This window comes from Macrosteles quadrilineatus, unplaced genomic scaffold (assembly GCF_028750875.1).
Source record: "Macrosteles quadrilineatus isolate MER2022 unplaced genomic scaffold, UCM_ALF_1.0 Scaffold_1__1_contigs__length_201487025, whole genome shotgun sequence".
NCBI lineage: Eukaryota > Metazoa > Arthropoda > Insecta > Hemiptera > Cicadellidae > Macrosteles > Macrosteles quadrilineatus.
In genome coordinates this window covers 61377258-61449346 of record NW_026542594.1, presented here as the reverse complement: position 1 = coordinate 61449346, position 72089 = coordinate 61377258, and positions in this window count along the sequence as shown.

Here is a 72089-nt window from a genome sequence, read left to right as displayed (position 1 = left end):
GTTTTATGAGAATTATTTTTTAGATATATTTTTGTGTAAAAAGTTATATAAAATTCCTGCCGTAGCAAACGTTCAGCCTATGCGAATTTCCAATTGTCTGATTCAAATTTCTCTTAAATGTGTTATAAAATTACTCTAGACATGTTTTTCAACTATTGTGATAGCATTTCGTTTACAATACCAACCATTCAACATGTTATTTGATTATACCTTAAAATCTATCATTGATTTTGTATCCTAAGTAGCCTAAAAAAGTGTTCGCAGTCTGAGTGAACAAAAACCTTTATTATCAAGTTGTAATACAGTTCCATTTCGTTTCTATGGTAGGAGTGAATAGTGAATCAATTTTTAAGGCACTTTCAAAGAACCAACATTGTCTCATTTGTATACTGACCCCGTTGCAATGTACGGTTATAGTTGCTAGTTAACTATAAAATATTGATCTTTGTATGTTGAAAGATAACAATATCAACCTATAAATCAATGCAAGTATTATTCAATATTTCCTTGAGAAATTTCTTCTGAGCAACATTTTAAAATTAAAACCATACACTAAAGAAAACATTTGTATCTTTATATAAAAACTAGCTGTACCCGCGGGCTTTGCCCCGTATAATTTTATAAGAATTCGCATGGCTCAATCACGTCCTGGTTGAAGTTCGTTCGCTACGCTCATTCACCTTTAGGTTGGAGCTCGTTCGCTGCCCTCACTTGTCTTCAGGTTAACTCGTTCGCTATGCTAACTCGCCTCCAGGTTGAAGTTCGTTCGCTACACCTTTTGGTTGCAAATTAGTTGTTGTCATGAATTAAAAAAAAAAAAATAGTGCTGCACCCTGTTGGTAATCCTTGTAATTGTAATGCAGAACGGAACCAGCTTGTTTAATTGAAACAGCTGAAGATTCATAAATTCCTTTTAAATATGAAAAATCATAAGGTTACCATGGGAAACTCCAGAGCCACTGGGGCGGAGCCCGAAAGCCCGATCAGAATAAAAACTACCTAGTTTTCCTATTCAATGTCCAAAGAATCGGTGTATCGAATTTCAGCCTCCTAGGTAAATGGGAAGTGGGAGAATTAGTGATGAATGAGGGAGTGAGTCAGTCAGTCAGTGAGTCAGTGAGGGCTTTGCCTTTTATACATAAAAATCCTAGTCATATAGATGAAAAACAAATTGTAAATACTAACGTGAATATAAAATATTACAGTTATTTAATCCATTCTAATGGCAATTTCAAACATGGAAGATTTGGTTTTACTTTTAGTAACCACATTTTGGTTGTGGCACATAGAAGCTACACAGCTTTGTACGAATAACCAAATATTAATGCATGTACACATAGCTTTTAGCTCTTTGAATTGTAAACTGTCAGAGTTTGTATAGAAACTCGTGGAAATTGCATCAATTCATTACACAGAAACCTTTTACTGTGGCACTGTTTAGTTTTGATTCACAAATCCATCTGGCTGCACGGCGTTTATACCGATACATACTTCAAAATGTTAGGCAGGATCACGGATGTTATATTTTAATTAAAAACTATTAATATTTATTGTTTTGTAATAATATATTTTTTTGTTACATATTTTGACTGCCTATAATAGATTAATGAACTTGAAATACTTGCATTACAATAATTGTAAATTAATCTTATGGAACCATACATCCAGTATGACATGGGAAAATATTTTATACCGTATTTGATAAAATAAATATAAATAAATAGAAAACAATTGTAATCATTAGAGTTAGCTTGCACTTTGAATGATTGTACACGTTACTTAAGAATTTTGTTACATTTTATCACGCAGTTGTCTTGGAGGTGTATGCACGTTTGTTACCTTTAAATTCTCTACCCAAGAATCTCAATACGGCAGTAGGTAAAGTTTAGAGTAAAACTACTATTACAGAAGTTATTTTTATCAATTAAAATGTGTACGAATGTCTTTGGGAACTATTCTTTTATAAACTAATATTTCCCAGTGTTACCGAATATTCCATCGGGACTCGGAGATTAAGCTGAGGCTTCAATAAGATTGTGTTTGCCGCGGGATTATCCAAAGCCGGTATTCTAACTTCAGTCTTCCTCTCCTCTGAGGTTTGCATTCTTTTTTCACGATGTATTATTATAAACCTTGTTAATATCATTAAGGTTTTGTTATTCCAATCCTTATACGACTCCTGAATAAATTTTGTATTTGCAATTTTTTACTTTTATATTTAAAAAGTCTGTAAAGTAGTAAACCAACACATAAACTAGATAAAGTCTAGATAAAGTGTTGATATTCACATGATAAGGCGGAGAACTAGGAATTATAACGGTTTAATCATTCTCATTTTGTACTGGAGAGTAAGTTTTCTCTCGACGAAGAGTGAACAAAATTCATTGAGAAAGAAGAAAGTCAAAATTATATTGAACGAAATTAATCCCAACGGACCCTTGAGTGCTAAGCCGATGAGAACACTAAATAGTGAAGTAACAGAGTGTGACCTTGAAACAGTACAATAAATATAGATGAGCTGGTGGCCAGAGATAGAGTTCTTTAATAAAAAAGGACATTTCCTTATCTTGTTCCTTACCTTATTGAAAACCAAACACAATTATACAAAAAGGTAAAAAAAGTAACTGCGATAAGAGTAATACATATCAAATAAACATTGTTTCAATACTAATCATTGTCTCGTATGAGTAGTTGTATTCAGGGGCGGAACCGTTCAATGTTTGCCTTTACCCATGACAAACCTCGTGAATAAATGCAAGACTGTGTGGAGCTTGTTCTGTTGTCTGCTACATCGGTATTGTGAATATCAAGCAGTCTCGTATATTTACATATGCCTCACCAAGACTGTGTCTCCCCCCCCCCTACACACACACACGCATGTGAGTATATACACGTAAGTGTAACTCTGGCATGCGTCATTGCAAAGGAAAAACAATGACAAAGGTATCAGAACCACCATCATTCGAAGTCTCGCATACATATATCTGTCAAACTAGGGCGGGTTTCCGAGCTCGAGAATACGTAATCCTGGAGTTACTTAATCAGTGAATAAAGTTAGTCATCGAATAAAAAATCGGGTTTCAGAGCTCGCGAACTAACTCCCTAGTCCGCACACTAGTCTATTCGACGACTAACTTTATTCGCCAACTTTTGGACTACTTATTCTAGGACTAAGGTAGGAATCACGGGGAATTTTATTTTTTGAGTGGTGGCAAGGGTAGCGTACAGACGAATTTGAGACGATACCTGCCAAAGTTGTTCACGGTCAGCGCTCATAGCTACATTAGTGTCTACTGTCTAGTCTGGTTCTAATCACTTATCAGTTGGGATAATGATTCCTCGAGTTTCACTGAAGATGGTAACTAAAAGAAGATATCGTGTTCAAAAACGTATGCCTGAAGGTTTATTTATTGCTGTTAAGTTTGATAATAAATTTCTCATAAAACAGCATGTAAATATTTACAAGGTGTTTTAAAAATTAGCTATTGGGGTTTAAAGAATGGTCAAATTGTATACTTAATTTAACATTTTAACTCATGGTCTCACCGAATGTCTCACTTACATAGTTTGTTATAAAAATAATTCATTTTTAAACAGCAGAAATAAATATACATATTTGTCACCACTTTATGATGTTTTTAGCTATTTTACATACGTAAATTGGTGGCTGAAACTTATGTTTTGCTGGCCATACCAACTGTCATCGTCATTTAGGGACCGAGCTGGTTTTTACTTCCCTAGGGCAGCAAAATCAGCTGCCCTCTGACTTTCTTAAAACATTAATATATATTAAATACACAATCAGTATCCATAGCAATGCAATAGAATCGTTTTATTGTCACCGCTGCGTAGCAACTATTTATTATTTAAAACTATCTCGAGCCGGCAAAACCTCATTTTTGGCCCTAGGTACGAAATATACTGTTATTTCATAGCATAGTGAAACCACTGCAATCAAGTCGTAGATGTGGTGTTTTAATAGATTCGAGGATTACGTTTAGAAAAAATATTATAAATATATAAGACTTCTGAGCAAAAAATGCTCGTGTTTCATAACTAATCCCCTGTGCTGTGTATGTTACTTCACTTAAATTCTAACAAGCTATATTTTTAAAATGGATACAGTTACTGTACATAGTGTTAGTTAATCGTATCGAACAAATTAGTAACTCTCATATTAATCACACAATTAACAATGTTTCATAAATCCTTCTTCGCTCTACTGGAGAGGTTGCTTCTAGTGGTCTGTAAACAGCTTTCCAATCCGTAAGTTTAGGTGTTAAACATAGTGATGCCATTAATGAAGGTCAAATGCCAACACACTGATCGATTCTGTCAATCAACTATCAATGTTATATATATACCTGGTGGTCCGTATTCTTACTGAGCAATTAAAAATTAGTTGAACTGGCTTATTTTATAGTATACCAGTCGTTCATCGCATTAGGGTCAAGATGGGGATTAGAATACCATGACTATTTATGTAAACCATAGGGAAAATGTATGATTACAAGCATATTTAGAAGTATTTATTACTTTCTATAAATATAAAAAAGAATTATTTTTATTATTTGGCAAATATTGTAAATCTAGAGGTATTATTTTGGCCGAGTTGGTCAATCTACATACATTTTTGTAAATTCACCAAGAATTTAGACAAAGAACTACTTGACGTAACCCCTACTATGAGAATGTAATGGTTTACAGGCTACCGTTGTGCTTTAAGTTAAATTTCAGCCCTGTCGGTTGAATTGATTTTTGTTCACTTGGAACAATTACATAAACAGATACCTGGGCAATATCTCTGATCACCTAATAATAGTTTACATAGTATTTTTACGTTTGCAAACATTTTTATTTCTTTTTAACATTTCCGAGCCGATATACAGTGCGTCACTGACGATGAGTGTTTTCCAGGTCATCGAGCATCAGACGATGAAATTGTATACTTAAGATTGAAAATCTGGTTTTGATAAAAATTAATATGTTATGGTCCTTATGATAAAAAAAGGAAAAAAATAGTACAACACCCCATTGTAACAATTCTGATTCAAAAGTTACTGCAACTTTTGTGATTTTTACTTTCCAATCAGCAGCTACTCAGCTTAACAGAGCTGTGCAAAACAATGAAACCATACGTCAAGTAGAAGTACTGTTATAGAACAACATGATAAATTCTCTATCAGGTAAGCGAGAAATGATCACGTAAAGCGACCCCAACATCTCACTTTTATGCATTGATGACATTTATTAAGTAAACATTTTTTGTAGTAAAAAGTATATTAATGTAAACAAAGTAAAGACGAAGCAGTAATGAAGTAGACACATTATCCAATCTTATTTCGCTAAAATATGCTTTTATTTTTCTTGTGATGCATTGTTTATCTATGTCATGCATAGGCCTAGTAGCATATAAAATCAAGTTAAAACTCGACAAAACATACAATAATAAACATTTCTTTATTGAAGATCAGGAGATTGTTACTATAATATTGTAACGGTTTTGTCTTCTTTGTTCTTGTTACGTGAACAAAGGGAACCAGAAGCAATCTAAGTAGAAACCTACAATTTATAGTAGAAAATAGAAAGAAGAAACCTTACAATTAACCTACAATTAGTTGCCATTGGCTGTATAGTCTATTAGCCATCCGGGCTATAACAGCTGTGTCTAAGGAACACGTCGGCCTTAGTCACTAACAAGACAACAAGATCGTTCCACTCATCCTACACTCATGTCAATTCATACTTGGTTTAAATTAGTATGGTCGCCATTTCATAAAAAATTATTTAAAAGTTATTAAAAAGTTATTATTTCAGCAAGAATCAACATTTATTGAAATTATTTCATGTAAAAAAAATTTTTAACGTGATTACATACAAAAACCTCACCTTATAAACAAAGCCTATTTTATAAAACTATCTGGTTGTTTTTTGGACTAAATGACAAAAGATTCTTGTATTGAAATAAGTTTTCAATCAAAATCCACCAACACAGAAAGTTTGATTCAGTAACTCGGTTATATAATAATTAAATATGGTATACGTCTCATAGTTAAAAGGCTTACTGCTATTGGTCAATTATAACAGTGTTAGCTTGGATACTCTATAAACTAAGCCAATTAGTTGTTTAACCCATCAAAAGACCCAGAAGTTCAGTAATTTAGAAACTATTATAAATGGGATACACAAAGTTATATTTTAGTAACACATTGAAAACACTGTGCTATATTGATTTTAAAGTTAATAATATGATATGAAATATAAGTGAGATTGAATTGGTGGCATTGTATTCTACTGATAAACACCTTCAATTTGATGTGCATATTAATCTATGCTTACAATTATGATTTTCTTCTGAGGAGGAGGCTTATAATAGCATTGCAAAAACAGTCATTGAACAGTTGTCATTTTTGACTCGGGTTCCCGTTTGAGTTCAATTTTGCTGCATAGTATTAAAAAAAGCTTTATTTTTATGTGCGAGTAAACCTAAGATTTTCATTTGACTCCTAACGGGCCCTGCCCCTAAGTAAATCAATTCGCTAAAACAAAAATAATATGAAAAGTTATGGCGGCCATGCTAAAACAAAAATAAACATACGTACATTACGTCTCAGCCCATATAACAGATTTTTACTTTCTCCCCCTATACCATAGTTTATGGAGAAAGTATTGTCAGATTTTAGGAGAAAAACTGGTTTTGATCAAAATTAATATGTTATGGTCCTTATGATACAAAAAAAGGAAAAAAATAGTACAACACCCCATTGTAACAATTCTGGTTCAAAAGCTACTGTAACTTTTGTGATTTTTAACTATAAAATGTCGTATTTACTCTCACCGTTTACCCATGATAAAGGTTGTTGACAAACTTATGTGAGAAAGTATGTGTCAGATTGCTGATACCGTTTATTTCCTTTGTGCTGGACTGTAAAAAGAACAGTTATTGAGTAACCATAGTGTGCTTGTATTGAATGATACAAAATGCTCTCAATTTTATCACTTGCCTGTGCTAATATCCGACAGACAGGAAATTAACACGTCACATTTCTTATTCTCCTTCTACTGTCGCACTTATAAGCTAAATTTTGTGTTTTAATTACATGAAGCTTTAATAACCAAAATAAAAAATAACAACTCAAATTACCATGTTCTACTAGTTTGAAAATTTTACATTTATTTGTAGCAATGGTAACAATACATTTTGATTTTAATGTTTATAGTGTTCAAAGTATTTGCCAAACACATTTTTACATGTTTTACATGTTTTGTGTTGTTTAAGTTTCTCATAATCAAAACATGTAGTATTAGAAAAAATGATTAAGAAAATACATTTCGGGAGTTATTCTTGGAAAATAATATTAAATTGTTATTGGATTATGTATGTTTTATTTTTTACTGCTCTGCCATAAATGTTATTTTAGGCCTACTGCGTTTATGTTTTATATTAGTAATGGACGTTAGTAAAGTTTTTTTAATGGAATTATTGCCGCCTACGAGTTTTCGCAAAGCGAACTAGGGTAGTACAATGTAAAAAAGGAGTTGAAATTCTTTGGTATAAACAAGAAAAGCTTCATCTGGAACTTTACGGAAATACTATTCGGAATAATTATGTAAATAGCAGTAAAAACCAGTGATTTTAATTAATTTTAAGTAAGCTTTAAAATTAACCGAAGGAGTAGCCAGGAAAGAGAATTTTAAAGTGGATGATTTGGAGTTTGAGCATGTGGATGAGTTTAAATACCTCGGCATAACAATAACACATGATAACAAAGAGGAAAAAGAAATTCAAAATAGAGTAATTGTAGCCTCAGCAACCTACTGGTCCCTAGTCAATATGCTTAAGACAAAAACTCTGTCCAAAAATATCAAAATTAAAATCTACCACTCCATCATTCTTCCAGTACTACTATATGGATCGGAAACATGGGCACTAACAAAAGAATGGGAAAAGAAAGTTATTATTTTTGAAAACAAGATTCTGAGAAAAATATATGGACCAATTCAAGATGAAGAAGGCTGGAGAATTAGGAAGAATAGAGAATTGAGAGATGTGTATCACCATCCAGATGTAGTAGCAAGGATAAAAAGCAGGAGATTGAGATGGGCTGGACATGTGTGGAGGAGAGAGAACTCATCATTAATTAAAGTTGTTGACCAGAACAAACCAGAAGGTAGAAGACCACTCGGCAGCCCGAGACTGCGATGGAGGAGTCAGGTGCTGAAGGATGTGGCTGTATTGGGCACTACTCCTGAGGCAGTGGAGGATAGAGAAGAGTGGAGAAGCATCGTTGGCGAGGCCAAAAACCTTCTGAGGTTTCAATGGCCAAGGAGGTAAGGTAAGGTAAGCTTTAAAATCTCAGTATACATTTTTTCCTCCAAAAACGTAGATGATAACCTGTGGTTGTCTAACATGTTGTTGACTTACATGCGCAAACATTATTTTATATTTCTAACAATAATTATACTATATTAAATGTTGATAGAGTCAAAACGGTAATTGATATTGCACAGTGTGTATATGACCATTTTGATGACATCGTTGGTAATGTGAGACATAAGGCGATATTTACTGCATCGAATATCCTGTCCACACAACTCATCACTGTGAGAGGCCCACAGCCGGATATTATCAAAACTTATGAGGAGGGTTATAACTACTGAGATGTCAGTTACTTATCTCCTAGCAGAAATAGCAGAAGTGAATAACATTATAATATTCCTTGTTACCATTCAAAATGCATACACTGTACAACATTTAATTATTCTGAAACAATTTTACATCATAGTATACATTTTATTATCATTCCCTTTAAAGACAAAATCTTTCTCCGGGGACTTTTACCTCAGTTTCAAGTGCTTGGGAAATCTTACTACACAGTTAAACGAACTTATATATGCATCGTTTTATAGGTTTATTTACATTTAACTATTTTAACATCCGATCAGTGCCAAAAGATGACTTCAGAAGACTCTGGAACTCTATTTTCTTTCTTTGTAAAAAAGGGGTTAGGTTATACAGGGTTTCTTGTCATCAGTGTTAAAAAAATGTTTAGGTGTAAGTACAGAGTAAATGAAGTGCGATGATGCATTGGAGGTTCCAAGTCTAAAATTTGGCTTCCCAAAGAAAAATTTTAAGTTTTTTGAAAATAACAATGCTTTTAAACACAATTAAGTTATTTCTCAATTACCTGTAATTGTGGATTGTGGATTGTGTTCTGTTACTGTGGATTTGAGTAGATGATGTCATTTTCGGGTTCTAAATTAAATTTTGAATAGGAATAATGGAAAATTTTGGATGATCAATAGTAAAAACTCTATTGTAAATAGTTCCAAAGATAAAAATTAATGTCTACGATAAAAATTTTAAAAACATTAGTCTATTGCATTTTCTACACTCTGCATACAAGAAGGTAGAGAGGTATGTCGAAATCTGCGCCATTTTATAAGCTTTTCAACCATGTGTTTTTTCAACCATTGAGGCTTAGACCTGCTTATGTTCGCTTTAGTGGTTCGAAGACTCCAAAACATGGTACTTTTAACATATTTTTAATATAGATAGTAGGCATGTATTCAGCAAACCTTGTATTTGTTTAAGTTTGAACAGTATAAACAGTAAAAAATTTCCCTGTTTTTAGTAACACTAAAGTAAACATAAGCAGATCTAAACCTCAATAGTGTAGCGTATGGTTGGAAAGCGTATAAAATGTCGCAGTTTTCAACACATTTGCTACCATCACGTATACAGGGTGTATAAAAATGGAACAGTCTAATGTTTTTAAAATATTTATCCTAGACATTAATTTTTATCTTAGGAACTATTTTCAATGGAGTGTTTACTTTTGTTCCTTTATCATTTTCTATTATTCTTTTCAAATTTAATGTAGAATACGACAGTGACATCATCTACTCAAATCCATTTACATGAAGAATTGCTGTATTGTGTTTAAAAAAAAATTCCTGAAAATTCCATGGGAAGCTAATTATTAGACTTGGAACCTCTTATTTGCATCACCACACTTCATTTACTTTGTACTTATACCAACAACTTTTGTAACACTGATAACCATCCTGTATAACAGGTCCACTGTATATACAATATTGTGTGGAATTAAAACAATAAAAAAACAAAACATTCTCATCTTAAAATGTTTATAAGTATTTGTTGCTGATGACGGGAACATTATATGTGTTTAAGTAAGTAATGACACGTAATTTAATAGACAAACAATTCTACTGCTACTATTTAACATGGTAGATGTCAATAATTTGAATATTTTAAGTACTTTTACTACGATTAGAAAAAAAACAAACAAAGATTATGTTAAATAAGCATTGAATACGTAAAAACGTACTGCAAAAACTTCATGGAAGATACGGGTTTCAATATAGCGATGAAAAGATAAGACAGGATTAGTAATTCTTTTCATTACTTTCTAATAAGATGAAGTAAAAATCCGGTTGGTTTGTGTTGAAAACTATTTAGAAGCGACGATTTAAATGTATAAAGACTTAATTGTAAAACTTAAACATACACCAAAACGTGTTATGGTTGCTTTTGAGACGTATTGGTCAGTTTCTTTTCATATAAAAGTATTATGTACAAGTAGCTTTAAAGCAAGATGTTTGTTTCATCATCTGGATCTGTGTTCCACGGTAAAGACTTCTGTTTGATCACCCACACACAAAGACAACAATCTGTGGACGGAGGCAAATCAGGTAAGTGACCTTTGAACCCGATCACATTTTGTTCCCACAAATCCCTCTTATGTTTCTCAACGGATTTTTCTCCAAACATTACGTTTTATTAATTCTTAATTAAAGGTTTGAGAGATATTTTACTTAAAAGTTAAAATTACCTTTACAAACCTCGAGTTGAACTGGTCCACCTACCTCGAACGCGAAGGCTAAATTAGTTATTCCTGCCAGCGGCAGTATCGTAACCTAATCTATCCAACTCCAAGTTGACACTTGCGACAACCTTGCCTCACCTGAGTATAATCAACTCGCTAAATACACAATCCACATCACCTTGGCGAACTGTATCAACTTTTCCTTAGTTATTTTTAAGTAATAAACTGTTTTACTTTTTTATACTTGTTGCTATACATTCAATTTACTGTTAGACACCGTCAACTTTTCTTGTCAATTGTCAAACATAATCGTCTTGCACTTGCCGTTGTCGAAATTACACAAACACCCAAAGAAACATTTACAAATATCAAGAATATCAAATTACAAATATCAAGAAAATTAAATATCGAGAAAAGGATTTGAAATTGACGACAGGTTAGTAGGCCTAACTTTTTTTTTTCATTTAATGAATCCTGGAGGCAAATTATGAATACATTTGTATAATTAAACCACACACACAAATAGCTAAATCTGGGACACGGATCACCCAAACATGTAATTAATATATAACGCAGATAACAAAACATTATAAGAAAGAATGTAACGCTTGCTTTGAGCTTAATAAAACTGGATTTCTTTTTATAAGGTTTCTACTTAGATTGCTTCTGGTTTCCTTTGTTCACGTAACAAGAACAAAGAAGACAAAACCGTTACAATATTATAGTAACAATCTCCTGATCTTCAATAAAGTAATGTTTATTATTGTATGTTTTATTGAGTTTTATATTGATTTTATATGCTACTAGGCCTATGCATGACATAGATAAACAATGCATACCAAGAAGAATGAAAACATATTTTAGCTAAATAAGATTGGATAATGTGTCTACTTTATTACTGCTTCGTCTTTACTTTGTTCACATTAATAGACTTTTTACTACAAAACAATTTTTACTAAATAAATGTCATCAATGCATAAACATGAGATTTTGGGGTAGATTTACGTGAACGTTTCTCGCTTACCTGATAGAGAAATTTATCATGTTATTCTATAACAGTACTTCTACTTGACGTATGGTTTTCATTGTTTTGTACAGCTCTGTTAAGCTGAGTATAGATATACCACGAACAAAACAACCTGCGCAGAAACGAAAAGATCACGTGGTTCGCGCAGGTAGGTGGGCCGTACCATTGAAACCTGCGCGGCTCGAAACGGCCGAGGGTTCTTTTGTTTCTGGTATTACTATAGCTGCTGAACCGTGCGTCTGATGCTCGATGACCTGGAAAACACTCATCGTCAGTGACGCACTCTATATCATCTCGAAATTGTTAAAAAGAACTGAAAATGTTCGCAAACGTAAAAAATACTTTATAAACTATTATTAGGTGATCACAGGTATTGCCCAGGTATCTGTTTATGTAATTGTTTCAAGTGAACAAAAATCTACTCAACCGACAGGGCTGAAATTTTACTTAAAGCACAACGGTAGCCTGTAAACCATTACATAGGCTAATCATAGTGGGGGTTACGTCAAGTAGTTCTTTGTCTAAATTCTTGGCGAAATTACAAAAATGTATGTAGCGACCTACTCGGCCAAAATTATACCTCCAGATTTACAATATTTGCCAAATAATAAAAATAATTCTTTTTTATATTTATACAAAGTGATAAATACTTCTAAATATGCTTGTAATCATACATTTTCTCTATGGTTTACATAAATAATCATAGTATTCTAACCCCCATCTTGACCCTAATGCGATGAACGACTGGTAAACTATAAAATAAGCCAGTTCAACTAATTTTTAATTGCTCAGTAAGAATACGGACCACCAGGTATATATATAACATTGATAGTTTTGACCTTCATTAATGGCATCACTATGTTTAACACCTAAGCTGTTTACAGACCACTAGAAGCAACCTCTCCAGTAGAGCAAAGAAGGATTTATGAAACATTGTTAATTGTGTGATTAATATGAGAGTTACTAATTTGTTCAATACGATTAACTAACACTATGTACAGTAACTATATCCATTTTAAAAATATAGCTTGTTAGAATTTAAGTTAAGTAACATACACAGCACCGGGTATTAGATTATGAAACACAAGCATTTTTTGCTCAGAAGTCTTATATATTTATAATATTATTTTTAAAAGTAATCGTCAAATCTATTTAAACACTACATCTACGACTTGATTGCAGTGGTTTTACTATGCTATGAAATAACAGTATATTTCGTACCTAGGGTCAAAAATTAGGTTTTGCCGGCTCGAGACAAATAATAAATAGTTGCCAGGCAGCGGTGACAATAACACGATTCTATTGCATTGCTATGGATACTGATTGTGTATTTAATATGCATTAATGTTTTAAGAAAGTCAGAGGGCAGCTGATTTTGCTGCCCTAGGGAAGTAAAAACCAGCTTTCGTCCCCAAATGACGATGACAGCTGGTATGGCCAGCAAAACATAACTTTCAGCCACCAATGTACGTATGTAAAATATCTAAAAACATCATAAAGTGGTGAAAAATATGTATATTTATTTCTGCTGTTTAAAAATGAATGATTTTTATAACAAACTATGTAAGAGAGACATTTGGTGAGACTATGAGTTAAAATGTAAAATTAAATATACAATTTGACCATTCTTTAAACCCCAGTAGCTAAATTTTATAACACCTTGTAAATATTTACATGCTGTTTTATGAGAAATTTATTTTTTAAGTTAATTATGATTACCTTGTACTTAAAAAATAATTTGTATCATTAAAAATAAGCTTGTATTACTGTTCTTTGCATATGTTGTTAAAGATGTAATTTATTCATATTATAATGTCTATAATAGTTATGTTAGAAAAGAACATATGATGTTTCCTTGGCAACAGAGTTTGGTTGTTTGTTATATTATGATGAAGTAAGATGTATACACAAATCTAAGTTTTTCATTCTATCAGTTTTACTATTAAATTAACTTAATTTTTGATCCACAAGACGACTTGTTATTTTAGACGATATTTCCAACATGGTAGCAGAACAGTGGTTAAATTAATTGAGAAGAAGTTAATAGAATAGTGAATGATGAGTAATGAAAAACAGATTGAAAAATTAAGAGGGACTGAGAATTTCACAACATGGAAAATAGTCATGAAGGTAATCTTAGAATGTGAAGGAGTTTATGGAATTGTTAGTGGAGAATTCGGAAAACCAACAGCAGGTACACCAAATTATGACGAAAAATTGGTAAATTGGTCAAAAAATGATGCAAAAGCCAGAAAATATATTGTTTTATCCCTTGAGACGAATCCTCTATTTATTTATTTATTATTTTATTTTTTTAAAAAGATCTTGGCGGCCTCTTTTAACCTTGCATTTGCCCGTCCACATAGACTAAGCGCCCGTGCGTGGATCGTTTACGGCAAAGCAAGGAGTGAGCCGGTACAGTACAAAGGTGAACTGTACTGATAAAATGTTATCGGCAGTGACCAGGATCCGAACCCACCACATCGCTGCCTTGGGCCCGAAGTCCGCGACGCTACCGACTGAGCCACCGACTCACTAAATAGACCACTTACTAATTGGTTACTTAGAGTAAGCAATTGCTCTACAGGAAAAGAGATGTGGGAGAAACTTGTCCACATTTATGATGTCAAGTCAACTGAAAATATTGACATATTGAGAAATAAGTTCCATAACATTTTTTGGGAACCTACCCTTGGAATGAATGGTCATCTGGAAAAGTTTGACGAAATCCAAAACCAATTAACAATATACGGTAAGCCTATTAATGAAGACGATTTGTGTGCTCGACTCAAGGAGACTTATAACTTGAGAAAACGTGATGGAATAAAAATACCTATGAGATATAGAGATGATTCTGTCATGTGTGTCAGTGACAGAGATAAAAATGAGCTTTTAGCTTCTGCAATACTTACAAACGAAGTACCGGAAAATTATGATGAAGCAATTAGATCTGAGCATGTCGTCGATTGGAAATCCGCTATGGATGAAGAAATAAATTCATTAATAAAAAAATAAAACTTATGATTTGGTTGATCAACCAAAAGGAAGAAAAGTCATCGATAATAGCTGGGTATTTGCACTGAAAACAAATTCTGAGAACGAGATCATTCGTTACAAGGCGCGTTTGGTCGCAAAAGGATTTACTCAGCGTCCTGGTATTGATTATGGTGACACTTTCAGCCCTGTAGCTCGGTTTAAGACGATGCGAACTATGTTAGGCTATTCAGTTCAGTACAATCTTGCTATCAAACAGTTTGATGTTAAAACAGCATTTTTGAATGGCAATCTTGATGAGACTATTTGGAAGAGTAAGCTTCAACGGTGTGTTTCCCAATCTTCAATGGAAGCAGAATATGTTGCCGCTAGCGAGACCTGTAAATCCCTTCGTCTTGTGAAAGAGATTGGCGCAATTGAAGAAAAGTCTATTCCTATACTACATGTGGACAATCAAAGTGTGATTAAACTTATGAACAATCCAATGTTCCACGATCGCTCTAAAAATATTGAGACGAGATACCATTATGTTCGACAGTTGGTCTCTGGGAAACAGATCACTGTCAGATACATTCCAACAGAAGAACAAACCGCTGATATTTTAACAAAGGGCTTATCATCATTGAAACATGTTAAAATGAAAACTTTCATTGGGATGGTGACCTCTTAACTAAAACTTATTTTTCTAAAATGTATTATGGACATTACGGGGGTGTGTTAAAGATGTAATTTATTCATATTATAATGTCCATAATAGTTATGTTAGAAAAGAACATATGATGTTTCCTTGGCAACAGAGTTTAGTTGTTTGTTATATTTTGATGAAGTAAGATGTATACACAAATCTAAGTTTTTCATTCTATCAGTTTTACTATTAAATTAACTTAATTTTTGATCCACAAGACGACTTGTTATTTTAGACGATATTTCCAACATATGTAAATCCAGTTTAGGATTATTTACCTGTATCATGAAACTAATGGATACATTATTCAGCCAATTATTACGTTCAGAAAGTAAATACATTGGCATTTAAACGTGTAAACAAAGTAAATATATTCATCATTCAAACAGTGGCCTCACTATCATCAAAGTTTAAATAAATTGAATCAGCTTTAAATTGTTTTAGGAAATCATATATTTTCTTCGTTTACATTTTTCTCTTTATAAGAGAACTACCAACGGCTGTTTTAGTATAATTGATACTATAAACATTTACTACTTTCAAACCAAATACTCTAGTGAACAGTTTTATAAGATCCATGAAATTCTTCTGAAAGCAGATACGGCCTAAGACGACATATCGCAGCTTGCAAAGGTTTTCAAGAGCAATCTTCTTAGTCACTTTTAACAAGTTTGTAAATGTGTTTCTAACGGAGTGAAAAGTAAATTTAAACAAATACCTGTGAAGACTCGTGTGAGATTATAATATGTTTCTTATAAGTGCAACATTGTTATAGGTTAAAAACATTAGTAGAGTTACTATATCTATGGCCTAGCTCTGTTATAATGGTATGAATACATTGTATCAGAAACCGAAACATTCTTTCTCCGTCTTAGGCCAAAACACTTTTAAATGTATATTAATTATAACAATAAAGGGCATAAATAGCAATTTACGAAATGGCGTATGCAAATGCCAGTTCGTGTACTATACTTCAATATCCACTTATACGATTTTGCCACATCGATACTTAATAAGGCTATTGAAAGATTTTTAGGTTATTATAATTCCTATGATTTGTTTTGTGAAATACACATTTTACTTGTTATTGTTCTGTTTAAAACTTTCGCTACATATTAAATGATTATTTTATTTTTAATTGAGCAATAAAACAATATTTATTATTTTGTTGCCAAATAATATAATAACCCTAATTTTATAATAGCTTTCATATTATATTGTGATCAGATTTTATTTATTTGTAACATATTAATAGGCAAACGACACAACACAATTACACATTTTATGACAGTAAATCATACACATCTTATAACAGAATATTCTATTGAAATAAAATGGCTTAATGTTTTAACTTTAATGTCAATATTCTCCTAAGATTTAATCATTACTAATCTATAGAAGTACTATTTTTTTGTTTATAATATATTCTATATACAACATTCTTAAATTAGACATATACAATATATACAAAAAGTCAGGACCTTACAGAATTGACTATTTCCTGATTGTTTAATCCAGTAGTTATTTCTTGAATGCAGTTGTTATTTGTAAAAATAGTTATTTAAAATCTTGTAGGGAATGAAAGTCCAAGAATTAATTATATTTATATTTGTGCTTGGTTAGAATACATGACTACAAGTCCCTTACACTTCCTGTTACATTGTTACCTTGTTTCTCAATGCAACATTAAACTCTGGGTTAACAACAATAGTTCCATTGTTGTAGTCTGAGTATTCATCTAACCTTTTGTAATGAATAATCATAGATTTGCTTTATTTAATCGTTAGGGTTGTGGTTCACGTTCATTATTTACCCAACAAAGCTTTTTCATAATATCATCATTCTATTACAGCCTAGTATGTTTCTAGTTGTATATTCAGCTTTTGGTACTTTTTCAATGGTCCTCCGTCTACAAAACCTTATATATTATTATTTTTTACATCTAAAATTTATGAAAATCTTATAGTTAGGCCTTGCATGCTATTCACAATCATAAAGATGTTTTATGTTTTAAAATGTAATTTATAGGTTAGGTGTAAAAAAATTTCCATGTGGCCCTAACTTTTGCCGGTCTAAATAAATATTTTTTGCTATTTTTTTATTTCATTTTATACACAATCCAAATATGAAATTTTATGAAATGGTGCTTGTAAAATATATTAGTTAAGTAAACGAGTAAACATAAAAATGAACAATATTTCTTCCAAACAGTGAAATAAATTTATCAAAGAATCGTAGAAGTAAAAGCTATCAATAATAAAACATGGTGAACATATTTTCTGGACATTAAAATATTCCGACGACCTAAACAAAATATATGAACAGCATAGGCGAATGTAAAACAGTATATGGTTAAGCTATCAAGAAGCTTTGTTATATTTAGAAAATGAAATATTACATTTAAATGCTTGATTCAAGGTTTTTTATTTATTGTTGTGTAAACATTATAAACAACAAACTCACTGTACCTTAAAATGCATTTGTGTGTTGGGTGAGTTTCTAAACTTCATAATACCATTTGTCTATAAACTATGCTTCAAAATATTTAGGTAAGTAATCATATTGGCATTGATTGAGACAACGGTGCAGAATCTACTGAATGATTTACAATACCAACGGTAACATACACGCCCATGTCACTGGCCCGACGGACCTTGTACAAATGAATTACACAAATATTTAGTACCGAATTCGTACCATTTAGCACCTCAAACCAAAGAAAAATACGTGTACCTCTCCCGGAACAGAATTATTAGTTAACTAAAGGTTCTGGGCCAGTGGTGTCCCTGCCCATGAATTTGACCCTCGTGAATCATCATCATTAAGTACATGTTTCATACTTGTTTATTATTCCATTTAAAATATTTGTACCTAAAAATAATCAAAATATGGTGCGTAAATGATGGAGCACAATGACTTTTAGCCCGGCTATTTCGTAATCTGTAGCTATGAGATATGGCACTAATGGCCATGATTGATTCAATCAAACAGTCCGGCACAGGTTACAGATATTTTATGAAGTGTTTGTTATGTTGGACGATGTTCGGCTCTGTGCTTGTGGCTGAAGCCTGGAGGGGAAAGAACACCGCGTCGCTCTGTCTTTGCTACTTTTATTGCAAGCCTCTACATCGTTCGTTTCGTTTTTGACATCTTGGTGTCTTTAGAGATGATCCTTTTTAATGTTATGTTAAATTTAATGTTTTTTTATAATTGTATATGGTTTTAATTTATTTCCAAGTGTAAATTTTCACAAAAATATTAAAAGATAGTATATTATATTGTTCTATATAGGAGTGTTCTTGGCATAGTGTTAAAATTTTTGTCATCGATGTTCGGTAGGCACTCCTTATTAGCCTAACTGCTGGGTTTCTTTTATACCCATTTAACAATTATTTTAGTAAATTACGTAGCAAATATACTGTCACAATTAATATGAATTTTTGTATGCTTATTGATTGAATGAACACACTACTCAGTATTTACCAGAAATAACGTAGTGTACAATTTATTGACCTTGTAAAGACCGATTTAATTTATTTTGGTAAATTCCTAAACAATTCTTTTGTGTATTTTTTTATATCAACTTTGTATCTGTATAATGTAGTTCTGTGTATTATTAAAGGGCTATGTCCTAGGAGCTTAACAGCCAAAATGGAAGTCAAGATTTTCCGCCAAACTTAGAGCAAGTATGACAACCGATCCACTACACCCTAGAGGTATACTCCCCTGGCATAACCTGGAATGTTTCAACCTCATCTATCTTAAATATACAGGTGCTATCAAATTAATTTTATTCTGATACGATAAAGGCCTACTAAGTTTGATAATTTAGCTACCATGATCTCTTTAAAAAGGCTACTATCTACAAAGTTTTGATTTGCCCATATAACTCACCAAAAGGACAACAGGCTATTATTTTTTCCATGTCATTGCTACCAAGTAAACCTAATTCAAAAGAGATCTGAGTCATGGATCAGTCTTCCGACAATTTTTACCTCCATTTCCTACTAAGTTCGCCATATACAATTCTTTTGTGAATTTGTTTTGCTTAACTATGTATCTATAAAATGTAGTTCTGTGTATTATTAAAGGGCTATTTACTACATACATATATTTAAGAGTTTTAATACTTAAGTGTATTTATTATTCTCCTATTGTTTACCGAGTCATTTAAATGTCATGTGTATGTGTAACTAACTCACAACTATTGATGCTATATAATCAAAAATGATAAAACAAGGTTGACCAGCTCCTTAAAACAAACTATTTATTAATTACTTATTCATTTGCGTAGTATTGAATTGTAGAGTATTATTATTTATATAGAAGATTGAAACCTAAGTTTTGAGTTTTTAATAACTCCCTATAGGAATTTATTTATGTTTAAATAGCCTATAAAGAAATAATAAACCTAGCCTTGCTCTTTTAAATAATAAATCAAGCCTAATTCATATTTATTTTCATTTGTACTTGATTAATATTATTTTTTTTATTATTCGTTTGGTAAATTTCAGAAATCTAATAATCTAACTAGGCCTAAGGTAAAGTTATTATATCCTTTCTCTCTACCTCCTATGAAATATGTTTTGGTTGTCTCAGTGATTTATAATTATGGATTTGGAAGACTCATAATTATTAAAGCTTGATAGCCTATGGATGTGTGTACATGTATAATGATTTATATAGTTGTTGTTAAGAAGTATGTATTAAGATATGGTAAAACATGTAATTTTTTCAATGTTTTTGTATATATTACCATGCCCAGACTCTCAGCCTTATTCTGTCAAGGAAAGAAATGCGGCAATTCACTAGTGTGATGATTTATAATCGGTGGTATTTTTAAACACCTTATTTGGAAACAATACATTAAGTTCTATCATTAGGAAGTACAGGAGAATATGGAACAGATGTTTAAACTATCACTACGCTGTAGCTTAGTAGAATATTTTCCCATATTAGATACAGTTGGAAACTAAAGCTTAAACGGTCATTTATTGGTGGACTCACCTGAATTGTTGAACGGATCCACAATCTTATTCATAAATATAGTAATGAGCTATTTTTTATGTGAATTGTCACAGTAGCAAGTATAATTGCAAACATTTCCTGTGTTAGTTTGATTCACCGGTGAATGGATTATTAATGATAACGTAGTAAACTACAGTGTTACATCAAACAGGTACACAGTACCGTTATGTTGTATAACTTACTGGGACAAGGATTTAGATAATATATTAAACATTTTGTTTCGTCATTGTTTTTGTTGTTGTTGTCATTGTCATTGTTGTCATGTGTTTGTCATATGGTTTTATAGTTGTGTGCAGGAAACGATGTTAAAAGCGTAACCAACGCTTTATATTAAAGATTACAGATTTATTGAGTAGAACGAGTGAAGCAAGTGAAGCTCTTATACTACACTCGTGCATTTGTTTTACGAATACTTCCCCTGAAAGAATGGCTGATGCGATCACCATGAAATTTAGCATAATAGTAACCTATATAGGAAGGCAAATATGAAATGGTAAAACAATTGAATAAAGGGATTTTTCTTACTTGAATATAAACTTTAAAATATTTAACACACGCATTTTAATTGATTGGCCGTCATGACAGTTTTTATGATATAAAAATAAATACCCTCGCCGCAGCAAACTTGCAGAATAAGCGAATTTTAACTTGTCTGATTACATTATTACTCAAATATTTCCATGAATGACATATTTATTCCCATTTTAAATAACATTAGATTTAACGAGTGCTTAGGTTTGATGATACGGGGAGGGTAAAAAGTGTTTTTCACCATACGTCGATAGTATAGGATGAAATAGACTGAAATAGGCCTAGATGAAATACTCAAAAATCAATGTACGCGGAACACATTTTATCACATAACCATAGCTATGGAAAATTTAAGATAGTGACAAAATTTTAGAATATGAACAAAAAGGAGAAAGGATGAATGTAAAAGAAGAATTCCATATATATCTAGCAACAAAAAAATGAAAGCAACATCCTTAACATAATGCAAACACAACCCAATTTATGATAAGATCCAAGTATTAAGACAAAATTAATAATTAAAACCATTGGTATAACGATATTCTTAATTATATAATTTTCCAAATCAAGATAGATTTAGTAAAAAATTTAACATGTGATTGTATTTATTTTCTTTGTTTACATATTAGATATAATAACATTGTGAAAGACTGTGACTGCACCTCATCTTACCTTAGTGTTGAAATGCATCAGTCATTAAAAATAATTTAAAAAAAGTTACTATGGTGTATTATTTAATAATATTAATTACAGTAGCCCTACACGTGAACATTATCAAATATAATATATAAATATATATATATATCTAAATATATTATATATATATTAATATATAATATATAAATATATTATATATAAATATATATATAAATATAACTATTTATATAAATATACACATATATATATATATATGAATTTGAACGGATGGTGTCTTGGCCTCTAGGGACCTCAAAACGAAAAAAATATGTCGGTCCCGGGTCCAGGTCTTACCATGAGTACTACGGTAATAGCTTATTCCCTATATGCGAAATTCGCTAAAAGGAAACAAAATAGTCATAACATATGTTTATTAAAACCAATTTATAGAGGCACATTACAAATACAAAAAAAAGGAAAGAACAATCGGATTAATACCGTTGAGAATAACAGATAAATAACAAATTATACCTATGTATCATTGATCCTAGATACTGCCAATAGACATCCAATTTATGTGCACCACATGCATTATTGACTTTCGTAGCTTCAAGTAGAAATCACATTTACGCGAACCAGATTTAGCATTGACTTTGGATACTGCAAGTAGACATTCCATATATTATGTAAACCAGATGCAGCAGTTTCTTTGAACAGTACAAGTAGACATCTAATGACGTGAAATAGTTGTACCACTGCCTTGATATTTCCTACTGATAGATATCCCATTTATGTAAACCAGATGCAGCAAACCTTTGAACAGTGCAAGTAGACATCGTAATGACGTGAACCAGGTGTGCCATTGGCATTAAACACTGAATGTAGATATTCCAATTTATGTTTAAACCAGATGCAGCATTGCTTTTGAACAGTACAATTAGACTTCCTAATGACGTGAACCAGATGTACCATTGGCCTTAAACACTGCTTGTAGATATTCCAATTTATGTGAACCAGATGTACCTTTGACTATGCATATTGCAAATACACATCCCATTGACGTGAATCAGATGTAAAATTGACTTTAGATACTGCCAGTAAACATCCCATCGAGTTTGTATACTGCAAATAGATATCTTATTTATGTGAACCCGAGCCCATTGTTAAAACTTAATTTGTGGTTACTTTTCTCAAAATTATCGGATTAATGTGCCTGTTTTGTCCAATATTACAAGCAGACAACTGGGTTGTAATCCTAGTTTTAAACGTAATGTTATTGCATGAAAAATGAAAATGTTTAATGCACCTCAGATACTATCGTATTTTATAAACATTTTATAACTGAAACAACATTGTGTTATTAAGATGGTGGAATAGTAATTTTCATTAAAATACATAATTGTTCATTTACTGACGTTTAGTTAGTATTAGTTCATTTCTCCAAAGAAATAACAATATAAATTAATTTTTATTCAGATAAAACTGATTACTAAACGTGTGGAGGAAATTTGTTTACTTGTCGAAGATTGCAATAAAAATATTCACCTCGATGTTTGGCCTGCAGGAAATTTCTATCAACTCACTCTAATAAAACTACTTCCATCGACTCTTGACTTGAGTGTCACAAATATTGAGATTCTTTCTTTAAAAGACCAAAGTCACCAAAAAGTAAGTCACCAAGATTTGTCGTGACGATGTTTTTAAATTATATGTTTGATACATGTGATTATAACATGAAAACCGAAAAATTTTTCTTTTCCTAAATGTCTCTTCTCTAAAGTGTTTTTAACCATGATGCTATTGAAATTAAAAAAGTACAAATGTGTATTATCAAACTATTACAGATAACGGCTGTTTTTAAATGTTAAACATAAAGCTTTGTTCCTGTTCAGGTTTAAGTCAAAAAAGAAATTACTAGCAAATTTTATTTTGGTTGGTTTATATACATTCCTAGGCTGTTTTTTTATTAAACTTTTAGAGTGAATTTTTAGTCATTGAACTGCTTAAATCGTTTAGATAGCGCGTGATTTGCCAGCAGATAGATATTGATGAACAAGTTCCAACGTAAAATTAAAAAGTAAAGAAAATTAATCGTTAAATGGTTTAGTTATTTAAAACGTAAACTCCTAAGTTATGTCATAAATTTCCTCAGCCTTTTCTTCAAACATTCATTATGAGGTTCCCATCGTAACTTACTATCCAATATGCAAGCCCAACTAACAACCGAGCACAACCATACTTGCATCCAGGGTGCCCACGCGGAGCCGAGGCGAGGGTAGACTCACACCACTACCTGAACACAAGAAAAGCCTTGGAGGAAAGTTCAAAGACAAACATTGCTGAAAGGCTCAAGAAAAAAAATTTATTTAAACAAATTAACATACTTAACCAAAACGTCTCTCCATCAAAACATATTACAGCAAAAACAATTGGTCATACCTTTTTTAAGTTGACAGTTAAGTTAGGCCAGTTAAAAAGTATGAATCGTTGGCAGATGCATTCCTTATGATCCGAGATAACTGACAAGGTCCACAAAATAGATAAAATTTATGGGTGGGGTGCCAGATCAACATAAAAACAACAACACTATAAAATAAATTAATAAATGGATGTAAAATCAAATAGGTTTGACGTCGCGCAACGGGATATTATTATGGCTCGTGTCACATTAATGGCAGGTTTTATTTAGTATTATTGTTTTGACAGTAAACTTACACGATTCAACTAAAATACTGTAAATCTCGTTACAGAAAAAATAGGCTTAAAACATTTAAATCCAAAATTTTGAAAACATTGCAGTCCAATTTAATTTTTATTTAGAATGTTTTAAATAATTTTAAATCATTACTTACGCGTAGTTTTTATCTATTCTATTAATGTTATGGTGAAAGTATTAACATTTCAAATTACTTATTCCTCAAAAGAAAGTATTAACGTTATTTCAATCATACTGAAGAAATATACGTTCAAGATATTTTAGTGTCGTAAGTTACCATACAAAAATGGAATGACCTTAATGGATACTGAATAGAGAAATAAATAGGATGGTTCTTGGTGAAATATGTTTCACAGTATTTTGTGTCTTTAATCTAGAAACACTTCCCGGGCCATGCAATCAGCCCTTTCTCTATACGGAACAAATTGCTAAACATTCCCTTCATTGTTTCAGTCGACAACAGCTGCGTCCTTAAGAAAAGTAATTAGTCACACTTTATATTCTTCCTACTTTATTTCGTAAAAATACGTGAAAAATTCATTTGTTTTCTTTTTAATACGAATATATCAATGCAAAATTTTAAGACTTTACTCAACTTTTGTTTACTTATTAGCCAAAGTATTAATTATTGAAATAATAATTAAAGATAATTATTTGCATGAATATTTTTAACCACTATGGCCGAAAGATTTTCAATACGTTTGCAAATAGATCCAAAGATAAGTTAAGTACAGTTACAGTGATTCTGTACTTCAAGATTTTTTGAAAACGATGATTTTGCCGACGATTTAGAGAACTAAAAACGGCAGTTTTCCGGACAGTATAATGCAATAGTAGTTTACGCAACGATTGCGTTTAGTTAGTCTTTACGACACGAGTAAAAAATTTAAGGCAGGAGCCTTGGTGAGTGCCTTAAAAACTTTCACGAGTGTCGTAAAGACTATTAACGCGAGTTGCGTACACTACCTTACCTACGACCGTTTTTTAATTACTAACAATCTGGTTTTTAATTACTAACAATCATTAAACATAACTTCTTAGGGAGGTTATGTTTTTGTTTATTGTCATTGCCACTGAAAGTGATGCAACGATTTATTGTATAATCAGCTGATTTAATGAAATTACGTGTTTGTAAAACTTCGTTAAATAATACGTTACTTTTTTGAGGGAATATGTTCTGCTAGCAACATTCTTACCATAAATACTGTATCAGGTACAATTAGTGAAATATTGCATTTTTGGGACAACTGAATAACATAGTGAAACAGTTAATTAACAGTTAGATCTCAGCATCGAATATGTGGTCCACAACGAGTTGGGTGAAAAAGTGGTTAAGAGGTTTTCAAAATAAACCAGAAGCACATTTTCATTTATCAATTTGACCTTATTTTGTTTCGTCTATTTAATGAATTGCTGGTATGTAATTTCATACCTTTTTTTCGATTTTGGTAGCAAAATTAATGATGACAAAATTAAACAGTTTGTGCTCTCATTTTCTTTAGGTCAACTTCACTTTCACTAACTGACATTTTTAAATCAGTTTAATCTACCTTCCTTTAACTTCCACCAACATAGGTTAAGAATACGCGAGTATCAACAGGAACAAGTCGGGTCAACAATTAAAATTTTGAACTGATCAGCTGATTAGTTGACGTTCGAAGCATTACAATTTTACTTATTTTCTCTCAATTCTTGAACCTCATTAGTCCGTTACCCGTGTTGTTATGAGAAGCACTATGCTGTTATGAAATGAAACTATGCTGTTATGAAAGTAAAGAGCTGTTAAGTTCGTAGGTAAAACAATATTACATGTGGTGTGAAAGTGTTTTGCTTATTGCGAACCATCGGTTTAAAATTTTATATATAAGTAGTCATGACTTTTAAGGAGTGCACTACTAATATAAACCAGTAACAGTTGCAGTGTGAATAAACAAGCTTTGTTCGAACTCTGAAAACCTGAACAGCAACTCTCATAATTCCATTAGCAAAGCCACAACTTGTAAATGAGTTCGCTTAAAGGGAAGCAAGTACAACACTATTAATTGTGATGTTGAGAAATCCAGTGTCATTCTAGCAGAAAATATTGGCTAAATGAAAGGAAATGTATAACATACAGGGTGGCTGGTCATCAGTGAGACAAAATTTTTTTTGGCGTAAGTACAAAGTAAATGCAGTGTAATGATGCATATAAAAGGTTCCAAGTCCAAAAATTAGCTTCCCAAAGAATTATTTTAAGTTTTTCAAAAATAACTATGTTTTCAAACTTAATACAGCTATTTCTCAATTATCTGTAAATGGATTTGAGTAGAAAATGTCATTTTCGTGTTCTACATTAAATTTTGAATAAGAATAATAGAAAATGACGGAGGATCAGTTGTAAAAACTCCATTGTAAATAGATTCAAAGATAAAAATTAAGATGTTTGATAAACATTTTAAAAACATTGATCTATTGTGTTTATTTACACCCTGTATACAAGAAAGTGTCCGAATATGTTAAAAACTGTGCTATTTTATAAGCTTTCCAACCATATGCTACACTATTGAGGTTTAGATATTCTGTTGTTTGTTTTAGTGGTTTGAATACCAGAAAACAGGGTGTCTTTAACATTTAAAACATAGAAAGCCGGCATGTATTAAGCAAAAGTTGAATTTTTGTTTCAGCTTGAACAGCAAAAACAGTAAAAAAGTTCCCTGTTTTCTGGTATTCAAACCACTAAAACAAACAACAGAATATCTAAACCTCAATAGTGTAGCATATGGTTAGAAAGATTATAAAATGGCGAAGTTTTTAACATATTCGGGCATTTTCTTGTATACAGGGTGTAAACAAATACAATAGACCAATGTTTTTTTAAATGTTTATCAAACATCTTAATTTTTATCTCTGAATCTATTTACAATGGAGTTTTTACAACTGATCCTCCGTCATTTTCTATTATTCTTATTCAAAATGTAACGTAGAACACGAAAATGACATTGTCTACTCAAATCCATGTACAGGTGATTGAGAAATAGCTGTATTAAGTTTGAAAACATAGTTATTTTTGAAAAACTTAAAATAATTCTTTGGAAAGCTAAATTTTGGACTTGGAACCTTTTATATGCATCATTACACTGCATTTACTTTGTACTTACGCCAAAAAACTTTTGTCACACTGATGACCAGCCACCCTGTATAATTAATTATTACCGGCGAATATAATTTTCTCGTATTCACCTAATAAAACCTTAAACCTTCTAGTATATATTAATAATACCTAAATTTCCAAAATATTTGTAGGTTTTTTAATTTTATACTTTTATTGCAATCAAAACGGATACTGTACAAAGATAGCTCCTTATATGGGGATTTTATTGTAATGTTTAGCACAGTTTTGTAGGAAAAAATATTCAAAACTGGAAAACTGGAAAAATACAAATTAAGAGTACGAGTACTAGTATTGTTCTATAACCATGGGTATTTATGTGTATGTTAGTATGTTTACCTGTACCTTCTTGTACAACTTCTCATTCAATTGGCTGAGAAGATTTTTATAACGCTATAGAATTTTGCTACATTGAATGTTAACATACATTCTTTTGGTATTGAAATAGAAATTTAAAGAATTACATACCTAGTTGCTGAATTAGGTGTTGGAATTAACTCGTTATAGTTCCATAATTAATTTTGGCTGCAGTTTAGCTATCTGAATATAAACAATGAGCCGCCTGCGAGTGTACCTGATAATAAACCCCGTTTGAGCAATAAATCATTTTGACCAATTAATTACCCACACAAGTATCTCTGAATTTCAAGGTGAAAACTTATAAAAACAACCAATTGTTGGTTAAATTTAATGTCCGGATGCCCGGACACAGCAGCTTGATGGCCTCTGTGTATCTTGTCAAAACTTTTACCACTACCATTACACAGTATACCATTATGAAGTATACCGTACAGTTGCTCCAATCACCTAGATTACCGCAAAGACTACTTGATTTAATTAGCGTTAAATTTACAAATATTTTAAATCATAATAGTCTGCGATAATATGAACCTCAATAATTTACTGTGGTAAATTTGAGGTCCACCAAACCGTACAACTAATTTGTTTTTATCACAAAAATACGAATTTTAAACGTATATATATATATATAATATATATATATATAAATATATATATAATATATATATATATATATACACGTTTAAAATTCGTATTATTATAAAATGTTTTTAGGGTACTTTGGTATTTAAATTTACTTAATAACAATTAAAGTAGCCCTCATTGGTGTATATAATAACAAAATACGTATACATACATAATATGTATGTATACGTATTTTGTTATTATATACACCAATGAGGGCTACTCTAATTGTTATTAAGTAAATTTAAATACCAAAGTACCCTAAAAACATTTTATAATACTATATACGTATGTATATATAGAAAAGATTTAATGATAAGGAAGACCTATTTACCCTAAACGTTTCTTAAGGTTTGTAGCATGCTACCAATATACCCTCCAAGTAGAAAAATATGACTATCCTACATGAGAAAAATTTTACATAGTTAACAATAGGTTGTAACAATAGGATGTGTTTAAGGTCCCCTTAAGTAACAACTATCTATTTATAGCCTTGCTATATGGCTCTATTTTATGCGCTTTAGAGATGACAATGACTATTCGTCTGGGAAATTAAAAATCAATTACGTCGTCCCTAGACTATGACATGTTTACACTTCGGTAGATTTCTGACAGCCTACAATTAAGCAGAGTTGATAGTTTGCTGAACAATAAGATTTATTTTTTGTAAATTGCTCTAAAAGCAATCTTTTACAGAATTTGGTTTCTTTTACAGAGAACTGGTTTTGAGTGGGCCATCACAAAATCAAATCAAATCAAACCATTTTATTGAGATTAAGCTGATAATAAATATTGCATTGGCTAAGTCCTTATACAGTGCAAAAATGATGCAGTTTTTCTTCTTTTTAGGCTATATATAAGGTATTTACAACTATTGCTAGACTACAATTAACATAACCTCACTATCGCTATTTATACGCCAGTGTTTACAGCGGTCCATTTCCTTTGGTCCAAGAACTCTTAGACACTGTGACAGGAGATATTAATTATCTGTCTTTATATGCATCTTTTAAATTTTGAAAACGCTAAAAAGCACATTTACTTTGCTTCACGATTTGCAAATTCACCAAACATATAATAATAATAATAGTATTAATAATAAATTAAATAAACAACATACATAGTGTTATTTAGCAAGTGATTTTCAGATATGTACAATTCTGCTTTTCAAAAGAACTCTTGTCGTTGAACCTGTACTTAAACTAAAAATAAAAACAATCTATAAAACAATCTAAAACCAATATATATATATATATATAATCAATCTTTGAAAACAACCTCTTTGGTGATACAATGTAAATAACAATATATATAAACTATCCATAAAACAATCTATAAAAACCATCTATTCTAAACGGTATCAGCAATCTGACACATATTTTCTTCCATAAGCTTATCGACAACCTTTAACGGGTAAGCGGTGGGAGTAACTATGATATTTTATAGGGGAAATCACAAAAGCTGCATTAACTTCTGAACCGTAATTGTGTCAGCAGTGGGGAGTTGCACTTTTTGTTAAGACTAAATGTACTGGTGTTCGTTACTCAACTACTAATTATAATGCCTACAGCACATTATTTTAATCAAAACAGGATTTTTTAATCCGATTTTTTTCTTAATTTTTTTAAGAAAAATAACACAAGTTAAAATAACTTCTGAACCGTAATTTTGACGGAAATCACCATAGCAAATGAAAAACAATACTTGGAGATAACATGGATTAGTACTTACATACCAAATTTCATCAAAATCGGACCACAGGTGTGGTCTGTAACTCTGTACAAATCCACACAGACACACACACACACACACACACCCACACAAACACACAAATACATCACTTCAAAAACAAATTTTATGGGCCTGGGGGGGGGGGCAAAACTGACGAAAAAAATACTTTCTCCATATAGGCTGAACTCTTTTGTATTAGGAGGAAATACAAGCTCACGATAACACTCTCTCTAAAAATTTGGTGCTTCTCAAAGACTAATATTAAAATAAAAGATTGGTTGGTGATATATAAGATTCTTCTATATTAAGCTTCAAAGTTATTTATGTTTAATAAATAACTTCTTGATCTGTATCATTCGCGTTATTAAATTATATGAAAGTACAAAATTAAGTCAAATAACACTTGTAATAATATGCCAAGACTCATACTGTTAAGATGGTTAATACGTATACTATATGTATCAAATGGTAGAATAGCATTTTAGAAATTTATCATAATAACTTGGTTAATTTTACATGATTTTAAAATAAAAATAGCTATTTCAGGTAATTAATGAATCTCATGATATTATTAAATTCATAAAACAACACGAGCTAAATTCATCAAAAATAATTTAGGATACAATTCTTAAGTACTATGTTAAGGTTATTAATAACAATTAATGGTAGCTACGAATTTGTTTATACTGCATATAAAAAAATACTCAGCGGAAGCTAGAGTTTATGTTTTGTTAGAAGTCTTGACACGTATTTTCAATCATAAATAACAAGTTTTACGCTGACGAAAAACAAGATCCAATCTTGTTATTGAATTTCTTAACGAGAATATTGTTACGGTCGTAATTAAGTGGCAAGCTTGTTTACTTACTAACCATATGATTATAAACGTTAATATAACTTCATCAAACAATATTACATCAGATTTTGGCCTTGCACATTTTACCTTGAAATTAGTTCGTTGATAATGGAACTACATTACAAAGATTGATTTAGCAACTGGTCTATGGCTATTAAGAAAGCCACTGTTTCGTATAGTAAGCGGGTTTTTTTCGGATGGATCCCGTTTTCTTAATATCGTTTTTCCACCTAAGAATAGCAAATCGCTATTTTATAAATACATTTTTTTATTTCATATGCTGGATAGGCCTAATAATCAATCCAAGTTTTCCCCAAGTATTCGCCTATTTGTAATTCCTTATATAAAATAATGTAAACTGATCGTAGCTAATGCCCGGGTAGTCTTTAACAATTCCGCGTGACAAAGCTAATCTTCTTAATCCTTAACAAATAGTATCGTTTGGAGAAACTTGCTACATACGTTTTGGCGTTTGTTCAACTACACCATCGTAAGGCTAACTAAATGATTTATTTCTTTATGTGCCGTCAGAATAAGTTATACACACAACACAAACACTATTAAATATAGGCCTTTCGATTACATACGTAATATATCCTACTTTTAATGATTATTTAAAAATTATATTTTTACATGAAGCATGAAGACAATCCTATACAGTTTCATGTTTAATATTCCTGGAGAATCATTGATCCAACACGTTGTCGCAACACATTATACAGTTAATAAATGTTTATATAACTTTGTTAACTTAGTGAATTCTTTACTTGTAAGACTCTTAGCTCATCTTCTTAGCTAGGAAAAGTCCAATTAGCATGTCTGTAGTGGTCATCAGTATTTTTCTCTTATTTAGCTTGAAAGTAACGATTTATTTTACTGAAATACTTTTTTTTGACACAATAGTGTCAAGTTTTGCATGCAATACATAAAATAAATACCGCTATAATAAAAGTGTTTGGTTTTATCAGACATGTAATATAAATTTATTTCCAAATTTAACTATTATGTTTAACTTATAAGAATTTTCAATGTAAAAAAAAAACGCGAGTATATTAAAAGAGTATTGGTTTAAAATGATTTATATTTTAGTAACTTTTAAATTGTTAAGCATTTTGGAAACATCTAAAATTGTAATTTAAATCAATAAATTTACAGCTCTGAAAATTGAAATATACTTTCTGCTTCACGGCCATAGTTTTTAACTGTGCATTTAAATATTTTATGGCAATCACTAACGGTGATATGATTTCAGAACGCATCTGCAGAAGATGCCGATGACTTTGTCAGTACGGTTATATAATTATATTGACATATTAAACAACCGTTACATATATTACCGGATAAGACAAATGGTTGTTTGAAATAGTTTTTCACTTCAACACAGAAATATAGATGACCTTAGTTTAGTTTAGGTTTGGCTTGAAACTCCTACCCAAAGTTTTTAAAATAAAATCAAAATATTGTTAATTATTTTGAGATAACAATTGTATGTTTCTTTAATACTGTAATATCATGTTAAAAAGACCAATGAACTCAAAATATTAATATAAATCTCCTCGAGAAATTACTCCCATTATAAGGGTAAGATTTCATTTTCCTGACTACATAAGTTGAAATGGTAGATGAGGTAAATGCTACGATATAAGCTTGATAAGAATCTGGATGTAATGTCATTCCACTTGAATGGGAAAACTCTTGTGTAAGAGGGAGCTTTTGTGTGGAACTTAAGTGTGATGCCTGCGCAACAAGTTGGACCTTCTTTTAAGAGTTTCACGATTATACTAAGCATTGTAAGTTGCTGAATGTTTGGCGAGTAAATTCATTAAATAAGAGAGCAGTACACAGAAATGAAGTTTAAGATTTAAAAAAGGTAAACGTTGTTATGAGTGAATACGAATTTTTCCTTTAAAATGCCATGGACAATATCAGTATTACCAAATGTAAGGTATAGCTAAAGTTGACCACAATCTATCAGGTGTAGGTTTCTGATTATCTCTTAATTTTTAATCTATAATATATTTCTAGTTTTGCCATGGCAACATTATTTTTCACTTAATTAGTTTCCATGTAACAGCAAATCTAACTACTCATTAAACCTAATGTTATTTAAATAAATTTAATTAATAATCAATTCGGGCAAATGGAAATTAGCGGCGAGGGTATTTACATATTAGGTCCACACAACGTAAATACTTATGATGTTCATATTCTACAGTGAAGGAACATATTTTAGTTGACTCACTTTTCATAACGTAGCTGATCGAAAATGATTCAGTGTTATACAATTCAAGAAAACAGTGCTTTTAAGATACACATCCTTTAATAAAAAAATAACTTCTATGGTGAATGAAACTGTAGTACTTGTGTGTATCTGATTAATCGAGAATCGTAAAAGTATAAATTATCCCCAATTCATATTTAAGTAGAACTATGAATTCAATTCCTCATAAAAATCATACAACTAATAACTTAAAAAGCTCTTGTTGGATCAACATCTAATTGCAAAGTTATCAGTTAGCTCCAAGCAGGATATCGGAGTAAAAACAAAAACGAAGATCAAAGTTGATCTGGATTCCTGTTAATTAATTACACAACAAAATCTGTCCTGTCCACGTATCCAACATCAAACCTTTGAGTGGTCACGCTTATCAGGTTGATAGACGGATTCCTTATCTCTTTTACCTTCATAAACTCACACAACTAACTCTCAACACAAAACCCGTTAAATACGTTTTTTTTTTTTAAATTCCGAGTCAAAAAGTTCCGTTTCTTTATATTTAAATCCGGGCAAATTCCTGTTTTGTAAAAAATGAGGGTTTATATCCACAACAGCTGTTTTGGATTGTGATTTGTATTTGTGGAGTTATTAAAAGATGTCCTTAAATTATTACTAATCGGTAACAGCTACTATTATAAAGATCCTAAAAGTAATAATAAAACACGAAAGGAATACATAAATACCCCCACCGCAGCAAACCTGTAGACTAAGCAACTCTCAATATGTCTAATTAGATGTTCAATAAAATATTTTCATAATAAAATATTTTATTCCCTATTTAAATAAAATTTAACTGAACAAGTACTTATTCAGGGATTTTGCTCTTACGGGGAAGGGAAGAGTGTTCTTTTATTAAACTGCAGAGTATAGCATAAATTTAATAAATTTGCCGAATTTTATGGAAATATTTTCACAAATAAGCAAACGACAACCGTTTTCTTTTTTCTTGTAATTAAAATATACAGTTTTTGTAAATTTTGTCCATAACCTTTAACTACACAACGATAACGCTTTAAAGTTCAAAATCGTTTTTAAGCTGTACACACGATGGTTGTATACAATATATTGGGCATTTCGATGTTTTAAGGGTAAGAACTTTGAAAAACCAATTTTAGATTGTTAAACATATTATTGTGTCGCAATATCTAAAGACTAATGGCACTTCAAATAATTAACACCCGTTTTCATTGGGAAACTGATTTTTAGTTGATACTTTAAAAACTTATAGAGTTAAGATTAAGGTATAAATTAAACTTTTGCTTGCAAGTGCCATATTTTTAAAATTACATGATTTTGACATGTAACGCTATTCGAATTCCAAATCTCTATACTTCCGAGTTTTTTATAGTTGTATAATTGGTGTAAAACATTTACATGTAGTTGCCAATTGTGAGATTTGAACTATTTAAACTGTGGTATTCGTACACTCTATATATTTAAAATACTTTAAAGTCATTCCTTGGGGTTTGTTTAGTAGGGAAAATATATTTCAGTATTGCTATACCAATGGTTTGTCTTAAATCAATAGTGGATATATTACGTAATTCACCTTGTATTAGACAAGTTTGAACTTTTAATGTTTTCATCTTTGGGTTCATAAAAATAAAAGGTTATCCGGTCCCGGGTCTAGATCTTCCCATGACAATAGCTTCTATCCTGTAGGGAAATTTACAAAAAAAAAATAAATAAATCAAATGATACTTCTTGTACCATTGGTGGATTTTAGAGCATATGGAAAAAAGGGTCACCAGTCCACACTTTTTGATTTATCAAACATATTCACATGTAATCCTCTTTAAACACGAGGGTATTTTTGTCAACATTATTTTCTTGGAATGTCAAACGAAAAAAATAATAGATTTGAGGTAAACTATAACAGCCAAGTAGTATAAAAGGTTCTTCGGACCTACTTTACAACTCAAGAGAATATATCTGAGTATAACAAAATGTTTGTAATAAATAATAGAGATATTTCGGATAATAATTTGAATTTACACTCATCTAATGATAAAAATTGTAGAAATTATTTTAACATCGGTCCTCAAACAATCGCAGCTGCTTGAGTACCACATAACGTGGTTTATGCTTGCTAACCTGTTCAATTAAAATAATATTGTGAATAAATATTTCAGTACAATAGAATATAAGAAGAGTAAATGAACTTAACATGCTCGTTTATTGATCACCCTCTTAGATTTCAACTCAAACCATCTTAATGTAACACATTTCACGTATATAAATCTAATATGCGTTGAGTAACCTTTTAACTACACTGTGTGAATTTATAGTATTTAAAATATATATTAAATTATTAATCTATATAATCCCTATACAGTATATCATAAATTTAGAAGAGGATGTCAACCTAAAAAAAAGTATATTTGATCTAGGTTGCAACCAATGCTGACACCAATATCTGTGAATCTGAACACGTAACTGTAAGTGTTGATGGCATTTGTTTGAGGAAAATAATCCCTATAGACTATATGTCTATCTATGACTGGAATAACATATTGCATTAAACTTGTAAAACTATCATGTTACAGATACTATATAAATTACAGTGATATATGATATCAAATCATTTGAAAATAACTTGGAGACATTGAAAACATTTACTTCCTGCAAGTAAACATTTATTAGTAATCAAATTGTATCACTTGGATAAAAAAACACCCAAAAAATGATTCACATGTTCTTCACATGTAATTCACATGTTTTTGTGAATTTCCCACACATGTAATAAGCTATTACCGTAGGTCTCATGGTAATACCTAGACCTGGAAACATTTTACTTTTTCTTTTTGATTGAGGCCGAACCACTACCCGTTCAAATTCACACACACATATATATAAGTCACTAGTTCGAATCTCGGAATTTTCAAATATAAATATATGCCATGTTATACATCATTTTTAAGGTATTTAATAGACACACAATTTAGCGAACAAAAAAAATGATTGATCCTTTTCCGTTTCAAAATGGAGGCAGTTTATTTGGAAAAAAAACAATATGTTTTTAATACTCTGTGTTTCCTATACCAATGCACTTAGCCCTCCTCCGGTTGAATTTTCTTACTTGATTTTTTTACGCTATTCCTTGGGGTTGATTTAAAAGGAAATATTTTATTTTACCTTCTACGTTGAGCCGTTCTTCCGTAATCAATTTGAGACTACCTCCGTCGGACACCCTGTATATATATATATATATATATATGTATATATAGATTATATACATATATATGTATGTATATTTTGTTATTATATACACCAATGAGGGCTACTTTAAATGTTACTAAGTAAATTAAAATACCAAAGTACCCTAAAACATAAATTTAAAAAAATAAGAAAAAAAAATCGTAAATACAAAATTCCAATGTTATTCTTATGGACAATAGTTAATATATTGTAATTTACTTGTTTATGGATATATTACGACCAAACTTGGCAAATATATTTATTTTATACTAAGCTATTTATATTTTACTAAAACACACGTTATTATACTTCCTGTAGCAGCAAACCTTTGTACTCGTTAAACATAATGTTAATGAATCGAAAATCAAATCAGGAAAATGAAAATTCACTTAGTCTGCAGGTTTTCTGTGGTGGGGGTATTTAGTAAATACAGCCTGTTTTCATTAGATTTTCTAATAACCTCTATATAAAGCTTAATTGAAAGATATTTGTACTTGTGTTGTCTTAATTTTAGGTACGATAAAAGAAAATTAGTGGTTTTTAGGTAGGGTTTTATTTTTTAAAATGAAAATAAGTAAAAGTCCTTAAAGGTAAATAATAAAAAAAATTAAGATTTTAATGAATATTTTTAATAAGAATGTAAAATTTCGTTCCTATCGATTCTTCGCTGTTCACATTTTCTAAGAAACACAAAACGCTAATCATTGCAGCTTTATTTGAAGCTTTTATAGCAACAGGCTATGTCTACAATTTAGACCTACAATTAATTAGCACTTTAAAATATGAATAATAAACAAATTTAATGTTTTACTGTTAATGTTGTTAGTCCTAGTTATATAGGCTATATTTGTTTGCCTATGTTTTTGCTACCGCGTTTATTTCACAATATGTATAAGCCTACACGTATTCTCTTACACACAATGTTTATAACTAATCAATCCGCCATTAAGATGTAAAATGATGCATACAGTGTATAATCATGCACTGTAAACATTAATTGATAATTTTTATTATACCGATAACCCTCCAAGGGGTACTTAATGTCATTCATAATTTGTTACTTAAATAAATTGAACAACTTTAGGATCTATTCTCTTGAAAATGTTTAACCTGTTTTACAAAATATTCCATCGGGACTCGGAGATTAAGCTGAGGCTTCAATAAGATTGTGTTTGCCGTGGGATTATCCCAAGCCGGTATTCTAACTTCAGTCTTCCTCTCCTGTGAGGCCTCCATTCGTTTGTCATGATATTTGTTTCATTGAAACTTTTGTTCCATTCATACAATTTTAATTATTCCTATACGCTTGGAAATAGTATTCTTACTATATTTTGTGTATACATATTTAAGCTACTTTTTACTAAATATGAATCATGTAAAATTGTAACAACAATCAGATCCAATCCTCGTTTACTTATACATAAAATTAACATAAAAGTACATAGAATATGTCGATATTGAATTTGTTATTAAAGCCCTCGACAACCACAGTATACATTTATAAAAACTATCATTACAAATATCGCTAGCACATATTCAAGCTATAATAGCATTATAACAGCATGAAAACATTTTTATTTAAAGATTTAAGCATATTTTTGTATGTTCTACAACCTGAAGATGTGCCCCAGCAGCATGAAACAGCTGTAGTTGTTTCTAACCACATTATGGATCGATTGACGCAAAAAGTAACATGACGCATTTTACGAATCATTAAATTTATGGGTTCATCCTTTGTTTCACCCACAATAATTAATTGCAAATATAATTTACAGAAAACAAGCCTAATGAATTAAACCTAAAATATGCTATTGACTCATTCTTATCACACATGAAAAGTTCACACGATAACTTTCACAAAACATGCTAAACTATTATAAATGGTATTGAAGTGACATTGACATTGTTTTTTGATACTAAATCTCTTATTCAAACAGTGTTTTACATGTCATGACCTTTTGTACAATTTTATAAACCACTATACACATATGGTTAAAGGTTAAAGGTACCATATGTGTTATGGTTTAAAGACTTATTGTGTGATAATGTATAGAATTAATTGTAGTATGGCAATTCAAACTTATTACAGGGTACACAATACACATACATGAGACAAGTATTATTTATACCACTGAGACTGCAATACAACTTCTTGGAATGGCCAGAGGGAGGTAAGGCAATACCTAAAGATGGTGTTGACTCAACGGTTACTGATCAAACATACACAAAGGTAAAAATTTATTCCACAGAATGTTAAATTAAAGGTATTAGGCTACATATTATAAAAAAAAATTTATAAACAGGAGTGCCTTTACTTGATATTTTCTATTTTCCCGAGTGATAAGATGTTTGAAATTCATATACTAATAATCAAAGTTCATTCAATAACTATTTATAAATAATTTTGTCGTCGAACAACGATAGAAATGTTTTTCAAAGTGCTACTTAGTTGAATAATTCAATATTTCTGTATGTTACAAGATTATTTAATTATTTATTTAATGCTATATAAAATACCCCTGCCGCAGAAAACCTTCAAGCCACATGTCATTTCAATTGGACAAACGTTACTTAAGTTATCACGTTCACGAACACATATTATATATCAATGTATATATAAATTTGAACGAATTGTGTGTTTGGCCTCTGGGGACATCAAAATGAAAAAGTAAATTGGTCCTGGGCCTAGGTCTTACCGTGCCACCTACGGTAATAGCTACTTCCCTATAGAGGAATTCGCTAAAAACTGGTTACTGTATAATAAATCACGATGTTATTTTAAATTTAACCTTAAGTGGAATCTTGTCAGAGTTCACGAATTTTAACCAACTAGTGTTCATGTTGCTCGAATTCGAGCAATTGTAAAGTATTACAGGATTTGCAAACAAATTACTATCATACTAAGCTATCAACATTTCAACCAAAACACACCTACCTTCCCTGTAGTAGCAAACCTAGGTACTCATATTAAAATTAACTTAATGTTATTTAAATAGGAAAAAATAACAATTTTCAGGGAATATCTTTGTAGAAATTAAGCTAGGTAAATGGAAATTCACTTAGTCTGAAGGTTTGCTGCGGATACACAATAACAGCAATGATTGTAGAATCTAAATTATTACTTATATCCTTGAATTTATTTAACAATTATTTCCTGTAAAATATTATTACAGCAGCTCAAAAATATTGAACAGACTCGGTCAACAAATGACGTAACTGAAAGAATCCAATACTAATGACATTAACATATAGTTTGATAGTTCCATTTAATCAATGTTAAATGTTTACATTCGGGCGAGTGACATATTTTATTTATGTTTATGATCCATACCGTTCCTGTTCTAATAATCATGCAGTATTTAATATATTTGGACCAGCTGTGTGGAATTGTGAAATCAAAATTAATTTGACAGTTAGTTCTGCTTGATTACATTTTTAAATTTTGTGGGTTTGTTCTTTGTTACTATGGATACCATCAATAAATATATCACTTTTAATTTCTGACAACAGCTGGAGTTGCATAACAAATTTTGTTTCCCATGTTAATCTTATGGATAAATACGAAAGTTTAAAGGGCCCCAGGGCCTCACTCTCTAATTATTTCCCTAAAAAGAAAGTTTCCTGCACAACTTCACGTTACGCTCTTTCCAATGACACCAAAAACATGTCAATCGGTTCAGTAGTTTCGGAGGAGTAATTGTCACAAAAAACCTGCTTGCGTATTAAATAAGTATATAGATGCGTTGGTTAAATGAATTTGGTCCATGCATTTTGTTAAACATTTAATAGGCCTAGTAAGCGACAAAGCACAATACTGTTTTATAGACTATGTAGAACGATTGGAGTGGAAGGATGAAACAACGTATGCATTGACCAGTATTGGGTTAACAATACGAATGTTTTAGTCATAATACAAAATATTTGGTAATGTGTTAATTGTTTAAAAACATAACATTCTTATATGTTACAGAGAAAATTTCTGGATATTTTAGTAATCTTAGTCTATACTTTTCCTACGGGTTTCTAACGAAACGGAAAGTGAGTTTAAAACGTAGTGGATGGATAAGTACCTGTTATCCTCTGGATTATGCCTCGTTTGCACTGATAAAGACCGTTATTTGAATACGACTAAATATTATAATTTTGGTACAAATAGAACAAGTTATCCCTACGATTTGAAATGTTCAACAATTAAACGTAATAAGCTATCACAGTGGCATTATAATTCAGGATTATGGATTTCTCGTACAAATATATTTAATATTTATTTGTTTTCTCGTAAAATAATTAAATTTAATGTACCATATGACCTTTTTCAAATGTAGATGCAATTTTTCAACTTAATGGAAAATCTTTTTCAAAAAGTGAAATTCACGTTTCTTAATCTCAAAAGAAAACAATTGTCTCCATTTAATGATTCCTCTCTATCTAAATATAATAGTTTCTGAGATACCTATGGTGGCACAGACATGTTCTTTACCCTGTATAAGACGGCCAATATGAAAGGTGTATAACTGTTTTCAAATGTGGTTCAAAATACGAATTTATTTTACAAAACCCGCTTCGTCAAACCTGCAGAACAACCAAAACTAAATTAGTCTAATACCGATTTTAATAAAAAATAAAGATATTTTAAAAACAACACATTTTCATTCTCTACTTAAATGGAGTCGAATTTTATGAGTAGTTACATTTTCTCATGCAAGGGAAAACGTATAGATATAACAAGCATACTGTTACAGTATTAATTTCTTCCACAAGAAAAATATAAGAATTAAACGTACATTTTTGTTTTTAATTTTTCCCGTAAATTTTTATTGAAAAATGTTTTAACATACATGTTTGACAAATTTAAGCAAGTAGTGAAGGAAAATCAAATTATAAAAATAGTCTTGCCACTATGTATGTGTCCTGTAAATGCATTGGATTGTATTGTAACACATACAACACACAATAAATATTTCTACTCAATAAAATAAATTCAAGAGCGAGTGATTTAGTGCCATCAAACGGGGGATAAAATTAAGAAATGAGACGCAAGTCCAAAAGGGTGTTCCTCATCAGCTGGCAAGAGGTGCTTTATAAAGGGCAATGCGTATAGAACCCTCGGAAGATTGTAAGATTTGTTTTCTTTGTCAAGAAAACGGAATTGGATTTCCGATCTCATCGTCATTTTTTATCCTAACATGATCTTGAACTGTCAGAGGGTCCAAATAATGCAATCGAATCCAACCAACACAAGGCAAATTTATGGAAGAAACCCAATCAGGTTCGTGAAAACACACTGAGGATTTAGAAGAGTGCAATAACTATTAGTAGTAAAACTTCATCCGTCAGGTACAGTTTTAAATGGATTGGTTATTTTTCAAAAAGTTTAGGAATTTTACAAATATTTATGAACACCATTTAATGACAGGTACTCAGTTTTGAAAATACTAAAAAAATACTGTTATTGAAGATGTCATAGGAAACAATAACTATGCAAACACTTTAATTAGATTGGTTACATTTAATTCTTTAAACTATTAGAAACCGTTTTGTTTAAAGTAAAAGAAATATTAGGATAATGTTTATTTTAACAACACATTAGAATGAGACACGTTGCATCATTTGGAATGATATCGGTAAGCGAATTATCTGTACTCCTTATTTGGAGTCCGTATTAAAAATTGACTGTGTTATCAACAAATGAAGTGCGCCAACCATTTAAAAAATACATTTTAAAACATCTTTAAATATTAAGTTATCTTGAAATTTTCGATAGGTATTAAGTTGGAAAGAGTAAAAGATTAATTATTTTGAATTGGGGTTGGTTGGTTAAACTAAAATTACGGCAAAAATGTAATAAATATAATAAAAACCAGAACATTATCCTCGATAAACACTTTGTTTTCCGTGAAAACTTCTACTTGGTAGAGTGGAAAAATTAGTAACACAAAGCAAAATAGAGCTGTTCACCTCTCGGCCTTATTATACCTCTCTCGGTGTGATTACATATCAAATACTGTTTTATTATAGTTAGGATGGCAATGTCCTGTGGTATATTTGCTTTAGCATTGAAATAACGAAATATACATCTTTTTAAGATATAAAGTTATTGATCAGTTTTTAATGAAACTTTAAAATAATTTAATGCCATAACATTGGCTTTTTCTTACTCTAGATTTACAGAGAATGTCTTTTCAATTAAGAAAACCCTAAAATTAAATTATATCATGCATTTTACCAATACATTTCGAAAGTTTCCTCAAAGGAAACATTTATTAATGAAGTATCCAACTCTAAATATTAAATATACCGACATTAGTCATGATACTATGGTTATTTTAGTTTATATATTTTTATATAAAAGGGGAAATAGAAGGGAAATGGAAATTAATAAAAAAATATAGGCATTGAACCTTTTCCCCGCTAGAAACTTTATTGTCTACATGTTAAAGAGACATTAGGATGAATATCTTTTCATACACACCACACTTGGCTCATGCACTGTTACAGATTTAGAGAAAGATCCTGCAGTAAAAAAATAGACTTTGTCTACAACCAAATACGTATATAAATTGATGTTGAAAACTAGCCTAATTGCCTGGAGGTTATGTCAAGCTCGTCAATATTCCATAATATGCGTTTTTGTACAAGAACTTGGAGTAACATACTGTGCATAAGACAAAAATAATTGTTATTTGGGCGTACACTGAGTTGAGATTGTTCACATGATGCTCTTTCTTTTATCTTTTAGTTTACAAGTATTCAAGCTATTAATTGTTGACCTTTAAATGCCGATTCCCAATTTTGAGCTTAGGTTGGACCAGGAGGGTAATTATTTAATTTTTATAATATAAAAATAACATTACATAGACACGATGGTTACATGACCAAACTTACTGTGAAATAAAGTTGGGGCAGCTGACGGATTTTAAGGGCATAAGTGCACAAGTACAAAACCAATTACTGCAGACAAATAAAATGAAGACATTAACTCAGCTCATTAACTGAACGAAGAACAAAGGAATGACTTTAGAACTGAAGACATACAAGATATCAAACAAATATTTTAGAACGATATTTGCTGGGTATTTGATAAACTTTCATTTTCTATGGGACCATAATATCACTTGAAAGCAGGGTTTCTGAGTTTTAAGCAAAAACCAAAATATGGTACCTTCAAGCCTCCCCCCCTCCATACAGATCAATGACTAGAGGCGGGGACGTTGGTATTTTTACCTCCTAACAATACTAAACAAAGTTACGATGTCCGAAATTGTGTTCCAAACATTTTCCTCTAAACCTTTTTGTTGCCTTGACTATGAACTCTAGTAGACTAAGAACGGAGTTGTTTAAGAACATGCGCACTGCGCAGTAGGCTACTCCAAATCCCGTGGCAAGTAAGACGCTAAGGTGTAGGCCTATAGTTATAGGCTACTTTATCATCTTCTTCTTCTAGCGAACAAAATGTACAAACATCTTTCATTCTTTTATGGAGAATAGTTAAACTGTTGTATTTTGCTTGTTTATAAACGTACTTGCTGTTGTACCCGTGCTTTGCAACGGGCAGAGGACACAAAATAGAAACATTTTAATCTACATCTGTTGCATATTAGTTACACATCCGCCAAAGCTTTTAAAAACAAAATTAAACTTTTATGGCTTTAATAGAAACGTTTAAGTTATGACTTTTAAATCTGGTATATAGTGGATACCATCATTTTGGATTAGATTAATTTAAATCTTGTGTGTGCTGATAAAAGAAAAACTGGCCAAATCTTCGAATAAAACTTTGACGTACATGATTTACCTTCATCTCCCTTAACTATATGTCTTTTAATTTATTATTGACATTTTAAATTTCAATTTTTAAGTTGCAAAAATACTAATTATTAAATTTAAATGAACATTTTTTTTAATTTTCACTCTTCTTTATATTAAAATAAGGAATCCTTCCATCTTCAGTTTCTTCACTCACAATAAATCATAAGCAAAACTAAGTCAGCTGTTATAAACTTTAGAAATATTGCTGTGCCTTATCAATACAGTCTTTTAAAATAATAAAGAAACTATATATATATATATATATATATATATATATATATATATATATATATAGGTCCTATAAACAATTAAAAAAAAATAATTTAGCATTAAAAACAGCAGACAAAACCAAGATGATTATCATAGCATCAAGGACTAAAAAATGTAATAGTAAATGCAGTATATGTTTCATTGCATCTCTGATTCTACTCTAAAAAATATCAACAAACAACTTAATATACAAACCAGTTCTTTTAAACAGTTCCATCGTCCATTGCCTTTACATTTTCACACTTACCATTAAGTTAACATTGAAACAGATATTTCATTGATTTTAGAAACAAAAGAACACTGTGTACTGCTTATTTTTATGATATTTTCCTTGGTTTAATTTAATCAGTTGTGTGGCGCAAGTAATAATAATAATAAATTATAAATGTCTCAAATAGAGTAAATGTGAACTGAAAGATATGTTAAGATAAAATAAGAGTATTTTGTATTACCATTTGATTATTAAATATAGTAACACAAATACAACAGATTTTAGAAAACCAAAAACAATACAATTTAGTCATTGATTATATTCTTAAGTTTAGTTTAAGCATAGGTGTAGCAAAACACGATAACTTAATTTACCTAAATAAACATATAAAAACAATGTGATGTGCAAGTTATGTTAAGTTAATCTAACACATGTTAAGCAGTTGGAATTTATTCAAAGTAGCCTCCAAATTCATACAAAACATGTATTGTAATTTTCATACTGTTTCCATGAAATCATATCAATGACATTATTTTCATACCTTAGACGCTTTAAAAAATCCAAAGCAGAGCCGGAGTTGATACAGCAACGGTTATAGAATCTTTTTTTTATAATCATTGACATAGTTTTAGAATAAATAATCCACGATAAAAGGTTAGATTAAAAATAAACCTACCTCAGAGTTATGGAAAATATTATATTTAATTTCTTTGTATCAGCTGTCTGAAATTGTGAAATATCCAGTTTAGCAGTTCTTCTTGTTTACATTTAAATGTCAAAGCAAATGTAAACAAACATTGTTAGTGTTCTCATTGCAGCCATGGAGACCAATCATTATTTACTTTTAAAATGTTCACCTCAGAACTTTTAAAGCCAAAATCGAATGGTCCTTGGTATGGTAGCTATATTTTTGTAAAATTTAAACCCAGTTGGTTCAGTAGTTTTTGCACCTATTAGTAACACACATACAGACAGACACCATTCGATTTTTATATAATAGTATAGATGTTTATCAAATTTGGGAAATTTAATTTTCTTATACTAAACGATTACCATTTTACCGAGAGAAAAAAAACCTTTACCTTCCCTGTAGCAGTAAACATAAGGACTCGTTGATCTTATGTCATCCAAACAAGGAATACAGTATATATGACATTCTTATGAAATATTTTCTTGATAAAAGAAAAACCAATCATGCCAAGGGAAATACGCTTAGTCTGCGAATAAAAAGGGATGATTCTCGATCATTGTACTACAGCAAGGATTTAGTATAAGTATATATTTTTAGTAAAAAAAAATACGTTTTTGTTTCAGAATTGTTGTCGTTATTATGCAGATATTACTGTTAGAAAATAAAGTTTATTTGATCTTTTTTGATATGCAGGTTTTCAGTGGCGGGTGTATTTTAATATTACAAGATTACAAGCTATTAATTTCATACAATAGTTAAAGCATTTTATACAATTAGTTTGACAATAACAAAAACAAGTTTTTTTTTTTAAACATATGCCGGCATAAATTGCGATCCTTTGAAAGTTTGTTTGTATTCCTGGGGGACTAAAAACTACAATAGGATTGTATATATATTTTTATGGGAAAATTTGATAACCAACTATTTGTTTTGGTTCTGTATTGATATATCGTTCGTTCAACACTTGCTCTTAAGTATTTAATAAAAAGTTTCTATTATGAACGGTCACAAAATAATGATTTGCGTAGTAGGATTTTCTTACATGATAATACATTTAAATTTAGGAATTAACTGAAGGTTTATAGTTTTGTGTGAGTCCAAACTTTACGATACTCAATATACTATATAACTGGTCTTTCCATCACGGTCAACAACGTATTGATGGACTTATTACAGTAACATACGATAACATTTTATTGGTATTCTAAAGGCAATGAAGAGCAAACTTGCTACACGAGCACAAAACCTTTGTTCAATTCACGAGCTTCCTTCACCGCAACAATTTTCCCATTCAAGTGGAATGTCCTTACGTGAACTTTCCCTAAGTTTATACTCCCAGACTAACTTTGCCTAAGCATTTATCTTTAGTTTTTAAATTACCATTATTATGAACTTTCTGAACCAAAAACTATCATGATACATTGATAGATATTTTACAGGAATAAAATAAACTATAAACAAATTAAAGGCTTAGTATTAAAGAACTAACATCATAAGAGAGTGTCATATACAAATTAATAAACTACTTTACAATGCGGAGAATTTTACACGGGATGAAAATTAAAATAATAACATTAATTGAAAAAAAAACCTCACCTATATTGAAAAAGAATTAATTAAGTGTTTTCAGATAAGAAATCCAAACATTTGAAAAGTATTTAGTTTGAACTTTAATTATCATTTCGTGGTTTTTTAAAGTAATAAAATAAACCTTGTTGTAATACTCTCACTAGAAGATTGATTTGATATTAAAATTAGAGTTCAGATCATAAAAATACATGTAAAAAGCAGACCCGATGATTTTCTTGTCCAAAATATCGAAAATATATCTTCGTAAAAACATGGAGTTTTTGTGTTTTTGTGCACTATTGACGAATTAGCAAAGTGTATTTGTATAAGTGAAAGAGGCACTGCACACTCAAATCTATGACTCACCTGTTCTAATATCCGACAGGCAGAGAGACAGGAAATGAACATGGCGTGTTTCTCTTTGATTTCCATTTTGACCTCTACAAAATGTATTGGTCCTACTATTTCCTACTGTCCTACTATTTCACTCCAATTACGAACTAAAAAACTAATTAGCTTACCAACAACAACAAAATATGTGTATGCCATAAAATAGTAAAATAATTGTTAACGAATATGCATTGTTGAAAAAACATTATTTCGTTCACTTAAATGTGATGTATGTATTTAATTTGGCGTAAAATCTAATTTGTGAGTAAATAAAATACTTTACTACAAAGTTTTTAGTTATGCAATAAGAACTTTGTTTCTAGTAAGTTATCGAAACTGTCTGTTTTTGCAACTTATTACGGTTTTATATGGATGAATACTCGGATATGTGTGCTACGCTGTTGTTAATTTCCATTGTAAATTTAAGAATATTACCATACTGTATATATTTACATAAAATATAGAAAAACGGCTCTCTTTTCAACCATGAAATATGGCTGTTGTGGAGAAGAAATAATATTACAATTTATGTACTTCATATTATTTAAATGGAGATTAACCTTATAGGTTTCAGGAAATATTTTAGCAAAAACCCAACCAGGCAAAACACGTTGTATATAAAATACTACTTTTGATAAATTAAGGTCATGCATTAAAGAGAGTGGGTCTACCTTTATTTTGTGATGATGTTTAATTTTACTTAGTGGCAAAAGTTACCTAAACTTTCCAAGATTTAATATATTTTTTTCAAATTTTTAATGCCGCGACTTTAAAGAATTTTACTAGCTTAGTACTAAAATAAATACAGATCAAGCAGTCCCAATAAATGAAATAAATGCCAGGTGTACGAGTAGCAACGCTTTATTTTAATGCACGAACTGCCAAAGCAATCCTGTCACTGTTATATTTCAATTGTGGGCGAATTTAATTCTAGCTGAATATTTATTAAAAAACAGTTTAACACTAACACAAACAGTAGTATCATAGATAAAAGGAGCATAGACATGTGAAATATATGTCTACTTCTTTTAATCTATGGTAATACTTAGAGAATGCCTACTTTCAAACAACATGCTGATACTTTATAGCTAATTGACATCATGTCGTCATGTATAAACACGAGCCAATTTTCATGACGTATATTTCGTTTAGTTGGAAATTAACATAAATTTATTCTAGGCTGGTTTTAATTTCAGGATGTTTATACTTTACGGCAAAGGGGCTTAAAGGCCAGATGCTTGCTTTTCAACTGGATATTTGGGAATCTGTGTTCCACAGTAAAGGTTTGCGTTTGATCCTTCACAAACAAAGACAACAATCTGTGGAGGGAAACCAATCAGGTCTAGTCACCCTTGTTTCCGATTGGATTTTCTTTAGACAAATCTTTTGAACTAATTAATATTTATTATTACACACTTTCCTAAAAAGCAGGCTATCTTTAAAACCTCACAACCCTTATCTTTTTGTGTGATTTATTTATGGGTTAAAAAATATTTTTTTAATAGCTGAGATTACGTTTTTACATATCAGATAAAACTGTACCATCTATTCTGAACCGCTGTATTGACGCTGGAGGCTAAATTTGTTATTTTGCTAGCGACAGTTTCATAACCTAATCCACCCTTTCCTCAGACATGACATTCGCGACAGCCTTGCCTCACCTGATTATAATTAAATCACAAAATACACAATATACATCACATTTCAAATCTGCTAAAGCTTTATCTCGTTTTAAAAGAAAATAAGTTAGATTTTAATATTTTTAGATACATTACGATTTTTATGGCAGTAAACCTTCTGTTTCTTCTTTTTTTCAATTATAATCACTAAACATCCAAACTGTTGGCTAAACCCAGAGTCACATATCATTCCTCTGTAATACATTATCGTATAACATAAATTAAAGCTAATTATATTAAAAGGTTTCTTATTATTTTAAACGATTTTTAGGAGTATACTACTTGTACACAGACCTACTGCTTACCTTCCATAAACGTATTAACACATTTTATGACGCACTTATGCATTTAATCATTAATGACACAATATAAGTTTCGTGACGTTAAAATACCACAATTTAGAATAATCTATAAGGGGAAACAAATTTCATGAGTGAGTGACATATGGCTTGGTTCACATTTTATTCAAGGAGTTCAATGAGAAGTGGACAAAAGAATGCATTAGTTTGGGTTACGTTACAGTACTAAACTCAACTTAAAACTACTTAAATACAAGTTACAGTTAATATACAAAGTATATTATGTATTATACTACACATTACTATCACTAGTTGTAAAGCTGCTGAACCATTGCAGGGCGAACGGAAAACCCTTCAGCTTTAGTGAATGTATATTATTACCTTGTACTGTTTATAAGAAAAACAAATAACTAGCACAGCATTTATATAATGTTTAAGGAATAATATTTTCACACCTAGTTGGCCATAAGTCAAAAGTTGTTTAAGATCCATAAGAATGGCATAAGACGACATATCGTAGCTTGTGAAGGTTTCTGTGAATAATCTTCTTAGTCACTTTAAACAAGTTTGCGAAGCGTTTCTAACGGAGTGGAAAGTAAAGTTAAACAAGTTCTGTGACTTTCTAAGACTCGTCTGACATGATCAAATGTGTGTACTTACATACAAACCATGTGATAAGCTTGGCACTCTGTAGAACGAGAATAGACACACAAAATATTGACTATTCTTGTAAATATGGACGAGGTGTTAGCCCGTCCTACGTACGGGGAAAAAAACCGTGTACAATTCAGATCAGCTAGTTTAAAAAAGACAAAGGTTCTTGCAGTTTTAATGTGAAAAATCATCTTTAAACAAATGTTGTGCGACCAAAAATGTTTTTATGCATTTTAAATCCGATAATTTTACAATAAAACAGCAATTTTGCAATTTTTACGATGTGAAAAGCGTTGAAGTGAGATTTCCAGCCGATTCGCACAGACGCACACTGATTATAAGTAGCATACAGTAGAGAGAGTAATAGCTTTGACTATTAATACAACACTTCTTTATCTTATACAACTTCCGTATCCAATAGTCAAAGGTAATAGTCAATTAGAAGTGTATAGACCTAGTCAACGATACTACCTTCCATACCTGCCTCTTCCATAATTATTATCACCACAATACAACTAACTTACTATACACAATTTCCAGTGGGTCTGAATAGAAACGACCTAAAATAAAACGATAATATCCAATAAAATTCACAGTACACATAATTTAACTTTGGTGTCCTAACATCAAAACTAATCGTCACACCTATACTTTATATCAATTTCACTGCATTAATTACTAAATAAATAAGTCTAAACAAAGAAAAGCAAAAACAATAACAATTTGTTTTGAAACAGCTGTTTGGTTCAAATAACATTCATTTGAAAAAAAGAACTGGTCACATGTAGCAGGAATATAAAAAGTAAACACGCTAGTAAAGCAAATGACGTAATTGTCAATGTTTATTATCCATACCGTTATCAGTTCTATCCTTGATAATTACCCACCCTCATTGAATAAATGTACATCGTAATTTCCCATATTAGTTAATTTAAACTACAATATATTCATAGTTTAAATAAAAGTGATATTTTCACGTTTGGGGGCGCTGATATAGGCACCCCCAAACGTAACCACAACTGAACACGATTTCATAAAACATGTAAACATTGTTACTTTTCTATTCTTTCCTTGAAAAGTGGAGCAGTAAAATAATTTGCATTTATCCTTTTTTGTTAAGACTCGTGTACAGAGCCTCGATTTGTACTGTGGTTTAATTAATTTTGGTCCAAACTATTTTAAACTGTGGTTTAATTATCTCTACTAATCTGACGTATTTCCTATAATCAATGACAAAATAAGAGTAAATAAAATAACCTTATAGTTCCATAGTTTATATTTAACCAGCTGTTAGTTAAAACAAATTATATTGCTTTAAAACAAATCGAAGATTACAAAGATTGCTTTAAAAAATATTTTGATCATCCTAGTATTTTACTATGTATATTTAATTAATCTGTCATCCTCTTACAGAAGAATTGATCGTATCAATGATTAGCATTACACATAGTATAAATAAGTCAACGCTAAGTATGTCTTTACATTTTTATCCAAATGCTGAATTTGTGACACAAAAGCTGAATGTTTACAGCTGTTATGTTAAGCAAATTATTTTATGCCGAAAGCTAGTTTAGAATCTTAGCGTCGGCTGCCAGACTTTTTAAAAATTAAAACTTAATTTCTAAAAAACTGGGACCCAAAACTAAAATTATGGCTTCGACATTCCCTAGTTCTCAAAATTATCTTTCTTTCAACACAAAAATCATGTAAATCTGTCGAGTGGTTGATTCAGAATCGTGAAATAAAAAAACACTGTTTCGTTTTAATATTATAGATAAAGTAAGTGGTATCAGGAATTGACACATAATTATTTCTCCGTTAGTACAAAACCTGTAAATAGTCAGTTGAACAAAGAAATTATACCTATCTTACCGGGAAATGTACCAAAATCATATGAACATGTTGAATATGTTATATATTTATATCTATATGTAATAAATAGTCTTACATATTTATTTATTACATTAATTTTTCAAACTTGTGAGTTTCTTTGTGCAACCGATATTGTTTTATTAGTAATCTGCTTATATAACTATAGCAAATACAAGTACATACCTAGCACTGGATTGTATTTTATAAGTAGTTTACAGTAGCAATGTATATGCGATGTCCAGTCCGCTATTTAGACGGAACAGCAGTGCGTGCAGAAAGAACACTTGTAACTAAACAAAAGTTTTAACATGATGTAAAAATAATGAATTTAACAAAATATTACCGTGAGAAAGACAAGCTTACATTGCTTATTGGCACCAATTATATATCATAAATACTGCAAATGGATTTATTAGAAACAGTAGAAGTTGTACCTGACAAAGTAGACGCAGCTCTTTGACACTTGGGTTTGGTAGGTTCGAATATTTCCTTGAATTTTCATTTCTCTTTTATTAGTAAAATGGGTAACCTAAAATTGTGTTGTGAATCAAATAACGTTCCTGCCAGTCGACTTTTGAATTTATAGAATAAATCAACCACTACGCGACCTCACTTGACTTTTTCATTGGTGAATTGACATTCATATTACAACGATATGAGAAATGATTTTAATGTTCTGTTTGAGGCTTAGAATACAAAATATGTTTTGGAGGTGGGTTTTACATTTGAAAAGAATTTAAGTAAGACCTTTAGTCAGGGCTTTTTGAACATAATAAAAAAGTGTGTACATAGGAAATCTGTGGAAAATAATTGTTAAATTGTTAAATAAATGTTAAAATAATTGAATTGGAGGTTTATGTACCCATCAGCATGGGTTGGTCGGATTTGATCAAAAAAATACACTGGGTTTGGTTTAAATAGACTGGTTCCCAATGTTTTACGGAATCTCACGAATAACTTTAATAGGTACATTTTACTTTAATAAACGTAGTCAATCAAAAGTTAATCAAAATAAACTTAAAAAAAAATTGTAGTTTCTAAATATTACACTCATTATTAGTAGCATCCAACAAGAACGTTATAAAACTACAAGTGTACTAGAATAGTGAATCTGTTTCATTATTTGTGTTATCGTCATAACTTTCCATTACAACGTGTTTTATCTACCGAAAATCTAAGCACACATATTTTTACACAATAGTTACGGTTTTTCGCTAATTTCACAAAGCATTTGGTATGAATGTGGCTTTTATGAAATAAAATACATTTTCTATTAAATGAATTTTATTTCATAATTTTTACATAATCTTTAGTTGCGGAGAACAAATTTTAACTGCCATTTACTTTTACTTAATCTATATATGTGATATTACCACCAAAATTCTTTTTAAGTCGCTAAATAATACTCTGTAACCGTCCTAGAGTGATCGTTATCCGATTAGGATTATAATTACAAAGTCGACAAATCATAAGCTAGTTAGTGAGAACAATTTGTTAGCATTTTAGCAGCATGAGACCAATTCCTGCATTTGATTGCATCATACCCGACGCCTTTTGTGAAATATAATACTGTGCTTTCTATTTTAATTAAGTAACGTTATTAAATTTTTAAACGAAAAATTTCTAAAATTTTTTAAAGCAGACAGTTGTTGATTCATACATATACGAATTTTTACAACTGTTGTTACCAATAAAGTTTGATCAATCAAGCAAACGTAGAAACTCTCCAGTTACGCTAAACAAGTACGGTGGTTGATTAAGTTCACAACAAACGATAAATAGTTATTTGTAACTGTTCCAACGAGCTTAAGTGTCTACTGTTGTATTATTTATAAAGGAACTTATAAGTCATATAACAGCTAATCTCTAAAGCAGTCACATAGCTCCTCTTGAACTTAGGTACTCGAAACGGCCCAGACTTACTTTAGACAGTGCTATTTTATGCATCTGTCTCCAATACAATACTAATTACCACAAAGTCAACTTAATTCTCTTGCTCTAATCTGTATCTATAAAAGAGGAACTATGTATGCGTGTTAAGTATACGTTATGGACTCCGCAACCACTAGACAGATTGTAACGAAACTTTCAGGCATTATTAAGCATTATTCAAGGATGGTTTGTGTGAAGTTAGGTGCAGATCCGTCAAAAGGGCTCCGCCCTAGTGGCTCTGGAGTTTCCCATGTTAACCTTATGAGTACTCATACTTAAATGGAATTAAAGAATCTTAACAGCTGGTTCAACTAAACAATTTGATCCTGTGATGTTCAATAGCATTAAAAAGTTAATAGGTTTACCAATAGGGTGCAGCACTATTATTATTTTGTATTTATGACAACAGCTAATTTGCAACCAAAAGGTGAGTGAGCGTAGCGAACGAACTTCAACCTGGAGGCGAGTTAGTGTAGCAAACGAGCTAACCTGAAGGCAAGTGAGCGCAGCGAACGAGCTCCAACCTAAAGGTGAGTAAGCGTAGGAAAAGAACTTCAACCAGGACGTGATTGAGCCATGTGAACGAGCTCATCTTGAAAATGAATGAGCGTTTGACATATAACCACATTAGGACAGGACAACTTCGGTCGGGCCAGCTAGTATCAAGATAATTTCAGATAATGTGGCATTTATATACAGGATAAATATAACATTTTCCTTCATTAATAATTAGTGTTTGGTCGATAAACTATAGCATAACATATAAATTTCATATCTGCACAATACATAACCTATTCACCGTGGTTTATTGTATGTGTATCATAATGGTTTGTAGATAGCGCCGAAGTAATACTTCGAAAGTTGTGGATTTATTTTCACAGATTTATCGGTACCGGCTTAAGTAAATCAATATTCAATTTTGCTGACAACCAAACATTCAGCCACATTGATAAGCTGTTATTGGTTTTCAGTCTTGTTGATGTTTTTTTTATAATACTTACTGTTTGTTGAAATGTATAGTTTTTATTTTATTTTACTGTAGCCTATACGATTATGTCATACCGGAAAAAAATTGGTTATACATTTTGACATGAAGGTTTGAAAGGCAGTCATGCAATGGGAACATAATCATATATGAAATACTAGCTGTTGTACCCGTGCTTTGCAACGGGAATAGGACACAAAATAGAAACATTTTAATCTTTACATCTGTTGCATATAATAGTTACACATCCGCCATTGATTTTAGAAACAAAATTCAACTTTTATAGCCTTAAAAGAAACGTTTAAGTTATGACTTTTAAATCTGGTAAGTAGTGGATACCACCTTTTTTGTTTTGATTAATTTTGACTGATATGAGAAAAAACTGAACAAATCTTCGAATGAAACTTTGACATACATGATTTACCTTCATCTCCCTTAATTACTTATCTTTTAATTCATTATTGACATTTTAAATTTCAATTTTTAAGTTGCAAAAATACTAATTATTAAATTTAAATGAACATTTTTTTAATTTCTTTCTTCTTTATATTAAATAACAAATCCTTCCATCTTCAGTTTCTTCACTCACAATAAATCATTTGCAAAACTAAGTCAAATGTTATCAACTTTAGAAATATTGCTGTGCCTTATCAATACAGTCTTTTGAAATATTCAAGAAACTATATCTATAGGTAGGCCTACTATAAAAATTTTCAAACAAATAATTCAGCATTTAAGACAGCAGAAAAAACTAATATGATTATCAAAGAATCAAGGAGTAAAAAATGTAATAGCAAATACAGTATACGTTTCATTGCATCTATGATTCTACTCTACAAAAATATCAACAAACAACTTAATATACAAACCAGTTCTTTTAATCAGTTCCATCGTCCATTGCCATTAAATTTTCACACTTACCATTAAGTAAATAGCATAGTAACAGATATTTTATTAATTTTAGAAACAAAAGAACACTGTGTACTGCTTAGTTTTATGATATTTTCCTTGGTTTAATTTAATCAGTGGTGTGGCAAAACACAAATAAAAAAATTATCAAATAAAGAAAATGTGAACTGAAAGCTATGTTAAGATAAAATAAGAGTATTTTGTATTACCGTTTGATAATTAAATATAGTTACACAAAACAAAAATCAACGACGTACAATTTAGTTATTGGTGATATTCTTTAGTTTAATTTAAGCATAGGTTTAGCAAAACACAAAAACCTTATTCACCTAAATATAGATATAAAACACAATGTGATGTGCAAGTTATGTTAAGTTAATCTAACACATGTTAAGCAGTTAGAATTTATTTTAAGTAGCCTCAAAATTCATACAAAACCTCTATACATTGTAATTTTCATACTGTTTCCATGAAAACATATCAATAACATTATTTTCATAACTTAGACGCTTTAAAAAATCCAAAGCAGAGCCGGAGTTGATACAGCAACGGTTATAGAATCTTTTTTTTCTATAATCATTGACATAGATTTAGAATAAATAATCCATGATAAAAGGTTGGATGAAAATAAACCTACTTCATAGTTATGGAAAATATTATATTTATTTCTTTGTATCAGCTGTCTGAAATTGTGAAATGTATGCAGTTTAGCAGTTCTTCTTGTTTACATTTAAATGCCAAAGCAAAGGTAAACAAACATTGTTAATGTTCTCATCGCAGCTATGGAGACCAATCAATTTTTACTTTTAAAATGTTCACCTCAGAACTTTTAAAGTCTTAGGGGCAAAGCCTACGGTCAGTATCAAAATGTGAATAGTCCTATAATGGTCCTTGGTATGGTAGCTATATTTTTGTAAAATTTAAGCCCAGTTGGTTCAGTAGTTTTTGCACCTATTAGTAACACACATACAGACAGACACCATTAGATTTTTATATAATAGTATAGATATAGATACATTCATATATAACTACGTAAAATTTCAAATAGATGAAATTATAGGAGTTTTACGGGTATAATATTGCTACAATACAAATGGGACCCGTTGTCTATTTAGCCTTGTTGCAAATGATCTTCACAACGGCATCGGGGCACTAAAGAGCACCTAGGAATACAAGAAATTACTATTATACTTGACCGAGGTCAAGTGTTGAGTTTTTAATATAAGGAATTAAACTCGTATATTCCGAACAAAATCTGTCATGTTGGAATAAGCCTTTGCTTACACTACGTTTATTTCAAGGAAAGAATCTGCTTTGATACCATGCTAGGTTCGGCACTGGTTGCTAAAACGTTTTCAAGAATGATGATTTGTTACTATTTAAACCCCACAAAGCCGTGTGTGGTTACAATTACCTATTTCAATAAATAATTTAACGAGCATACAATTGGCTTAACATATATTTCTAAAAAATTATTTTACAATGAACATTTCCTAAGTAAGAACGCAAATGATGAATCTATAAACGGGAACAATAATGGTAGAGTTGGACATATTTGCCGATGATTGAAATACAAAACTTCACTTTAACGATTAGCTTTAGGAAATGTAAATCGATCCACATGTAAAACTACTTCCATCGACTCTTGACTGGAGTATCACGAATAAACATTGTGGTTCCTCCTTCGGCAAACACGAGATATGGTAATTTCTTCGGTCTTTTGCATTTTACTAGTATAAAATGTTTGGCGTGCCTCGCAAAAGTTAAAACCTTATTTTCTACTAGCTTTCTACTAAAATGCACGATTCTTCATAATTATTGTCTGTAATGTACATGTTCCATGAATTCTATGTCCATAAACAGATAAAATAATATATCAGTCAATTTGAGGATTTGATTAGATTCTACCTAACTCATAACTGAAATAAAACTAGCAAATACCAGGGGGACCTTCAACGGCGTCCTTTCAACTTCCCTTCCTTCCAACAGTTTTCTTTTAACACCAATCGAAATCGATCCCCACTTACTATCCTTTATATGTATTTACCGTCTTTTGAGAGACCAGTATAAGTGAAAATATACTCGTATTTATTACAAGTGTTATTTAAAAAGAAACAAAAAAACACTTTATTACCTTCCCTGTAGGAGCAAACCTAAGTACTCTTTAAAATTACTGTTATTTAAATAGACAATACATTTTTAATGATTAACTTGAGGCAGCCCAAGGCCGCACTAGATATACGGCACGGCGTGCGGCCTTGTGCTGCCTCAAGTTAGGGTAGCGAGGACTATAGGGTACGCCAGCCAAGACCATCTGCTCAAAGGAGAGATTTGTCGTACAGCACATAATTAATAATATAAGTATATAAACATTTGAACGAATAGTGTAAGTTTTAGCCTCTAAGGGAACCAAAATTTAAAAGTAAATTGGTTCAAGGTTTAGGCTTAAACAGTACATTTTTTATGACACAGTGAATGTTTGCCGTTTTAATATCAATTTGTGTTAGGTAATATTGTTATGTCAATAAAGTAAACAATTATTTTGATATAATACCCCCGCCGCAGCAAACCTGCCGACCAAGCGAATTTCCATTTGTCTGAATTAATTTTCAATTAAATATATTTTAATAACATTAGATTTAACGAGTACCTAGGTTTGCTGCTACAAGGAAACTAATAAAGTGTGTTTTTTAGTAAATTATTAATAGCTTAGTACAAAATAAATAAATTTGCCAAGTTTGATCAAAATATATCCATAAACAAGCAAACTACAAGATTTGAAAATATTCTCCATAAGAATAACATGGGAATTTTAAATTTACAATTTTTTTATTTTCTCCGTTACTAATAACCGAAAAAATACTTTTATATACTAAATTATTTGTTTTTTTAAGCTATTTAAAAGGGTCTAAAGAGAAATTGGGAAATTTTGTGTTTTTAGGGTCAAAAGTGAGAAAACCCAATTTTTACCCCATAAAACCCCCCGTAAAGCTCCGTTCCCATGGTCTGATCATGCTGGTTCGCGAACTCATTCAAATTTATCCCACTTTACACCTTTAAACCAAATTTCATCAAAATCTGAACAAAATTACTCAAGTTATCGCGTTCACGGATGTATATATATATATATATAAAGCCATATATATCTATATAAATAAAATCCAATGTATGTTTGTTTGTTTGTCCTTTATGGACTCCGAAACCACTCGACAGATTGTAATGAAACTTTCAGGCATTATCTATCTATCTATCTATCTATCTATCTATCTATCTATCTTCTATACTATTATAAAGAAGAGGTGGTGTCTGTGTGTGTGTGTGTGTGTTTGTATGAGGTAATCTCAAAAACTACTGAACCGACTGGGCTCAAATTGCACACAAATGAAGCTACAGCTCCGAGGATACATATAGAACTATTCCCGCTTCGATATTGTCCTAGGGCTCTGCCCCGTGGGCTTTCAAAAATTTAAGGTGAGAGATTTAAAAGTAAATATTGATTTATGGTATCCATGGTAACAAAGAACAAACCTACACAATTTAAAAATGTAAACAAGCAGAACTAACTGTCAAATGAATTTTGATTTCATAATTCCACACAGCTGGTTCAAACATATTAAATACTACACGAATATTAGAGCAGAGAGGGTAAGGATTATAAATTTAAAATAATGATGTCACTAGCCCGAATGTAAACATTATTTAACATTACTTAAATGGAGCTGTCAATCCATATGTTAATGTAATTTGAATTTCTTTAGTATATGATTCTTTCAGTTACTTCATTTGTTTATGTTTATGATCTATTACTGAGTCTGTTCTAATATTTGTGAAATGCTGTAATAATATTTTACAGGGAATAATTCGTTGTAAAAAAAAATTATTCATGGATATAGGAAATAATTAAGATTCTATAATCATTGCCGTATCAATCTAGGCTCTTATCCTGAGTTTTATGAGGTTTATTTTTTATTTATTTTTGTGTAAACAGTAATAAGCCCCCTGCCGCAGCAAATCTATAGACTGATCGAATTTCCATTTGCCTGCATGGTGGAAGGAATCCACCATGATTTGCCTGATTATAATTTCACTAAAATATGTTATAAAATTACCCTTATTTTCCATATTTATTTATATTTTCCTATTTTTCGGTTTGGAACTATTGTGATAGTTTTTCGTTTACAGTGCAAACCATGAAATACATTCTTTTATTATACCTTAAAATCTATCTTTGGTTTTGTATCGTAGGTAGCATAAATAAGTAATCACAGTAAGAGTTAACAAAAACGTACTATTATCAAGTTAAGTAGTACAGTTAAATTTTGTTTCTAAATTTGGCATTTGGAAAACTATTTGGCATGTTTCTAAGAACCCACATTGTCTCTTTTGCATACTGACCCCGTTGCAAGGCACGGGTATAGCTGCTAGCAAATACGAATAGTAGTGCTGATTTGCAGTAGCTGTTCAAATGGCGCTACTAATTGCACCAACGGGATTGGTTTGTTTAATATCTAATATTAATTAGAGTTAATCATGTACTACACAAAGTATTCTTTCTACATAAATTACAATTCCATAATACCCCCACCGCAGCAAACCTGCAGCCAAAGCAAATTTCCATTTGTGTGACTTTATTTTTAATTACATTTTATTCAATAACATTAGGTTTAACGAGTACCTAGGTTTTTGCTGACTACAGGGAGGGTAACGAAGTGTGATTTTAAGGAACATATCATTAGCTTACTATGAAATAAATTAATTTGCTAAGTTTGATAAAAATCGATCCATAAACAAGCAATATTACAACAGTTTACTTATCCTACTAATATTATAAGTAAGAAAGTGTGGATGTACGGATGTATGGATGGATGGATGGATGTTTGTGACAAGTAAACGCGAAAAATACTAAACCGACAAGGTTGAAATTTAGTATGATGATAGCTGACATTCCCGATTAACATATAAACATATTCTTACCTCAAAAATCCTTTCAGGCTCCGCCCCAGTGGCTCTGGCTCTGGAGTTTCTCATGTAATTCTTATGAGTATTCATATTTAAAGAAATTAAAGAATTTTGTCAGCCCTTTCAACTTCACAAGTTGGTTCTATGATAAATAGCATTAAAAAGGTATAAGGCTTACCAACAGGGTGCAGCACTATTATGTTTTTTGCATTTATGACCACAGCTAATTTTAACCAACTAGCAACAAAAACTTGTGGTACACAATGAGAACTTAACTTTTTTTCATGGTTTAGGTGCAGTGGTAGAAAATTAGGGCTATGTTAGATACTGTAGGACACTATAAGATACCGTATAAATTTAAAGACCAAATTTTCTTAAACCGTGTCCTCTCCCATAACTACAATAAGCATTTATACTTATATGCCAACCCCGTACGAAGGACGGGTACTCTGCTAGTTAAGCATTATTCAAGGATGGTTTGTGTGAAGTTTGGTGCAGATCCGTCAAAAGGGCTCCGCCCCAGTGGCTCTTGAGTTTCCCATGTTAACCTTATGAGTAATCATATTTAAATGGAATTAAAGAATCTTAACAGCTGGTTCAACTAAAAAATTTGATCCTGTGATGTTCAATAGCATTAAAAAGTTAATAGGTACTAACAGGGTGCGGCACTACTATTTTTACAAATTTATGACAACAGCTAATTTGCAACCAAAAGGTGAGTGAGCGTAGCGAACGAACTTCAATCTGCAGGCGAGTTAGCGTAGCAAACGAGCTAACCTGAAGGTAAGTGAGCGCAGCGAACGAGGTCCAACCAGGACGTAATTGAGCCTTGCGTACGAGCTCATCTTGAAAATTAACAAGCATTTGATATAAAACCACATTAGGACAGGATGACGTCTGTCGGGTCAGCTAGTATATATATATATACAATGTTATATTCACATATTATCATATGTTAAATGTATCATATGTTAGTTGGAGGTAAACAATATCAGTCATGTTTATGTTTCATTCTATAGAATTTAAACCGCTCAAATATGACATTTTTCAGAGGACAACAGATTCAAACTTAGCAAGTACGCAATCAAAACTATCTTTGTCATTATCTTCAAATTTAAAAGTATTATATACATCTAGGCCAACACGAATTTACAAATTTGGCCAAGTGACAAACACGCGAGACAGGCATCGGTGGATGCTGCGTCATAACTGACTCGTGTATTTTAAATTATAAACTCCATCCTGATAAAAATAATAAAAAAAAAACATTAATGGAACAATGGTGCTTTTGGAATTAGTAAAAGGCGAGTTAACGTGTTAAATCGGTTCAGTTCATAGAACTAGCATATTAAATTAATAGGCATCAAACAGTAAACATCGTGTTGAAAGCTTTTAGTTCTTTTAGAGGATTGTATTATAAAGTGGTAAGGAAGTAAACCAAAACTGCATAAATTTACTACATGGGAAGCTCTTTTGGATGGGTAAATATCTTAAACATGCAGGATAGATAAACGTTCTTTATATAGGTGGTCAATCAAATAAAAGAAAACAATAAATATAATAACAATTTCCTCAAATGTTTTCAAATGGTTTTTAAATGTATTCTTGCATAGTAACCAACATATCAACATTTTTAAAGCCATATTTTGTATCATTGAAATAATTATCGTTTTTACAACCCATTTAGGCTTTAAGCATATAGCTAACATTTCTTAAAAGCACAAAAAATACGTCGAATAATACTTTTAATGATATATTTACACTTACATTTGTTAATCAAAATATGGTAAATACATTTAAAAGATAGTTTTGATCGATTTCAATTGGACATTCCAATCATCATCAGGCCTGATAGGCAAATTTTATATGTATTTTTACCATCTTGTGAGGTAACAGGAGTAAATTTATTATTACAAGTGTTATTTGACGTATTTTTTGTGCTTTCAGGTAATTTTAATTACACGTACGATGCTGATAAAGAAGCTAACATTTGTAAACGAATTTGCTAATCAGTGTAAAATAGATACATGGAAGCTTGTGGTGTATTCTTTCGTAACAAACCCATTATGTCCACAATCCTGTATAAGTCCTTACTGCAACCTTAGTACGAAAAAAGACTAGTAGTAGTCTTTATAACGCCATAGCACCTTCACATATTCTTAAGAAAATCTAAAAAGTAATATTCATTACAACTCTCATTACAACCTATTTGAGTACATAAATATTGTTGACTAGAAGTCGATATTGATTAAACTCAGTGAGTATTAAAGTCAGGAGGATATTAAGGAATTTAATAAGTTAGCAGTTTTCAGTTGTATTACGTAGTAAACTTAGTTATTCGACAAGCTCTTGGGTTACAAGTAGTGCTGACACCAAGATCTTTGAATCTGAACACGTATCTGTAAAGTGTTGGTGACATTTGGTTGAGGAAAATCATCCCTGTGGACCATGCCTGTGACTAGAATAACTTATTGCAATAGCGATATTATCGTCCCACAAATAATATATGTATAGGCCAGTGGTATTTGCAGTTATATGAACGAGAACATTTGATATAGTAGCCTCATATCACTTAATGTTTGAATGCACTTAGATTTAAAATGTTCCTACAATATCATCTCTAATATAGGTTTAAATTAATATGTTAATACTATAAATTGTAGCTGAGCTAGACCATGCTTCGACCAGCTATCTACGCTTCTGCCCCATACCACGTCTGATGCGCTCCGGGAACGAAATATGTTCGTCGGTCGACTTTTTCGCTTCCAGTTTGGTGGCTGTTAGGCGAGTGGTAGCAGAGGAACGAGTCGACCAATAATAATTTCACTTTGTTTTGGCTGTTATCGATATATATTGCATGTTATCTCAAATCATCAGCATTGTTGTTAATTTAATTATTTATTATTGTTGTTCATTTCTTTATTTATTATTGTTACTCATTTCATTGTCTATTATTGTTATCAATTTCGTTTTTATTATTGTTAATCTAGTCATAAGCACAAACATTCACTGTTGAAGCTGTCAAACTACTGATTATCTTTGTAAATGGTGTATTGCCGTTGGTAAATAAATAAATAAATAAATAAATAAATAAATAAATAAATTCATAATGATTGTGACTTGTAACAAACAACTTCGTTTAGGCTCTAGTCAGCTGGTACTATATTTAACAATAATTAGAAGGTGTTTGATAAACATAAAGTTTAATCAGAAAATGTTCACAGTGTAGAGTGTTGACTGTTAGGTTTTGGCTGCTGGAGTTGTCTATGTCTTGACACTGTTATTGTGTTAAGTGGTATTGCAATTGAACTAATATTTTTGTATTAAAGTAAGGTGTAAATGATATGTGTAGGTTGACACATCATCAACATATTGTAGCAATATAAATAACAGACAACCTTTAAATATTATATATTTTACATACATTTTATCGAAAGTTTCATAGTTATTAACTTCTTATTGCTGAATACAGTAGATCGTTGTGTTAGAGATATAAACATGCTTACAGATGAATGGCTCCGTTCAGCTTTGTGTTCTAAGCTGTTACACTTGGTCGAGTAGAAATGTTTCACGGAAAAATTATTTTCTTATATATCACCACTCTCAATATTGCATTAGAAATTAATTAGTGTTCAGGTTCGTCAAAGTGTATTAAATTATTTTATTTATATTATTATATTATTTTGAAATATTGAACATAACATCGAGAGATGTTGTGATTATTTTGCCTTTTATATTAGACTTAGGGTACTCAACAACCTTTTTGTCTTGTATGTTTCAATACACCAGGTACATAAAGATAGTTAGTTTTTAAGAGGTATGTTTCGTAGATAACAGTATAGCTATCTTTATCAGTACATGTTTTGCCATTAAAAAACCCTGTAAACTGTTTTATGAGTATAGTACACCGTGACACATATTATAATATAATCATAAAACACATTTAGTTTTAAGAAATATGTGATTTGGTGTTCTATAGTTGTATAAAAAAATATAAGCCTAAAAAATATAAAAAAATAATCCATGTAAAAATATTGCATGTAAACTACGTAAAAGACAACTGTTCAAAGTAAACAGGTAGTCCCTTTATAAGTGGCCATAGTCAAGATCACTTTGACGTTTCTTTTATGTGAATGAAGTTATACAACTATATTACTTACGAAAAACATTGAATCATGAATCACCTTATTTAGCTTAAAAACAATTTATAGTAAAAATAATTTCTTATTTATAGTTTAATGAGACAGTTTTAATTCTTTCGGGGCAAATGTTATAGTGTTACGGCGCTAGATACAAATTGCAGCCAGTGATGAATGTAGTGATATGGAGTGTAGGTGTTTGTTCCCGTGCTAGAAATGTCTTGTTTTACATTTATTAAAACGCATTTAATAGGGGTTTAATTAACAAAAACAAATGTTTAGTTATTTTTTTAGTTGAATATAAAACTACAATCTGAGTTTGAACGTATAAAAAACTATTTTAGTATGGACAACTACAATTATAGTTTTCGTAAGAGCGTTTTGTTTAGGGCCATTTGCGTCAGTATGAGACTAGACTGGTAAGAGGTCAAACGCAATCATACGGTAGTAATATCCCTTGAATGTTTGCCAGAAAACTGATATACTGATGACTGGGGCAACAGGATCACTTGGTTAGAATATTAAGATCTTCATTTTCTATCCAAAATATAATACCGTAAGTGTGATACATGATCAGTCTAAATACACTATGTAAAATGTAGTAATGTAGTTTTAGAGAGTAAATAATTTTTTGTTACCATCAAGTTTTAGTACGTTGAATCCTCACATGGCCTACATTGTTTAAATGTGTGTACAGTAATGAAAAAAAACAAAATATGTGTTTAGTAAAAGTAGCAGTTGCATGAATTAAATATGTAATTTAAAAAATAGCAATAGAAACTAGCTAAATTTTCACAGATCTGTGTCATTAGCATAAGAAAGTAGCATAAGCCATTATTATGCGCAATTCTCTAACAAAAACCTTCCTAAATGTTATCAAAACTAATTTATGCATATTGCCATTAGAAGAACGTATCCTAAAGAACACTTACCCTGATAGAACGGTTTGCGGTGTAAAAAACCGACGTAGAATATCCCATTCATTGGTTTTATTATCTTATTTTCTGAAAACTAAAATAAAATACCCTACCGTAGCTAACTTAAAGACCAAATATTCCGCTAGTTCCAAATATTCACTAGACTAGAGTATTCCCTTATAATTTCAAAATTTATTTTCTATTTAAATGATGGTAACTGCATTAAGTGTGCTATTAAAATTACAGAGAATGTAAAGAAGTATTTTTTTTTCATTGAAATGTATGAAATAAACCAATTGAATTTATTAAATTTATAACACACGCAAACTACAACAGTTAGTTTATTTTCCATAAAAATAACATGGGATAAAAATTCATAGTTTATTTTATTGTAAATTTGCTAACACTCACACAAACACTCGAACAGAGACTTAGTAAGTGTCACAATAATGGACAATGTTCAATATACAACGAAGCATTTAGGAAACAAACTGCCGTTGTTCGGTTGTTTGTAATTTTATTACTTCCTTATTGGTTAAAAGCCTTTAGTTGGACAAATTTTGAATTGAAAGCCATGTCTGTTTAAATAACAAAACATAAAAAGCCCTGCAGTGTCCTGCGGTATCCAGCGATAAGCTGCATAATGTTGTGCGTTAATCTTCTTAGGACCAATTCATCATTCCTCAAGGATGATTGTCACCTGATTGATGATCAAGTGGCAAAACAGGGATCTGTCCTGGAGGATGATTGCCACCTGATTGATGATCTAGTGGCAAAACGAGGATCCGTCCTGAAGGATGATTGCCACCTGATTGATGATCTAGTGGCAAAACGGGGATCTGTCCTGAAGGATGATTGACACCTGATTGATGATCTAGTGGCAAAACGGGGATCTGTCCTGAAGGATGACTGACACCTGATTGATGATCTAGTGGCAAAACGGGGATCTGTCCTGAAGGATGATTGACACCTGATTGATGATCTAGTGGGCAAAACGGGGATCTGTCCTGAAGGATGATTGACACCTGATTGATGATCTAGTGGCAAAACGGGGATCTGTCCTGAAGGATGATTGACACCTGATTGATGATCTAGTGGCAAAACGGGGATCTGCCCTGAAGGATGACTGACACCTGATTGATGATCTAGTGGCAAAACGGGGATCTGTCCTGAAGGATGATTGACACCTGATTGATGATCTAGTGGCAAAACGGGGATCCGTCCTGAAGGATGATTGACACCTGATTGATGATCTAGTGGCAAAACGGGGATCTGCCCTGAAGGATGATTGCCACCTGATTGATGATCTAGTGGCAAAACGGGGATCTGCCCTGAAGGATGATTATCACCTGATTGATGATCTAGTGGCAAAACGGGGATCTGCCCTGAAGGATGATTTCCACCTGATTGATGATCTAGTGGCAAAACGGGGATCTGTCCTGAAGGATGATTGACACCTGATTGATGATCTAGTGGCAAAACGGGGATCTGCCCTGAAGGATGATTGCCACCTGATTGATGATCTAGTGGCAAAACGGGGATCTGCCCTGAAGGATGATTGACACCTGATTGATGATCTAGTGGCAAAACGGGGATCTGTCCTGAAGGATGATTGCCACCTGATTGATGATCTAGTGGCAAAACGGGGATCTGCCCTGAAGGATGATTGACACCTGATTGATGATCTAGTGGCAAAACGGGGATCTGTCCTGAAGGATTATTGACACCTGATTGATGATCTAGTGGCAAAACGGGGATCTGTCATGAAGGATGATTGACACCTGATTGATGATCTAGTGGCAAAACGGGGATCTGTCCTGAAGGATGATTGACACCTGATTGATGATCTAGTGGCAAAACGGGGATCTGTCCTGAAGGATGATTGACACCTGATTGATGATCTAGTGGCAAAACGGGGATCTGTCCTGAAGGATGATTGACACCTGATTGATGATCTAGTGGCAAAACGGGGATCTGCCCTGAAGGATGATTGCCACCTGATTGATGATCTAGTGGCAAAACGGGGATCTGCCCTGAAGGATGATTATCACCTGATTGATGATCTAGTGGCAAAACGGGGATCTGCCCTGAAGGATGATTGCCACCTGATTGATGATCTAGTGGCAAAACGGGGATCTGTCCTGAAGGATGATTGACACCTGATTGATGATCTAGTGGCAAAACGGGGATCTGCCCTGAAGGATGATTGCCACCTGATTGATGATCTAGTGGCAAAACGGGGATCTGTCCTGAAGGATGATTGACACCTGATTGATGATCTAGTGGGCAAAACGGGGATCTGCCCTGAAGGAATTATGTCAAATCCCTCAATTATGAAAATTATGTCATGCAATAATGCTGATAAGATAATTGATTTTAATACGATTCAGGTTGTACTGTAACTCAAGGTCTTAACCTAACCAATTTGTTTGTGCTGTGACGATAAACCAGAATATGACCGTACTTGGCGCTCTCTGCAAGGCCGAGTTGACATAGACAATATTATAAGAGTGACAAACGGAATACCTGTTACGGATTGCAAACTTTATTAATAGTTAAGACACTAAAATACATAGTTTAATTCGATTGAACATTAATAAGAATGGGCATAGCTAACATATTTTCGCCTATAATTTTGTGAACGATTTACAATTATCATTTGAATTTTTGAAATAATTATATGAGAAACTGTACTTGACGAATTCGATTTTAGTTATGGCCTTGCTCCAACTTAATGACGGAATCTTACACTCATTTTTTCAAAAATCATCAACACTTCAAGGAACAATGAGTTACTTGGTCTTTTTTTCAGTGCTTGTCATAATATTTCTAGAGTTAACTAGAAGTCGTAACCTGTAATAATATTTAACATTTTTTACCAAGCTGCATTAAAATTATATTATTCCTCTTATGATTTTTGAGTTAACATTAATTTTAATTCTGCTGCTAGGAGGCGTGAAACAAACAACTTTTCAAAAGTTATCATTTATGTTAATTGTGTTTATTTTAGTCAGTTGTGCTAACAAATTTACGATGATTCACGTTAAAAGCTTAGAGTACTCAGACTAAAACAATGGAACCTTTGTTGGCTTTCTCACAGTTTGATGTTGCAGGGAGAAACAAGGTAACAATGAAACAGGAAGTGGTGAACGGAGCTTGTAGTCATATTTTCTAACACAATCCCATAACAAAAGTATAAGCTATCTCCTTAAAGCTAAATAAAACGTTGATTTGGATAAATAACATTCACTGAAGACTGCCCCCAGAGTATACTAAAGGTTTTTCCAGGGCAAGGCTTGGTCCCTAGGTACTATATAATAAAATGATGTGTCAAATATCTCTTAAGAAGCGGTTCCAGTAGTTGTATTAGTCACTGTTGATTGGCAGAACCGGTCAGTGTCTTGTCTACCGATCCACTATCAAAGCAATGTTTGTAACTTACCTTTTGAGTTAATGTTTACTGAAAAAAATAATACCTCTCACTCCAGAAGCACCAGAAGTAATATTTGTGAGCACGGAGCGGTCTTTAAACATTTATTTTAAGCTAAAATATAGTCCCCGGTTAGATATAAATCTATATTGGTTTTCATGGTCACGTTAATGTCGTTAATCACAATAATTACCCAACTCTTTTAGTCACAACATATGAATGCTATCATGGAACAATAAAACGACTAAATACAGCATGATTATTTGTCTAAAAAATCTTGACACTTAACACCCAGAGACATCGGTATAGAAACTCAAATGAAATTATTGTGCTATATTTACGTTTTCTTGCAGTGATAATCGTATAGCGGTTAAAAGAGAATATGTTAGACAAGGTTATATAACTTTTGTTTGATCATGTGAATTCATTCAAATCAAATTTCCAATAAAAATGTCTAGTAGACTAGTGGTTTTAAATTAGATTCTATAGAAATCCAAAGCAAGGAAGCTGGATGCTATAAGTAACAATATTGAGGTTGGGAGGCTTGACAGATCTCATGAATAAATTCAATGTGCTGCAAACATAATATGTATAAAAATCGCTATTGAAACATCACATTCTTACAAAAAAAACCTTTCAATACACTTTCCCTTTGTTACATGTTTGATTACTGTAGGCAAATATACGTATTAGCATTCAATAAATCTTATAAAAATGTTCCATAAGATTACTTTCTTAAGGAACATTTTCTTAGGATTTACTGAGGTTTTATTTGCTTTTTAATTTAAATTGCATAAACATTTTAAAACCGAGTTTTTTTAAATTTTAGTAAGATAGGTTTATATAAGTCAAATAGCATGCAAACCACCACATTCAAACAGTAAAACCAATTATTGGCAAAGTAATTCCCTGGTTTAAACACAATGATGATACATGAGTAGATTTGAGCTTGCCAATTGTCAGCAAACATGTATGTGACAGCAATGTTTACAATGGTTTGTTTGTTGTTTGCGGGTGGCAGGTGTACACTCAAACAATGCTACAATAATCTGTTTGCGGTGGTCAAGTGTGGGGCTATCCTTGGTGAACCGTATTAGAGCCAAAATCAATTTTGATCAAATCCAAACGTTACTATTTCATTATACATTTTTACGATATTTGCAAAGGAAAATACATCAATGGTTTATTATGCATCATTGGTTTACTGTGGGGGTACAATTATTTTATATGTACTATGGCAACGGATTGAAAACGATTATGTAGCTGACTTCAATAGCTTGAAGTTAAAAAGATCTTAATTTATTAGTTAACAGCAAAAGCTAACTTTATTATCCTGTAAACTCGCCTATACAAAGAACATATTTTCCTAAAAGTAATGTCAGTTATAGAACGGTTCATATTTTTTTGTTATGCAACTATGCTCGATGTTTTCACGTCCGAGAAATCATAATTGATTACAAGATGATTAAGTACCATTTTAAAAAAGTTTGTTGTCTAATAAAAATTATTATATTTATGAAGATAACCTCTTTTAAGATTGTGGAATGCATTTTAGATTTATGGAGAGGTTTAATGTTTTCAATTTCATGCAGGATTCATATTTTAAGATTACAATATTATGCATACCTCTTAATTCACTTTAGATTAGTGACTTATGATACAGCGTACCAGCGTAAAAGCTAAATCAAAAGCAAATTTAGGATAACTTAGTATGTAATTTTATAAATATTACATGTTATTTTCCAAATAGAGTTTATTAATCTCGCTAACTTAAAAGACTATTCGTAAATCAATAGGCTAAGCTAAGCGACGTATTGGCTGAACTGGTCTATTATAATAGATCTACAATATAGATTATTGTTAAATTCGAACTAAAAATTAATAATATTTTAGATAGAAATATTATTTACTCAGTATATTTCACCTTTTACAGTACTCTAAGGTGCCAAACAGTAGAATTCTTTAGTGTAGCAGTACTCGTATCGTAAAATACATCTTCAGCTGCGTAGCACAGGTTAAAACAGCTCACATTGAAAGTGTTTGTCACACAAATAAAACAACGAATACTAACACGAATACGGACACACATTATTTACAAGTTTACTAACACTGACAACTCGGCCACACGAAATGTTTCGGCAAGAGATATTTTGTTACATGGCGGTACCGAACAAAGGTTGTAGGCCTTTGACGGTAACATCTTCTTTGATATGTTCTCTGTTACTGCCTATTTTTTGCGTTCTTTAATATTCCTCCCAGGTTTTGACTTTTGTGCATTATTGCAATGTTTTAATAATTCTAATGATTTCTCACATTTAATGTTATGTGAAGGATTTTCTTTAATATGTTAAACGACTTTTGAGGTGGGTTTTTGGTAGTTTCTGGCACAATGCTCTTTGACACGTTCTTTTTAAGGTCCTATCAGTATGACCAATATACATTTTGTTACATACATCCCTTCCGTCACATTTGATTGATTGTCTACTGTTAGACACCTTAGGCTAGTGTAAAAGGTAAACTATACTGAATAATTCATAGGTGTCTAGGCTTTAGTAACGAAGAAATATTATAGATTGTTATCATACTGTTAGATTACAGTAGGCAGTCTAGTCTGTTATGTATAGTATAACAAAACTATGATGATACGAGATGGATGGACTTTTTGCGTGCAGATTTTTACACCGTTTTAGGAATAAGTATTTTTCATTACCC